The following is a 72,089-nucleotide window of genomic DNA, read 5'->3' on the forward strand; positions in this document are numbered from 1 at the left end:
GTCTCCTATGTCTCCTACGATGGCAGGCAAATTCTTTACCACTAAGCCATCTGGGAAGACCAACTGCCTTTTGTATAACCTGTTAATTATTGTGTGCATGAATGTATCTCTGTGTATTTCTATATGCATTTTCACACTTGATCAAAAATTCCCTAAGAATAGTGCTTTGTGTTCTTTCATACAACCCAGAAGATGGTTCTTTGGATTGTTTATGTCACAAAAACTAGACACACAGAAGCAGATATTTTATCATGACCTGCTTACTTATTAGATAATAAAAATGAAAGAATGGAATACAATAAAACTGTAAGTCAGGAGAAAAATTTTAAATAACAATGCAGTCTTCTTAACTGCAAATGAAATATTGGAATTTAATATGGTAAAGTGATTTACCTATCCATAGAGTAACAGAAGCTTTTAAGAAAAGTCAGCTCCTCAAAAAGATCATTATAAAGTGTCTAAAATTTTCGTATACAGGACCATGGAAGACTTAATCTTGTCATCCTGCTTTTTGCTCATAGGGAGAGTCACTTGTCTATTTTCATCTGAGCATGGGAACTGTCCAGTTTTAACATGGCAGACAATGCTACTCATCACTACATTTCATCTTTCTTCTTGGTTGGTATTCCTGGCTTGCAAGATTTTCACTGCTGGATCGGCATTCCTGTCTGCCTCCTGTTTTCCCTGACCATGCTGGGGAACAGCATAATCATCATTACCATCAAACTAGAGCCAAGCCTCCACCAGCCTATGTATTTCTTCCTTTGCATGCTGGCAGTGAATGATATGGCCCTTGCCTCTTCCACAGCCCCCAAGATGCTTGGCATCTTTTGGTTGGATGCACACTGGATTGACTTTGATATCTGCTTAGCACAAATGTATTTCATCCACACATTTTGCATAATTGAGTCAGCCCTCTTAGTTGCCATGGCCTTTGATCGCTATGTAGCTATTTGCATCCCACTACATTATACAACCCTCCTGACAACAACAATGGTCATTAAAATGGGTCTAGCTAGTGTGGTCCGAGCTATCTTCATGGTTTTGCCAGGTCCCTTTCTCATTAGAAGACTACCATATTATACCAAATATGTCATCAATCATGCCTATTGTGAGCACATGGCTGTGGTGAAATTGGCTAGTGCAAACACCCATGTTAATAGAGCATATGGAATCTCTGTGGCCCTTTCAGTGATGGTATTGGACCTCGGGCTCATAGCCACATCCTATCTCAAAATCCTTCAGGCAGTCTTCCGGCTCTCCTCTCAGCATGCCCGCTCAAAAGCACTGGGCACCTGTGCCGCCCATGTGTGCACCATCCTTGTCTCCTACACACCTGCCCTCTTTAGCTTTCTAACTCACTGCATTGGCAAGAAGGTGCCTCCAAGTGTCCATATCATTTTTGCAAGTTTGTACCTTCTGGTGCCCCCCACAGTCAATCCCTTGGTATATGGTATCAAGACAAAACAGATTCGTGACCGGGTGATTGGTCTCTTTTTCCTAAACAAAAAAATTTCTGAAAACTAAAACATGTAAATTCCAGCAAATTTGTAGAACATGATCCTCAAAGTCATGGCTACAGTGATGAATAACTCAGCCCTAGTCTCCAACTATTTTTTCTGGGGTTTTCTATGACTTACTTATGACAAACTGTGGAAAAATTCTTCAATAGATGGGAATACCAGAACACCCGACCTGCCTCCTGAGAAATGCATATTCAGGTCAAGAAGCAAGAGTTAGAACGGGACATGGAACAACAGACTGGTTCCAAATAGGGAAAGGAGTATGTCAAGGCTATATATTGTCACCCTGCTTATTTAACTTATATGCAGAGTACATCATGCAAAATGCCAGGTTGGATGAAGCACAGGCTAGAATCAAGATTGCTGGGAGAAATATTTATAATGTCAGATATGCAGATGACACCACCCTTATGGCAGAAAGCAAAGAAGAACTAAAGATCCTCTTGATGAAAGTGAAAGAGGAGAGTGAAAAAGTTGGCTTAAAACTCAACATGCAGAAAAATAAGATCATGGCATCTGGTCTCATCACTTGATTGCAAAGAGATGGGGAAACAGCGGAAACAGTGAGAGACTTTATTTGGGGGGCACTCCAAAATCACTGCAGATGGTGACTGCAGCCATGAAATTAAAAGATTCTTGCTCCTTGGAAGAAATGCTATGACCAACCTAGACAGCATATTAAAAAACAGAGACATACTTTGCCAACAAAGGTCTGTCTAGTCAAAACAAATGTCCGTCTAGTCAAAGTTTTTCCTGTAGTCATGTATGGATGTGAGAGTTGGACTATAAAGCAAGCTGAGCACCAAAGAATTGATGCTTTTCAACTGTGGTGTTGGAGAAGACTCTTGAGAGTCCCTTGGACTACAAGGAGATCCAACCCGTCCATCCTAAAGGAAATTGGTCCTGAATATTCATTGGAAGGACTGATGCTGTAGTTGAAACTCCAATACTTTGGCCACCTGATGTGAAGAACTGACTCATTGGAAAAGACCCTGATGCTGGGAAAGATTGAAGACAGGAGAAGAAGGACACAAGAGGATGAGATGGTTTGATGACATCACTGCCTCGATGAACATGAATTTGAGCAAGCTCCAGGAGTTGGTGATGGACAAGGAACCTGGTGTGCTGCAGCCTATGGAGTCACAAAGAATTGGACACAACTGAGTGACTGAACTGAACTGATGTCTTATAGCAGCAATATTTGGTGCTGTATATTTTACTTTTAAAAAATGATCTTTATAAACTTATGTTATAATAAAACCAAATCAGAATGGTATCAAAAAGTTCCACTTGGAAAATATTTAATATATTTCACCAAAGTTTTTTATTTTCTATATAGTTTAATATTCAGTTATTTCAATATTATTTTACATCATATCCCCAAATGTGATATAACTAAATAAATAGTATAAGAATATAAAAACACTCAGTTCATTTTCTCAGGTTGATTTCTGAATATATGTTTTATCAATTCACACTAACCACAGTTTTGTTTTTATTAATTAGTATGCCTTTAGGCAAACTTTAATTACCTTTTTTACCTAAAATGTATATATGAGCCAAAACTACAGTTGTCTGCCGTCTAGACTTCTGATAAGGAAGGTAATAGCTTTCTGTGTCACAATATAAGCTAGGATAACTATGGTGACTTATAGCAAAACCAAAATGATTTAATCGTAAGGAAGAGAAATTTCTTTCAATCAAACCATTAGTTGACAAATATGTTATGATTTCAATCAGTCCCTAATATGTTCATATAACTTAGCCAACTTAATACTACACAATGGACTTAAATAGTAAAGAACTCATTCTTTGTACACTCAAGTCACTAACAGGACCTGTGGTCAACATCTTTTATTGCACAGAATTTTGACAATTATTCCCAGTAGGGACCATTTCACCTGGAAAGAAAAACGTTGCATAGTGGTTAAGTGTGTAATCTCTTTTGAGAGAATGCTTGAACAAGTTGTCAGTCTTTGGATATGTTCTTAAACTGATAGATGTACATCAGTTCTTTCACCTGTAAAAGGTTTATAAGGATATAATTCAGAAGATCAAAGCAAGGAGTAAATGATTAGCACAAAGTGTGCTTAGGACAGATTTTGGAATTTACTATGTACAGTATGAGCTAAATTTATTTTTAACTTATGAAAATAGATTTTTTTCAGATACTATTGCTAATTATTAAATATGAAAGTGAAAGTCACTCAGTCGTGTCCAACTCTTTGAGACCCATGGACTATACAGTCCATGGAATTCTCTAGGCCAGAATACTGAAATGGGTAGTCTTTCCTGTCTCCAGGGGATCTTCCCAACCCATGGATTGAACCTAGGTCTCCCGCATTGCAGGTGGATTTTTTACCAGCTGAGCCACAAGGGAAGCCCATTAAATATGAAGATATCAAGAATAATATCAGCTTGTGTGTTTAAACAGAATAGCTGAACACAGATTCAAAAAGAGAGAGAGAGAGAGAAGCAGCATAGAAAAGCTTAAAACAAAATAATTCATTTTCCAAATAGAATAAATTAGGGGTAAAGTCAATAAATATGATAAGGTATTTAAATATACCTTTATATCCTGCAGTCTATCCTTTTATTCTTGTCTAAGGCCCTAAGAAGAAACTCAAAGCTCTTTCTATTTGTGGGCGGTGATTTGCCCTGTAATCTCAGTTCTATGATGCCTTCAAGAAAAGTCATTAAGGGAGCAGATCCCAAGAGGACACAGGTGACCAGTCTGCGAGAGGGCCCCTGGGCCTGGCAAAGTTGGCAGAACCTGTTGTAAGAGCTCTGTGTTCAGAAGTCTAGGGGCAAAGGTAGGGGCCCTGGGAGCCACAGCATCAGGGAACGGTCACTGTCCTGTTCGCCTTGATCCCCACCAAGAGGTAGAAGAAGGGGGTTGTGATCAAAACCAACAAGAAAAAGATCATTGAGTTTCAATTTGTCTAGCTTTAAGTATGTGCATTTAGCTTCACAAAAATTAAAAATCTCTGATGTGAAAATACAATGCTTAAAAAAAAAAGAAAAGATTAACTATAACTTAAGATAAAATTCATGGATCATACTTTCTAGACTATATCAAGAATTATCAAAATTCAACAAATTGACAGCAAATAACACTTTAAAAAGTACTTTAAAAGCTTGAACTGATATTTCCCCAAAGAGAATATAAGAATGGCAAGTAAGCACATAAATGGATTTTCAACATAATTATCTATAAAAGAAATGTAAATTAAAACCATGATGACATAAGAGTAGGCACCCAATAGAATGACCAAATAAAAAAGCAAACAAAAAACAAATACTGAGTGCTATCAAGTTTGTGGAGGTGCTGGAATTATTAGCATTATGACTGTTAATAGAAATGCAAAATTCTACAAGCACTTGAGAAAATAGTTTGACAATTCCTTTGAAATTAAATACACTCTTTTCATATAATCCAACAATCCCACTTTTGAGTAATGTCTTCCTAAATTAGAAATAAATTTCAGAAAAGAATCAGAATTATCTTCAAGCAAAAGGATGGCTTTATTGTTCACAAGGTTTGCAAACCAGGACACATGACCTTGGGCAATGAGGAAAAAAAGAATCCTCCTGGTGAGGAGACAGATGAGGGGGTGAGGGATTTTTAAGTGCAAAAACCTTAGAAGCCACAGTTGAGATACTCATAAAGGGATTGAAGCCCGTTACAGCCTGATCATAAATCTTTGCAGCTTGACTCTAAGTTTTTGATGACAGGCTGTCACTGGGGTTTCTTATGTGCCTTCTAGACAGGAAATTCTGTGGAAACTCAAGAGTTCTTACAGTTTTGTTTATGTTTTATATTTAATACTTGATTTTCAAAATTCATGAAACCAAAACAAAGAGAAATAAAGGAGAAAATAGAAAAAAGTACCAAAATCAGTGAAGATTTTAATGTTCTTCTCTCAATAATTAATATAACAGGAAAAAATAGGGATGATATAAAATTTTGAACAAAAATCTTCATCAACTTAATTTATTGGAGATTTAGAGAACACAAAAGAAACACATACAGTACTTGAGTTTCAGGTTTAGCATTCATATGCAAGGGGCTTCCCTGTGACTGAGTCAGATAAAGAATCTGCCTGCAATGCAGGAGACCCTGGTTTGATTCCTGGATCAGTAAGATCCCTGGAGAAGGAAATGGCAACCCACTCCAGTATTCTTACCTGGAGAATCCCCCGGACAGAAGAGCCTGGCAGGCTACAGTCCATGGGGTCGCAAGAGTTGGACATGACTGAGCAAATAAACCACCACCACCATTCATATGCAAAAATAGATTACTTGTCAGTGTTATAAAGAATCATGATGTATAAAGATTGGATAAGAAGAAATCAAATTGCCATTTAAAATATAAGATATATCAATTTTCCCAGCAAAACCAACTAATACATAGATAAAGCAATTATTTTTGATACAATATTAACTTAAAAAATATATAAGGAATATATAGCCTCAAATATGATTTAAAATAAGATTACACTTTTATAGAAACAAATGTTATAAAGTATCTAGAAATCAGCCCCAAATATTAAGTATATCTTTTAATTTTAATCTAACAGAAATGATCTGAATTAATCAATGAAGTTATTATAATATATTGTCATTCACAAATTCAATGCAATACAAACCATTCTTTTAATTGCATTTTTTTGGGAATGTGGTAACCTGCTGTAAAATTATAAGGAAATTAAAAGTTCATAGATGAAATAGTCACTTTTTAAAGTAAAAGTCAGAGCTTTAAAACATAACACAAAAACATGATAATAAAATTAAATATATAGTCTCAAAAAGATATATAGAACTATAAAAATAACTGCAAAGTATAATAGAGATCCATCCATTTATGTACAAGAATTTAAAAAAATTTAAGAGGGCTTCCCTAGTGGCTCAGACTGTAAAGAATCTGCAATCTGCCTGCAGTGCAGGGTACACAGGTTGGATCCCTGGGACAAGAAAATCCCTTAGAGAAGGGAATGACTACCCACTCCAGAATTCTTGCCTGGGGAATTTCATAGACAGAGAAGGGAACCTGATGGGCCTCAGTACATGGATCACAATGCGTCTAACAGGACTAAGCGACTAACATGTTCACTTTCACATAATAAATCACTACAAAAAGACAAAAAAAATTGCAGATATATTTTTTATATCTCTGGTAAAGTTGACTTTTTATATAAAATCAGTAAATAAAAGTGGATTTCTACTTAATATCATATAGACAGAAGGGCATACTCCAAATGAGTAAAATACCAAAATCTTAAATTAAAGCTGTGAAGTTAGTAAAAGTTAATGCAGGAAGATAACTACAAATAAGTATGAAAATTTCAAAAGTACAAAACATACTGTAAGATTTTCATTCAGTTCAGTTCAATTCAGTTGATCAGTCATGTCCTACTCCTTGCCAACCCATGAATCGCAGCACGTCAGGCCTCCCTGTCCATCACCAACTGCCGGAGTCCACCCAAACTCATGTCCATCGAGTCGGTGATGCCATCCAACCATCTCATCCTCTGTCATCCCTTTCTCCTCCTGCTCCCAATCCCTCCCAGCATCAGAGTCTTTTCCAATGAGTCAGCTCTTCTCATGAGGTGATGAAAGTATTGGAGTTTCAGCTTCAGCATCAGTCCTTCCAATGAACACCCAGGACTGATCTCCTTTAGGATGGACTGGTTGGATCTCCTTTCAGTCCAAAGGACTCTCAAGAGTCTTCTCCAACAACACAGTTCAAAAACATCAATTCTTTGGTGCTCAGCTTTCTTCACAGTCCAATTCTCACATCCATAAATGACCACTGGAAAAACCATAGCCTTGACTAGATGGAACTTTGTTGACATAGTGATGTCTCTGCTTTTTAATATGCTGTCTAGGTTGGTCATAACTTTCCTTCCAAGGAGTAAGCGTCTTCTAATTTTGTGGCTGCAATAACCATCCACAGTGATTTTTGGAGCCCAAAAAATAAAGTCTGACACTGTTTCCACTTTTTCCCCATCTATTTCTCATGAAGTGATGTGACTAGATGCCATGATCTTAGTTTTCTGAATGTTGAGCTTTAAGCCAACTTTTTCACTCTCCTCTTTCACTTTCATCAAGAGGCTTTTTCGTTCCTCTTTACTTTCTGCCATAAGGGTGGTGCCATCTGCATATATGAGGTTATTGATACTTCTCCCGGCAATCTTGAATCCAGAAATGCTGCTCCAGCCCAGTATTTCTCAAGATGTGCTCTGCATATAAGCTAAATAAGCAGGGTGACAAAATACAGCCTTGATGTACTCCTTTCCTATTTGGAACCAGTCTCTTGTTCCATGTCCAGCTCTAACTGTTGCTTCCTGACCTGCATATAGGTTTTTCAAGAGGCAGGTCAGGTGGTCTGGTATTCCCATCTCTTTCAGAATTTTCCACAGTTTATTGTGATCCACACAGTCAAAGGCTTTGGCATAATCAATAAAGCAGAAATAGATGATTTTCTGGAACGCCCTTGCTTTTTTGATTATCCTACAGATGTTGGCAATTTGATCTCTGGTTCCTCTGCCTTTTCTAAAACCAGCTTGAACACCTGGAAGTTCACGGTTCATGTACTGTTGAAGCCTGGCTAGAAGAATTTTGAGCATTACTTTACTAGTGTGTGAGATGAGTCCAATTGTGTGGTAGTTTGAGCATTCTTTGACATTGCCTTTCTTTGGGATTAGAATGAAAACTGACCTTTTCCAGTCCTGTGGCCTCTGCTGAGTTTTCCAAATTTGCTGGCATATTAAGTGCAGCACTTTCACAACATCATCTTTTAGGATCTGAAATAGTTCAACTGGAATTCCATCATCTCCACTGGCTTTGTTCATAGTGATGCTTCCTAAGGCCCACTTGACTTCACATTCCAGGATGTCTGGCTCTAGGTGAGTGATCACACCATCGTGATTATCTTGGTTGTGAAGATCTTTTTTGTAGTTCTTCTGTGTATTCTTTCCACCTCTTCTTAGTATCTTCTGCTTTTGTTAGGTCCATATCATTTCTGTCTTTTATTGAGCCCATCTTTGCATGAAATGTTCCCTTGGTATCTCTAATTATCTTGAAGAGATCTCTAGTCTTTCCCATTCTATTTTTTTCCTCTATTTCTTTGCACTGATCACTGAGGAAATCTTTCTTATCTCTCCTTGATATTCTTTGGAACTCTTCATTCAAATGGGTATATCTTTCCTTTTATCCTTTGCTCTTTGCTTCTCTTCTTTTCACAGCTATTTGTAAGACCTCTTCAGCAGCCATTTTGCTTTTTTGCATTTATTTTTCTTGGGGATGGTCTTGATCCCTGTCTCCTGTACAAAGTCATGAACCTCTGTCCATAGTTCATCAGGCACTCTGTCTATCAGATCTAGTCCCTTAAATCTATTTCTCACTTCCACTGTATAATCATAAGAGATTTGATTTAGGTCATACCTGAATGGTCTAGTGGTTTTCCCTACTTTCTTCAATTTAAATCTGAATTTGGCAATAAGGAATTCATGATCTGAGCCACAGTCAGTTCCCAGTCTTGTTTTTTCTGACTGTATACAGCTTCTCCATCTTTGGCTGCAAAGAATATAATCAATCTGATTTCAGTATTGACCATCCGGTGATGTCCATGTGTAGAGTCCTCTCTTATGTTGTTGGAAGAGGGTGTTTGCTATGACCAGTGCGTTCTCTTGGCAAAACTCTATTAGCCTTTGCCCTGCTTCATTCTGTACTCCAAGGCCAAATTTGCCTCTTACTCCAGGTGTTTTTTGACTTCTTACTTTTGCGTTCCAGTCCCCTATAATGAAAAGGACATCTTTTTTAGGTGTTAGTTCTGGAAGTCTTGCAGGTCTTCTTAGAACCATTCAACTTCAGCTTCTTCAGCTTTACTGGTCGGGGCGTAGACTTGGATTACTGTGATATTGAATGGTTTGCTTTGGAAATGAATAGAGATCATTCTGTCTTTTTTGAGATTGCATCCAAGTACTGCATTCCAAAATGCATTCCAAATTCTTTTGTTGACTATGATGGCTACTCCATTTCTTCTATGGGATTCTTGCCCACAGTAGTAGATATAATGGTAATCTGAGTTAAATTCACCTATTCCAGTCCATTTTAGTTCGCTGATTCCTAAAATGGTGACACTCACTGTTGCCATCTCCTGTTTGACCACTTTCAATTTGCCTTGATTCATGAACCTGGCATTCCAGGGTCCTTTGCAATATGCTCTTTATAGCATTGAACTTTGCTTCTATCACAAGTCACAGCCATAGCTGGGTATTTTTGCTTTGGCTCTGTCTCTATTCTTTCTGGATTTATTTCACCACTGATCTCCAGTAGCATATTGAGCAACTACCAGCCAGGGAGGTTCATCTTTCAGTGTCCTATCTTTTTCAAATGTATAAAAATATTAAATCACTATGTTGTATACCTGAAACCATAACCAAGTAGGAACCTATAGGGTCTTCCCAGGACAGCCCCCATCCTATCTTCCACCTATCTCTTGTTTGTAGAAAAATGTTAGCTTCACAGGCCTTCCTCTAGTTACAAAGAATAAGTTTCATGAGAGAAAATGCAGAAAGAAAGGAAAACTATGAAGCAAAGCAAGGCAATAATAGTTTGGCCACTAAACAAAGTCAAGGACCTTTAACTTCCTCCTCAACAGCTATTGATAATATAGTAAGCCATGTCCTTTGAGCTGTTTTGCAGATACTGAAACCACCACTGGGAAGAAGTTAACTATATGCTGATCACAAGCACAAAGATCCCAGACTGTTTGAAATCAGGTTGATGATGTTGACTCTGGATTACACACCACCGACCAATTACATTGAGATCTCTGCCTATCCACACCACAATGGTTCTATCTTCTTACAACTCAGATGCAAAACGATCATACAAGGGCAAAAAAGCAGTTCTAGGAAGAACCCCACTTGTTCCTGGAAAACTAAGACATATACCAACATCCCCCTCCATTGACCTTGACCTTAAAGTCTTGCCTTAATCATCCCCTGGGCTTCCCTGATAGCTCATTTGGTAAAGAATCAGCCTGCAATTCAGGAGACCCCACTTCAATTACTGGGTTGGGAAGATATGCTGGAGAAGGGATAAGCTATCCACTCCAGTATTCTTGGACCTCCCTTGTGACTCAGCTGGTAAAAAAAAAAAAAAAAAAAAAAAAAAAAAAAATCTGCCTGCAATGTGGGAAACTGGGTTCAATTCCTGGGTTGGGAAGATGCCCTGAAAAAGGAAAAGGGGACCCACTCCGGTATTCAGGCCTGGAGAATTCCATGGATTGCATAATCTATGGGATTGCAAAGAGTCAGACACGACTGAGAGACTTACACTTTCACTTCACTTTCAATCATCCCCTAGGTGACAATTTGATTTGTGAACTAAGTTCCTGCTTCTCCATTCTCTGGAGATTTAATAAAACTTGTGCTGCTTCAATCTCAGCTTAGTTTTCATTTTGACTATGCAAACCTGAACAGGAAAAGAACCTTCCTTGCCTGAACAGGGGGCCTCAGTTGGGCTAGGGCCCAAATAAGGGTCCATATGACCTAATTCATTAGCAAAACTAACATAATATTGTATGTTAATCATAATTCATTTTTTTTAATACTACATTCTGCAATGGAGAAACACATAAGAGCTATCAATACAAGCTCTGGGGAGTTTAGAATATTAACATAGCTCTTTCAGAAGCATGGGGCTTCCCAGGTGGCCCTAGTGGTAAAAAGCCCACCCACCAGTGGAGGAGACATGAGAGATGTGGGTCCCAATCCTGGGTTGGGATGGCATGAAAATGCACTCCAGTATTTTTGCCTGGAGAATCCTCTGGACAGAGGAGCCTGGCAGGCTACAGTCCATAGAGTTGCAAAGAGTCAGACACGACTGAAGTGACTTAGTACACACGAATTCCAGAAGTACGTTGCTATTGCCCTGTATTTATTGTTGGCCCAGTCCTCTTTTCAACTTTATGTCTCCTAAGGGATCCATCAGGCTTGCAAACAGAGGGGCCTCCTGAGCATTGGAATGACCCATTAAAAAGTAACCATAACTATCAACTTAACCACAGAGTCCTCACTGATCCAATGGTAACCACTGTCATATTTTTAAACCATTCTCACATATACATATTGGCCTACATGCCACAATGCAAGACAATCATTTGAGGATTTGCAGAGAAGAGCAGTTACCTTTTATTATCATCTATGATATATCATGGGCTGTGAGATAGAATTCAAGATAAAACTGGTGAAAGTAAAGCAGGAAAGGAGGATTTATAAATTTATAAATGATGTTACACATTTTTAAGAAACAACTGAGTAATGTCAGTAATGTGATTTGGTAGTAGAGAAAAGGAACCAAGTAAAATCATACATATAAATATATACATATTGAGTTACTATTATTTATGGAAGACCATAACTGTTTTTGGAAATTTCTGCTAAAGGGAAGTTTCTGGTTATATAACTCATAACCAGAAACAATTTTGAAAGCACATATTCTAAGAAAACAGTTGAAATAAATGAAGGGTAGTTAATGACTATGAATAAACAAACCATCTCTGGTGAGTCAGAAGCCTTGAGAGCAAGATAACAGTCTGTGAAATTCTTAAGAGACTGTAAAGGATGTAGAGAAACATTACATCAATCATTCCTCAGAATCTACAGAGAGTTTACTGAGATTGTGTACCTTTCTTGGATGTGCATAGTCTGATGAAGGAGATTCACTTGAAAATAAATGCACACAAAACATAAGGTAAGAGATCTAACAGAAATAGCGACTTAATAGCTGCTTGACTGAGGTACTAGAGATAAACAGAGGAGGCAAGGATAATTCTGACAATTCCTAGTTTAATGGCTGGGTGGCTGTTGTTGTCAGCAAAATAAGATACGATTACATGGAAGAGGAGGGGAGAACTCACTGAATTAAGTTTGGGGATTTTTTGTGTGTGATTATTAAAATACCTTAATATAAATTTATAATGCATTCAACAAAGACTGTTTAGAAAATACCATGGCATTCCAAAAGAGTCCTCTCTACTGGAGTGGTGGATTTCAGCCAAGCGCAATGCTAACTGACTGAGCAACAGGCAAAATATCAAAGCCCAGGGTGTCAGAAAGAATTAAATACTTGTATGGTTTGGAAGCAGATGGAACAATAGTGACAGCAGAAATGTTAGCGAGGTCTTGAGCAGATATTCTGACTACCTAAGCAGATTGTCTGCTGAGGCTAATATAAAGAATGACTATTGAAACAAGTGAATTTCTCCAAAATTTCTTTCAACATAAACCTGAGAGAAGACAGAGAAGAACTTCTAGATGGAAGGGGTGACTATACAAGCAGACTATGACTTAGGGGTAGTTCTCCATAATTTCCTGTCTGTATGCCACCTTCTAGGGCTCTGACAGGAAGCCTCCTTCCTTTAAAGCAAGGGGAAGTCACTTTTTCTTGGTAAGGATTATGTTATCATCTTATAAATAAATTTGTTGGAAACTAAAAGTCTATTTTTCAATTATTATATTTATCAAGAGAAATTATTCTTGTTTATAATGTAACTACTTCTAGCTAAAAGGTATGGGTTTATTTCTAGGTGGTTAACCTCTTGTGTGTTTGATTCTCCCAGAGACAGGTGTACGAATGGAACCTGGCAAAGTTTCCAAGTGGAAAGTAATCATTTAAGGATTTGCAAAGAGAAGAAGTTTAATAGATACTTGAAAACTTTTCATATTTAAATGTTCACTATTGTAGATTTTGTCTTAATTTTTTTCCCTGTCTAGGTTATAGAGTTTGTCCCTTATGTAGTAGTTTCCAAAACTCTAGGATTCTAAATTGTAGCTAAAGTTAAGTTTTGAATTTTTTTTGAAATATTTATGACCGATTTTACATTTTCAATTTCTTACAATAATACACTTCAAATGCTTACTCACATAGGCCAAGTGTATCATACGTTTAATAGAGGAAGACACATAACCTGACAGGTTTTCTTTTTTTCATACAGATATTATTAAAACAACTATACAAGGAACCATTTCCATTAGGTATATTTCTCAATATACATTAACTTTCATGTAAATGGAACTCAGGATCACAGAGCAAGATGTTGGGGACAATTATACACTGAAAAGCACGTTAAGATAAATGGAGTGCATATTCCAGAATTACAGTACTAGGTAGAAACTGGATCTTAGGAAGGATAGGGCCCAGTTATTATAACTAAAGAAGGTGATCAGGGCAAGAGTCATCAGAAACTACTTTTGCTGTTAAGACCAAAAAAGCTGAATTGCATTTTCTTTGCCCTTCTCTCTCATCAGGAAGGTTGGATGCCAAATTCAGATGTAGGGCTGCCTTCAGCAGGGATTGTTGGCTTTCCAGAAATAAGGCTGAGCTTAGCAACACTTCTGTGCTTATTTGCAGCACCTATAGATCATTTGATAGCATAAAGAAATAAAACATCCATTTTTTTTTCCTTTTTATATGGTTGTGATATGCTGTCCATCTTCAGATATTCTTATGGAGTCAATCTAAAATAGGAAAAATTTGTCTTTGGTTGATGATTAAGCCCTTATTGTCCTTATTTTCATGTTTTGTTTTTATGCTTTAGAGTCAGGTCTTATTCTATTATGTGCTCTATGGATAAGAGTATTATTAAAATAATGATTGCATTTTGAAATCTATGTTAATTTTTATGTGTGTTTATGTATGTGTATTCATACTTGATCTCAATTTTCTTGAAAAGACAACTTGACTTACTTCTTTTCTAAAACTGTTTATATAAGAATCCAGCACTGGCTTTGGCACAGTGATGAAGTTATTATGTTGCTAACTGATCCTTTAACAAGAAATACATGCTATAGGTAGAACTGGGGAAAAAAAAAACCCTGAAAACTCAGGAAAAAATATCTGAAATAAATAAATTCAATCTTTTCATTTGCAGGTGAAGATTCCAGGACTAAGTATGGGGACGTGGTTAACCTGATGATTGACAGAGGTTTAGAAGAAGAGTCAGCCCTTCAAGCAGGTCATTACACAGTGTGCCTGGATTCCACACATACAGGACTATGGAAAAAACAGTCTGTCATCCTACTTTCTGCACAGAGGGATTTGACCAGCTACTTTCTGTCTAAGCATGCAACCTAGTGACTTTTAACATGGCAGACAATACTACTCATCACTACATTTCATCTTTCTTCTTGGTTGGTATTCCTGGCTTGCAAGATTTTCACTGCTGGATCGGCATTCCTGTCTGCCTCCTGTTTTCCCTGACCATGCTGGGGAACAGCATAATCATCATTACCATCAAACTAGAGCCAAGCCTCCACCAGCCTATGTATTTCTTCCTTTGCATGCTGGCAGTGAATGATATGGCCCTTGCCTCTTCCACAGCCCCCAAGATGCTTGGCATCTTTTGGTTGGATGCACACTGGATTGACTTTGATATCTGCTTAGCACAAATGTATTTCATCCACACATTTTGCATAATTGAGTCAGCCCTCTTAGTTGCCATGGCCTTTGATCGCTATGTAGCTATTTGCATCCCACTACATTATACAACCCTCCTGACAACAACAATGGTCATTAAAATGGGTCTAGCTAGTGTGGTCCGAGCTATCTTCATGGTTTTGCCAGGTCCCTTTCTCATTAGAAGACTACCATATTATACCAAATATGTCATCAATCATGCCTATTGTGAGCACATGGCTGTGGTGAAATTGGCTAGTGCAAACACCCATGTTAATAGAGCATATGGAATCTCTGTGGCCCTTTCAGTGATGGTATTGGACCTCGGGCTCATAGCCACATCCTATCTCAAAATCCTTCAGGCAGTCTTCCGGCTCTCCTCTCAGCATGCCCGCTCAAAAGCACTGGGCACCTGTGCCGCCCATGTGTGCACCATCCTTGTCTCCTACACACCTGCCCTCTTTAGCTTTCTAACTCACTGCATTGGCAAGAAGGTGCCTCCAAGTGTCCATATCATTTTTGCAAGTTTGTACCTTCTGGTGCCCCCCACAGTCAATCCCTTGGTATATGGTATCAAGACAAAACAGATTCGTGACCGGGTGATTGGTCTCTTTTTCCTAAACAAAAAAATTTCTGAAAACTAAAACATGTAAATTCCAGCAAATTTGTAGAACATGATCCTCAAAGTCATGGCTACAGTGATGAATAACTCAGCCCTAGTCTCCAACTATTTTTTCTGGGGTTTTCTATGACTTACTTATGACAAACTGTGGAAAAATTCTTCAATAGATGGGAATACCAGAACACCCGACCTGCCTCCTGAGAAATGCATATTCAGGTCAAGAAGCAAGAGTTAGAACGGGACATGGAACAACAGACTGGTTCCAAATAGGGAAAGAAGTATGTCAAGGCTATATATTGTCACCCTGCTTATTTAACTTATATGCAGAGTACATCATGCAAAATGCCAGGTTGGATGAAGCACAGGCTAGAATCAAGATTGCTGGGAGAAATATTTATAATGTCAGATATGCAGATGACACCACCCTTATGGCAGAAAGCAAAGAAGAACTAAAGATCCTCTTGATGAAAGTGAAAGAGGAGAGTGAAAAAGTTGGCTTAAAACTCAACATGCAGAAAAATAAGATCATGGCATCTGGTCTCATCACTTGATTGCAAAGAGATGGGGAAACAGCGGAAACAGTGAGAGACTTTATTTGGGGGGCACTCCAAAATCACTGCAGATGGTGACTGCAGCCATGAAATTAAAAGATTCTTGCTCCTTGGAAGAAATGCTATGACCAACCTAGACAGCATATTAAAAAACAGAGACATACTTTGCCAACAAAGGTCTGTCTAGTCAAAACAAATGTCCGTCTAGTCAAAGTTTTTCCTGTAGTCATGTATGGATGTGAGAGTTGGACTATAAAGCAAGCTGAGCACCAAAGAATTGATGCTTTTCAACTGTGGTGTTGGAGAAGACTCTTGAGAGTCCCTTGGACTACAAGGAGATCCAACCCGTCCATCCTAAAGGAAATTGGTCCTGAATATTCATTGGAAGGACTGATGCTGTAGTTGAAACTCCAATACTTTGGCCACCTGATGTGAAGAACTGACTCATTGGAAAAGACCCTGATGCTGGGAAAGATTGAAGACAGGAGAAGAAGGACACAAGAGGATGAGATGGTTTGATGACATCACTGCCTCGATGAACATGAATTTGAGCAAGCTCCAGGAGTTGGTGATGGACAAGGAACCTGGTGTGCTGCAGCCTATGGAGTCACAAAGAATTGGACACAACTGAGTGACTGAACTGAACTGATGTCTTATAGCAGCAATATTTGGTGCTGTATATTTTACTTTTAAAAAATGATCTTTATAAACTTATGTTATAATAAAACCAAATCAGAATGGTATCAAAAAGTTCCACTTGGAAAATATTTAATATATTTCACCAAAGTTTTTTATTTTCTATATAGTTTAATATTCAGTTATTTCAATATTATTTTACATCATATCCCCAAATGTGATATAACTAAATAAATAGTATAAGAATATAAAAACACTCAGTTCATTTTCTCAGGTTGATTTCTGAATATATGTTTTATCAATTCACACTAACCACAGTTTTGTTTTTATTAATTAGTATGCCTTTAGGCAAACTTTAATTACCTTTTTTACCTAAAATGTATATATGAGCCAAAACTACAGTTGTCTGCCGTCTAGACTTCTGATAAGGAAGGTAATAGCTTTCTGTGTCACAATATAAGCTAGGATAACTATGGTGACTTATAGCAAAACCAAAATGATTTAATCGTAAGGAAGAGAAATTTCTTTCAATCAAACCATTAGTTGACAAATATGTTATGATTTCAATCAGTCCCTAATATGTTCATATAACTTAGCCAACTTAATACTACACAATGGACTTAAATAGTAAAGAACTCATTCTTTGTACACTCAAGTCACTAACAGGACCTGTGGTCAACATCTTTTATTGCACAGAATTTTGACAATTATTCCCAGTAGGGACCATTTCACCTGGAAAGAAAAACGTTGCATAGTGGTTAAGTGTGTAATCTCTTTTGAGAGAATGCTTGAACAAGTTGTCAGTCTTTGGATATGTTCTTAAACTGATAGATGTACATCAGTTCTTTCACCTGTAAAAGGTTTATAAGGATATAATTCAGAAGATCAAAGCAAGGAGTAAATGATTAGCACAAAGTGTGCTTAGGACAGATTTTGGAATTTACTATGTACAGTATGAGCTAAATTTATTTTTAACTTATGAAAATAGATTTTTTTCAGATACTATTGCTAATTATTAAATATGAAAGTGAAAGTCACTCAGTCGTGTCCAACTCTTTGAGACCCATGGACTATACAGTCCATGGAATTCTCTAGGCCAGAATACTGAAATGGGTAGTCTTTCCTGTCTCCAGGGGATCTTCCCAACCCATGGATTGAACCTAGGTCTCCCGCATTGCAGGTGGATTTTTTACCAGCTGAGCCACAAGGGAAGCCCATTAAATATGAAGATATCAAGAATAATATCAGCTTGTGTGTTTAAACAGAATAGCTGAACACAGATTCAAAAAGAGAGAGAGAGAGAGAAGCAGCATAGAAAAGCTTAAAACAAAATAATTCATTTTCCAAATAGAATAAATTAGGGGTAAAGTCAATAAATATGATAAGGTATTTAAATATACCTTTATATCCTGCAGTCTATCCTTTTATTCTTGTCTAAGGCCCTAAGAAGAAACTCAAAGCTCTTTCTATTTGTGGGCGGTGATTTGCCCTGTAATCTCAGTTCTATGATGCCTTCAAGAAAAGTCATTAAGGGAGCAGATCCCAAGAGGACACAGGTGACCAGTCTGCGAGAGGGCCCCTGGGCCTGGCAAAGTTGGCAGAACCTGTTGTAAGAGCTCTGTGTTCAGAAGTCTAGGGGCAAAGGTAGGGGCCCTGGGAGCCACAGCATCAGGGAACGGTCACTGTCCTGTTCGCCTTGATCCCCACCAAGAGGTAGAAGAAGGGGGTTGTGATCAAAACCAACAAGAAAAAGATCATTGAGTTTCAATTTGTCTAGCTTTAAGTATGTGCATTTAGCTTCACAAAAATTAAAAATCTCTGATGTGAAAATACAATGCTTAAAAAAAAAAGAAAAGATTAACTATAACTTAAGATAAAATTCATGGATCATACTTTCTAGACTATATCAAGAATTATCAAAATTCAACAAATTGACAGCAAATAACACTTTAAAAAGTACTTTAAAAGCTTGAACTGATATTTCCCCAAAGAGAATATAAGAATGGCAAGTAAGCACATAAATGGATTTTCAACATAATTATCTATAAAAGAAATGTAAATTAAAACCATGATGACATAAGAGTAGGCACCCAATAGAATGACCAAATAAAAAAGCAAACAAAAAACAAATACTGAGTGCTATCAAGTTTGTGGAGGTGCTGGAATTATTAGCATTATGACTGTTAATAGAAATGCAAAATTCTACAAGCACTTGAGAAAATAGTTTGACAATTCCTTTGAAATTAAATACACTCTTTTCATATAATCCAACAATCCCACTTTTGAGTAATGTCTTCCTAAATTAGAAATAAATTTCAGAAAAGAATCAGAATTATCTTCAAGCAAAAGGATGGCTTTATTGTTCACAAGGTTTGCAAACCAGGACACATGACCTTGGGCAATGAGGAAAAAAAGAATCCTCCTGGTGAGGAGACAGATGAGGGGGTGAGGGATTTTTAAGTGCAAAAACCTTAGAAGCCACAGTTGAGATACTCATAAAGGGATTGAAGCCCGTTACAGCCTGATCATAAATCTTTGCAGCTTGACTCTAAGTTTTTGATGACAGGCTGTCACTGGGGTTTCTTATGTGCCTTCTAGACAGGAAATTCTGTGGAAACTCAAGAGTTCTTACAGTTTTGTTTATGTTTTATATTTAATACTTGATTTTCAAAATTCATGAAACCAAAACAAAGAGAAATAAAGGAGAAAATAGAAAAAAGTACCAAAATCAGTGAAGATTTTAATGTTCTTCTCTCAATAATTAATATAACAGGAAAAAATAGGGATGATATAAAATTTTGAACAAAAATCTTCATCAACTTAATTTATTGGAGATTTAGAGAACACAAAAGAAACACATACAGTACTTGAGTTTCAGGTTTAGCATTCATATGCAAGGGGCTTCCCTGTGACTGAGTCAGATAAAGAATCTGCCTGCAATGCAGGAGACCCTGGTTTGATTCCTGGATCAGTAAGATCCCTGGAGAAGGAAATGGCAACCCACTCCAGTATTCTTACCTGGAGAATCCCCCGGACAGAAGAGCCTGGCAGGCTACAGTCCATGGGGTCGCAAGAGTTGGACATGACTGAGCAAATAAACCACCACCACCATTCATATGCAAAAATAGATTACTTGTCAGTGTTATAAAGAATCATGATGTATAAAGATTGGATAAGAAGAAATCAAATTGCCATTTAAAATATAAGATATATCAATTTTCCCAGCAAAACCAACTAATACATAGATAAAGCAATTATTTTTGATACAATATTAACTTAAAAAATATATAAGGAATATATAGCCTCAAATATGATTTAAAATAAGATTACACTTTTATAGAAACAAATGTTATAAAGTATCTAGAAATCAGCCCCAAATATTAAGTATATCTTTTAATTTTAATCTAACAGAAATGATCTGAATTAATCAATGAAGTTATTATAATATATTGTCATTCACAAATTCAATGCAATACAAACCATTCTTTTAATTGCATTTTTTTGGGAATGTGGTAACCTGCTGTAAAATTATAAGGAAATTAAAAGTTCATAGATGAAATAGTCACTTTTTAAAGTAAAAGTCAGAGCTTTAAAACATAACACAAAAACATGATAATAAAATTAAATATATAGTCTCAAAAAGATATATAGAACTATAAAAATAACTGCAAAGTATAATAGAGATCCATCCATTTATGTACAAGAATTTAAAAAAATTTAAGAGGGCTTCCCTAGTGGCTCAGACTGTAAAGAATCTGCAATCTGCCTGCAGTGCAGGGTACACAGGTTGGATCCCTGGGACAAGAAAATCCCTTAGAGAAGGGAATGACTACCCACTCCAGAATTCTTGCCTGGGGAATTTCATAGACAGAGAAGGGAACCTGATGGGCCTCAGTACATGGATCACAATGCGTCTAACAGGACTAAGCGACTAACATGTTCACTTTCACATAATAAATCACTACAAAAAGACAAAAAAAATTGCAGATATATTTTTTATATCTCTGGTAAAGTTGACTTTTTATATAAAATCAGTAAATAAAAGTGGATTTCTACTTAATATCATATAGACAGAAGGGCATACTCCAAATGAGTAAAATACCAAAATCTTAAATTAAAGCTGTGAAGTTAGTAAAAGTTAATGCAGGAAGATAACTACAAATAAGTATGAAAATTTCAAAAGTACAAAACATACTGTAAGATTTTCATTCAGTTCAGTTCAATTCAGTTGATCAGTCATGTCCTACTCCTTGCCAACCCATGAATCGCAGCACGTCAGGCCTCCCTGTCCATCACCAACTGCCGGAGTCCACCCAAACTCATGTCCATCGAGTCGGTGATGCCATCCAACCATCTCATCCTCTGTCATCCCTTTCTCCTCCTGCTCCCAATCCCTCCCAGCATCAGAGTCTTTTCCAATGAGTCAGCTCTTCTCATGAGGTGATGAAAGTATTGGAGTTTCAGCTTCAGCATCAGTCCTTCCAATGAACACCCAGGACTGATCTCCTTTAGGATGGACTGGTTGGATCTCCTTTCAGTCCAAAGGACTCTCAAGAGTCTTCTCCAACAACACAGTTCAAAAACATCAATTCTTTGGTGCTCAGCTTTCTTCACAGTCCAATTCTCACATCCATAAATGACCACTGGAAAAACCATAGCCTTGACTAGATGGAACTTTGTTGACATAGTGATGTCTCTGCTTTTTAATATGCTGTCTAGGTTGGTCATAACTTTCCTTCCAAGGAGTAAGCGTCTTCTAATTTTGTGGCTGCAATAACCATCCACAGTGATTTTTGGAGCCCAAAAAATAAAGTCTGACACTGTTTCCACTTTTTCCCCATCTATTTCTCATGAAGTGATGTGACTAGATGCCATGATCTTAGTTTTCTGAATGTTGAGCTTTAAGCCAACTTTTTCACTCTCCTCTTTCACTTTCATCAAGAGGCTTTTTCGTTCCTCTTTACTTTCTGCCATAAGGGTGGTGCCATCTGCATATATGAGGTTATTGATACTTCTCCCGGCAATCTTGAATCCAGAAATGCTGCTCCAGCCCAGTATTTCTCAAGATGTGCTCTGCATATAAGCTAAATAAGCAGGGTGACAAAATACAGCCTTGATGTACTCCTTTCCTATTTGGAACCAGTCTCTTGTTCCATGTCCAGCTCTAACTGTTGCTTCCTGACCTGCATATAGGTTTTTCAAGAGGCAGGTCAGGTGGTCTGGTATTCCCATCTCTTTCAGAATTTTCCACAGTTTATTGTGATCCACACAGTCAAAGGCTTTGGCATAATCAATAAAGCAGAAATAGATGATTTTCTGGAACGCCCTTGCTTTTTTGATTATCCTACAGATGTTGGCAATTTGATCTCTGGTTCCTCTGCCTTTTCTAAAACCAGCTTGAACACCTGGAAGTTCACGGTTCATGTACTGTTGAAGCCTGGCTAGAAGAATTTTGAGCATTACTTTACTAGTGTGTGAGATGAGTCCAATTGTGTGGTAGTTTGAGCATTCTTTGACATTGCCTTTCTTTGGGATTAGAATGAAAACTGACCTTTTCCAGTCCTGTGGCCTCTGCTGAGTTTTCCAAATTTGCTGGCATATTAAGTGCAGCACTTTCACAGCATCATCTTTTAGGATCTGAAATAGTTCAACTGGAATTCCATCATCTCCACTGGCTTTGTTCATAGTGATGCTTCCTAAGGCCCACTTGACTTCACATTCCAGGATGTCTGGCTCTAGGTGAGTGATCACACCATCGTGATTATCTTGGTTGTGAAGATCTTTTTTGTAGTTCTTCTGTGTATTCTTTCCACCTCTTCTTAGTATCTTCTGCTTTTGTTAGGTCCATATCATTTCTGTCTTTTATTGAGCCCATCTTTGCATGAAATGTTCCCTTGGTATCTCTAATTATCTTGAAGAGATCTCTAGTCTTTCCCATTCTATTTTTTTCCTCTATTTCTTTGCACTGATCACTGAGGAAATCTTTCTTATCTCTCCTTGATATTCTTTGGAACTCTTCATTCAAATGGGTATATCTTTCCTTTTATCCTTTGCTCTTTGCTTCTCTTCTTTTCACAGCTATTTGTAAGACCTCTTCAGCAGCCATTTTGCTTTTTTGCATTTATTTTTCTTGGGGATGGTCTTGATCCCTGTCTCCTGTACAAAGTCATGAACCTCTGTCCATAGTTCATCAGGCACTCTGTCTATCAGATCTAGTCCCTTAAATCTATTTCTCACTTCCACTGTATAATCATAAGAGATTTGATTTAGGTCATACCTGAATGGTCTAGTGGTTTTCCCTACTTTCTTCAATTTAAATCTGAATTTGGCAATAAGGAATTCATGATCTGAGCCACAGTCAGTTCCCAGTCTTGTTTTTTCTGACTGTATACAGCTTCTCCATCTTTGGCTGCAAAGAATATAATCAATCTGATTTCAGTATTGACCATCCGGTGATGTCCATGTGTAGAGTCCTCTCTTATGTTGTTGGAAGAGGGTGTTTGCTATGACCAGTGCGTTCTCTTGGCAAAACTCTATTAGCCTTTGCCCTGCTTCATTCTGTACTCCAAGGCCAAATTTGCCTCTTACTCCAGGTGTTTTTTGACTTCTTACTTTTGCGTTCCAGTCCCCTATAATGAAAAGGACATCTTTTTTAGGTGTTAGTTCTGGAAGTCTTGCAGGTCTTCTTAGAACCATTCAACTTCAGCTTCTTCAGCTTTACTGGTCGGGGCGTAGACTTGGATTACTGTGATATTGAATGGTTTGCTTTGGAAATGAATAGAGATCATTCTGTCTTTTTTGAGATTGCATCCAAGTACTGCATTCCAAAATGCATTCCAAATTCTTTTGTTGACTATGATGGCTACTCCATTTCTTCTATGGGATTCTTGCCCACAGTAGTAGATATAATGGTAATCTGAGTTAAATTCACCTATTCCAGTCCATTTTAGTTCGCTGATTCCTAAAATGGTGACACTCACTGTTGCCATCTCCTGTTTGACCACTTTCAATTTGCCTTGATTCATGAACCTGGCATTCCAGGGTCCTTTGCAATATGCTCTTTATAGCATTGAACTTTGCTTCTATCACAAGTCACAGCCATAGCTGGGTATTTTTGCTTTGGCTCTGTCTCTATTCTTTCTGGATTTATTTCACCACTGATCTCCAGTAGCATATTGAGCAACTACCAGCCAGGGAGGTTCATCTTTCAGTGTCCTATCTTTTTCAAATGTATAAAAATATTAAATCACTATGTTGTATACCTGAAACCATAACCAAGTAGGAACCTATAGGGTCTTCCCAGGACAGCCCCCATCCTATCTTCCACCTATCTCTTGTTTGTAGAAAAATGTTAGCTTCACAGGCCTTCCTCTAGTTACAAAGAATAAGTTTCATGAGAGAAAATGCAGAAAGAAAGGAAAACTATGAAGCAAAGCAAGGCAATAATAGTTTGGCCACTAAACAAAGTCAAGGACCTTTAACTTCCTCCTCAACAGCTATTGATAATATAGTAAGCCATGTCCTTTGAGCTGTTTTGCAGATACTGAAACCACCACTGGGAAGAAGTTAACTATATGCTGATCACAAGCACAAAGATCCCAGACTGTTTGAAATCAGGTTGATGATGTTGACTCTGGATTACACACCACCGACCAATTACATTGAGATCTCTGCCTATCCACACCACAATGGTTCTATCTTCTTACAACTCAGATGCAAAACGATCATACAAGGGCAAAAAAGCAGTTCTAGGAAGAACCCCACTTGTTCCTGGAAAACTAAGACATATACCAACATCCCCCTCCATTGACCTTGACCTTAAAGTCTTGCCTTAATCATCCCCTGGGCTTCCCTGATAGCTCATTTGGTAAAGAATCAGCCTGCAATTCAGGAGACCCCACTTCAATTACTGGGTTGGGAAGATATGCTGGAGAAGGGATAAGCTATCCACTCCAGTATTCTTGGACCTCCCTTGTGACTCAGCTGGTAAAAAAAAAAAAAAAAAAAAAAAAAAAAAAAAATCTGCCTGCAATGTGGGAAACTGGGTTCAATTCCTGGGTTGGGAAGATGCCCTGAAAAAGGAAAAGGGGACCCACTCCGGTATTCAGGCCTGGAGAATTCCATGGATTGCATAATCTATGGGATTGCAAAGAGTCAGACACGACTGAGAGACTTACACTTTCACTTCACTTTCAATCATCCCCTAGGTGACAATTTGATTTGTGAACTAAGTTCCTGCTTCTCCATTCTCTGGAGATTTAATAAAACTTGTGCTGCTTCAATCTCAGCTTAGTTTTCATTTTGACTATGCAAACCTGAACAGGAAAAGAACCTTCCTTGCCTGAACAGGGGGCCTCAGTTGGGCTAGGGCCCAAATAAGGGTCCATATGACCTAATTCATTAGCAAAACTAACATAATATTGTATGTTAATCATAATTCATTTTTTTTAATACTACATTCTGCAATGGAGAAACACATAAGAGCTATCAATACAAGCTCTGGGGAGTTTAGAATATTAACATAGCTCTTTCAGAAGCATGGGGCTTCCCAGGTGGCCCTAGTGGTAAAAAGCCCACCCACCAGTGGAGGAGACATGAGAGATGTGGGTCCCAATCCTGGGTTGGGATGGCATGAAAATGCACTCCAGTATTTTTGCCTGGAGAATCCTCTGGACAGAGGAGCCTGGCAGGCTACAGTCCATAGAGTTGCAAAGAGTCAGACACGACTGAAGTGACTTAGTACACACGAATTCCAGAAGTACGTTGCTATTGCCCTGTATTTATTGTTGGCCCAGTCCTCTTTTCAACTTTATGTCTCCTAAGGGATCCATCAGGCTTGCAAACAGAGGGGCCTCCTGAGCATTGGAATGACCCATTAAAAAGTAACCATAACTATCAACTTAACCACAGAGTCCTCACTGATCCAATGGTAACCACTGTCATATTTTTAAACCATTCTCACATATACATATTGGCCTACATGCCACAATGCAAGACAATCATTTGAGGATTTGCAGAGAAGAGCAGTTACCTTTTATTATCATCTATGATATATCATGGGCTGTGAGATAGAATTCAAGATAAAACTGGTGAAAGTAAAGCAGGAAAGGAGGATTTATAAATTTATAAATGATGTTACACATTTTTAAGAAACAACTGAGTAATGTCAGTAATGTGATTTGGTAGTAGAGAAAAGGAACCAAGTAAAATCATACATATAAATATATACATATTGAGTTACTATTATTTATGGAAGACCATAACTGTTTTTGGAAATTTCTGCTAAAGGGAAGTTTCTGGTTATATAACTCATAACCAGAAACAATTTTGAAAGCACATATTCTAAGAAAACAGTTGAAATAAATGAAGGGTAGTTAATGACTATGAATAAACAAACCATCTCTGGTGAGTCAGAAGCCTTGAGAGCAAGATAACAGTCTGTGAAATTCTTAAGAGACTGTAAAGGATGTAGAGAAACATTACATCAATCATTCCTCAGAATCTACAGAGAGTTTACTGAGATTGTGTACCTTTCTTGGATGTGCATAGTCTGATGAAGGAGATTCACTTGAAAATAAATGCACACAAAACATAAGGTAAGAGATCTAACAGAAATAGCGACTTAATAGCTGCTTGACTGAGGTACTAGAGATAAACAGAGGAGGCAAGGATAATTCTGACAATTCCTAGTTTAATGGCTGGGTGGCTGTTGTTGTCAGCAAAATAAGATACGATTACATGGAAGAGGAGGGGAGAACTCACTGAATTAAGTTTGGGGATTTTTTGTGTGTGATTATTAAAATACCTTAATATAAATTTATAATGCATTCAACAAAGACTGTTTAGAAAATACCATGGCATTCCAAAAGAGTCCTCTCTACTGGAGTGGTGGATTTCAGCCAAGCGCAATGCTAACTGACTGAGCAACAGGCAAAATATCAAAGCCCAGGGTGTCAGAAAGAATTAAATACTTGTATGGTTTGGAAGCAGATGGAACAATAGTGACAGCAGAAATGTTAGCGAGGTCTTGAGCAGATATTCTGACTACCTAAGCAGATTGTCTGCTGAGGCTAATATAAAGAATGACTATTGAAACAAGTGAATTTCTCCAAAATTTCTTTCAACATAAACCTGAGAGAAGACAGAGAAGAACTTCTAGATGGAAGGGGTGACTATACAAGCAGACTATGACTTAGGGGTAGTTCTCCATAATTTCCTGTCTGTATGCCACCTTCTAGGGCTCTGACAGGAAGCCTCCTTCCTTTAAAGCAAGGGGAAGTCACTTTTTCTTGGTAAGGATTATGTTATCATCTTATAAATAAATTTGTTGGAAACTAAAAGTCTATTTTTCAATTATTATATTTATCAAGAGAAATTATTCTTGTTTATAATGTAACTACTTCTAGCTAAAAGGTATGGGTTTATTTCTAGGTGGTTAACCTCTTGTGTGTTTGATTCTCCCAGAGACAGGTGTACGAATGGAACCTGGCAAAGTTTCCAAGTGGAAAGTAATCATTTAAGGATTTGCAAAGAGAAGAAGTTTAATAGATACTTGAAAACTTTTCATATTTAAATGTTCACTATTGTAGATTTTGTCTTAATTTTTTTCCCTGTCTAGGTTATAGAGTTTGTCCCTTATGTAGTAGTTTCCAAAACTCTAGGATTCTAAATTGTAGCTAAAGTTAAGTTTTGAATTTTTTTTGAAATATTTATGACCGATTTTACATTTTCAATTTCTTACAATAATACACTTCAAATGCTTACTCACATAGGCCAAGTGTATCATACGTTTAATAGAGGAAGACACATAACCTGACAGGTTTTCTTTTTTTCATACAGATATTATTAAAACAACTATACAAGGAACCATTTCCATTAGGTATATTTCTCAATATACATTAACTTTCATGTAAATGGAACTCAGGATCACAGAGCAAGATGTTGGGGACAATTATACACTGAAAAGCACGTTAAGATAAATGGAGTGCATATTCCAGAATTACAGTACTAGGTAGAAACTGGATCTTAGGAAGGATAGGGCCCAGTTATTATAACTAAAGAAGGTGATCAGGGCAAGAGTCATCAGAAACTACTTTTGCTGTTAAGACCAAAAAAGCTGAATTGCATTTTCTTTGCCCTTCTCTCTCATCAGGAAGGTTGGATGCCAAATTCAGATGTAGGGCTGCCTTCAGCAGGGATTGTTGGCTTTCCAGAAATAAGGCTGAGCTTAGCAACACTTCTGTGCTTATTTGCAGCACCTATAGATCATTTGATAGCATAAAGAAATAAAACATCCATTTTTTTTTCCTTTTTATATGGTTGTGATATGCTGTCCATCTTCAGATATTCTTATGGAGTCAATCTAAAATAGGAAAAATTTGTCTTTGGTTGATGATTAAGCCCTTATTGTCCTTATTTTCATGTTTTGTTTTTATGCTTTAGAGTCAGGTCTTATTCTATTATGTGCTCTATGGATAAGAGTATTATTAAAATAATGATTGCATTTTGAAATCTATGTTAATTTTTATGTGTGTTTATGTATGTGTATTCATACTTGATCTCAATTTTCTTGAAAAGACAACTTGACTTACTTCTTTTCTAAAACTGTTTATATAAGAATCCAGCACTGGCTTTGGCACAGTGATGAAGTTATTATGTTGCTAACTGATCCTTTAACAAGAAATACATGCTATAGGTAGAACTGGGGAAAAAAAAAACCCTGAAAACTCAGGAAAAAATATCTGAAATAAATAAATTCAATCTTTTCATTTGCAGGTGAAGATTCCAGGACTAAGTATGGGGACGTGGTTAACCTGATGATTGACAGAGGTTTAGAAGAAGAGTCAGCCCTTCAAGCAGGTCATTACACAGTGTGCCTGGATTCCGCACATACAGGACTATGGAAAAAACAGTCTGTCATCCTACTTTCTGCACAGAGGGATTTGACCAGCTACTTTCTGTCTAAGCATGCAACCTAGTGACTTTTAACATGGCAGACAATACTACTCATCACTACATTTCATCTTTCTTCTTGGTTGGTATTCCTGGCTTGCAAGATTTTCACTGCTGGATCGGCATTCCTGTCTGCCTCCTGTTTTCCCTGACCATGCTGGGGAACAGCATAATCATCATTACCATCAAACTAGAGCCAAGCCTCCACCAGCCTATGTATTTCTTCCTTTGCATGCTGGCAATGAACGACATGGCCCTTGCTTCTTCCACAGCCCCCAAGATGCTTGGCATCTTTTGGTTGGATTCTCACAGATTTGACTTTGATATCTGCTTAGCACAAATGTATTTCATCCACACATTTTGCATAATTGAGTCAGCCTTCCTAGTTGCCATGGCCTTTGACCGTTATGTAGCTATTTGTATCCCACTACGTTATACAACCATCTTGACAACACCAATGGTCATCAAAATGGGTTTAGTCAGTGTGACTCGAGGTATTCTTATGGTTTTACCCTGTCCTCTTCTTATTAAGAGGCTACCATATTACACCAAATATATCATCAATCATGCCTATTGTGAGCACATGGCTATAGTGAAGTTAGCCAGTGCAAACACCCATATTAATAGAGCATATGGAATCTCTGTGGCCCTTTCAGTGATGGTATTGGACCTCGGGCTCATAGCCACATCCTATCTCAAAATCCTTCAGGCAGTCTTCCGGCTCTCCTCTCAGCATGCCCGCTCAAAAGCACTGGGCACCTGTGCCGCCCACGTGTGCACTATCCTTGTCTCCTACACACCTGCCCTCTTTAGCTTTCTAACTCACCGCATTGGCAAGAAGGTGCCTCCAAGTGTCCATATCATTTTTGCAAGTTTGTACCTTCTGGTGCCCCCCACAGTCAATCCCTTGGTATATGGTGTCAAGACAAAGCAGATTCGTGACCGAGTGATTGGTCTCTTTTTCCTAAACAAAAGAATTTCTGAAAACTAAGATATTTAAAAACAAACCCATGGTGGTAGACTCGGTTTCATGGAGTCATAGTACATTAACAAAAGTTACAACCTGGTCCCCAACGTCTTTATTGATCCATCTATGGCTTTAATCAGGGATATTTGATGCTGTACCTTTATTTTTTTTTTCTCTATTTTCAATTTCTATGCTTTCTTTCCTTTAGAAATAAAGGTGTGTTTCTTCACATTCACAAAATGTTAAATTATTGAAATATTTATCATTTCAATAAATGTTAGCAACAATTGTTACTTATTGTTAATATTACCTCACATTCTATATTTATTCATAATATTTAATAATATCCACACATGTGAAATGACTAGTTTAGTTATTGTAGCAATTTAAAACTTCTCAACATACTGGACATTGCCATTCTTGAAAACATTTTTTTCCATTTTTAATTGTTACATGCTTTGTTTAAAAACTGTAGAGTAAAAATAATTTTCAAGTGTCTTTCTATTTATTATTTTAGTAGCAATGATGAATCAGCATGTCAAAAATGAAGCATATTTCTCTCAATATTTTATATTTATTCCCACACATTTGCTCTTCTTTTAGGTATCATGATAGATTTTTCAGTCTCCTTATGCCTGATAAATTATATTATAATATTTTGGCAACCTCCTAGGCAAGAGTCACTTCTAGTTTACTAGGAAAATGTCCAATCAGGGTAAGCTGGTAACATGATTTTGGCTCTGCAGTAACACTTGAAACACTTGAACACTTTCACTTCACACTTGTGAAAATCCTATTTATCCACATTCAGTTCCCTTTTCTTTGGCTTCAGAGAATATCAATTTTTCAGTCACATTTATCCAGTGCTGTTTGTAAACAATCTGCTTCCTAATTAAGAACATTAATTTTGCTATGCATGTAGCACAGAGGACCCTAATTTAGGCCCAATTGTAAATGCTCTGTGCAAAGCATCTTTTTACTTTTAGGATTGTTTTATGGAATGAATGCTCATTGAGTTGGAAATTGTTGATTCTTGACAAAGGTTTGAATATATTTTTCAAATACTTATTGGCCAAAGTGTGTTTTCATATGAATGAGCTTCCTAGCCTCTGACATTTTTATTCTGCTGTAGCCATAATTTTACCTATTCATAACTGTATTTGTATCTTATTAACTTTTGTATGAATTATATTACAACTAGCTCTGATTCCTTACAATGATGTAAATCTTCCTTTTTTTTCCCCAATGAATATACTCTGAGAGGCTCTATCAGATATTTTAGAGTAGAGTTCTGGAAAAGATAAATTAATTTCAAATGTTGCTTCTGTTACTAATGACTGGCTGAGTTTCCTTTTTGACTATATAAATTCTGAGTTTCATCATTGATTAAACAGAAGAAATAGCTTTTATACTTTATAATGTTAGAGCAAGGATTAAATTAAATGATGAATAGAAGACAGTTATCACAGTAATCAACAATCTTCTTCCATATTGTCATGAATAGTGCCATGATAGGTACTGAAAATTGGAAGATCTGTTAGAAAAGATGTTTTTTCCAAACACCTATAGAGTTCTGAAATAGATAGCTCTACAAAGATATCCTCTTAGTTATTCAACATTCTCCAAAGGGGACATTTCACACTTATTCACCCCCCCAAGCCATCCTACAAAATTTATTGTCTCAATAAGTAACACATCAAGTCACTTAAGTCAGTGGGAGAATCAGTTAATGTCATAAAGTATTTATTAAGAGTCAAATACTTGCCCAAATATATGAGAAACAAAGTAGGAAAAATTGAACTAATTTTTATAATGAAAAAAATCAGCATATATCCCAGATAATAAAAAAGATAAATTCAGAGTAACAGTTTAAAAATTGTGCAGGTAATTATGGAATACCAAAAACATCATGATGAGACAATTTTCTAAGGTATATTGGAGGAGATGCTATGAAAAGGATGAGTTGAGTCTTGAAGAGTAATGATAACATAGCAGGTAGTAAGGGTGCCCAAGGTTTTCTAAGAGGCAACATCACAATGGAGGTGAATAGACACTGTATGAAAAGTAAAAATACATCCAGAAAAGAGTGATGGCATACTAAAAAAGGAGAATAAAACTTAAAGAAAAAAATATATAATTAGAAAAGCAGGAGGGGCATTCAATAAGAAAATGTCTAGTTTTGGGCACCTTGAGAAATAAAGAGTTGTACAATGGGAATGGTGAAAGGGCCATACAATCTTGTATACAATGAATGACCTTGTCTCCAAGTGATAAATCTAGCCAAAACTCTGAATTTATTTAATTAGACACTACACTATATTTTGCACTTATAGAGCCTGATGACCTACTTCACAGAATATGACTTTGTCAAGTCCATGGGGCAATCTGTAGCATACAGGCTAAATCCATCTTGTTGCCTCTTTTCTAAATAAAAAATTTTATTGGATTACCATCATATCCATTGATTAATGTATTGTTGATGGAAGCTTTGGCACAGTAGGGGCAAAGTTGAATAATTAGGACAGAGATCATACAATTAAAAAGCTTAAAATATTCACTGTCAATCCCTTTACATAATAAGTTTGCTGATCTATAATTCAGAGCAACAATTGACTACATCATAATATGTTAGTTGTGGAGAAGGAAATGGCAACTCACTCCAGTATTCTTGCCTGGAGAATCCCAGGGACAGGGGAGCCTGGAGGGCTGCTGTCTATGGGGTTGCACAGAGTCGGACATGACTGAAGCGACTTAGCAGCAGCCGCAGCAGCAGCAATGTGTTAGTTGAGATTCCCCAGGGACTCAGCGGTAAAGAATCTGCCTGCCAATGCAGGTGATGCAGGTTTGATTCCTGGGTTGAGAAGATACCCTGGAGAAGGAAATGGCTACACACTCAGTATTCTTGCCTGGAAAATACCATGGACGGAGAAGTCAGGTGGGCAACAGTCCTCGGGGTTTCATAAGAGTCAGATATGACTTAGTGACTAAACAACAACGGGTCTGGTTTCTTTTAGGATGGATTCATTGGATCTCCTTGCAGTCCAAGGCACTCTTAAGAGTCTTCTCCAACATCACAGTTAAAAAGCATCAATTCTTTGGTACTCAGCTTTCTTTATAGTCCAACTCTCACATCCATACATGACCACTGGAAAAACCATAGCCTTGACTAGATGGACTTTGTTGGCAAAGTAATGTCTCTGCTTTTTAATATTCTGTCTAGGTTGGTCGTGACTTTCCTTCCAAGGGGTAAGCATCTTTTAATTTCATGGCTGCAATCACCATCTGCAGTGATTTTGGAGCCCAGAAAAATAAAGTCTGTCACTGTTTCTATTGTTTCCCCATCTCTTTGCCACGAAGTGATGGGATTGGATGCCATGACCTTAGTTTGCTGAATGTTGAGCTTTAAGCCAACTTTTTCACTCTCCTTTTTCACTTTCATCAAGAGGCTCTTTAGTTCTTCTTCACTTTCTGCCATAAGGGTGGTGTCATCTGCATGTCTGAGGTTATTGATATTTCTCCTGGCAATCTTGATTCCAGTTTGTGCTTCCTCCAGCCCAGCATTTCTCATGATGTACTCTGCATATAAGCTAAATAAGCAGGGTGACAATATACAGCCTTGACGTACACCTTTTCCTATTTGGAACCAGTCTGTTGTGTTTCAGCTCATTATTGTGAACACAATCTAAATAGATAGAATTTTGCATAAGGGGAAAATGATGTAAAAAATCAAAACTTGTAATAAATTTAGATAAAGTAGCATTAACAATTTAACAACACTAACAATATAAGAATAAAAGTAAGGATGTCAAATGAAATTCATTTAGTATAATCTAGTACTTGCAAGGTGCTGTCTTCCTGAAGTCATCTGAGAAAGACACAATTGGATAGCTTGGGCCAATTTCAGCACTATAAACCTTAGCCCTATAGGATTTGTGATATCACTTAAAGATACCATGGGGTTTGGAAAATTAGAGTTGTAAAGAGTTTGCATCAGATTCTGCTGGTGTGTAACATCAATAGGACTCATGGTCAGAGAAGCAGGGAGTTTCAGTGGGTTCTACAGTATTGGAAAAACCTAGATTAATTAAATCCTTTCCTACTTTCAAAGCAGTTAATTGTAGCTGGATGAAAATGATGTACACACAAAGTTTATGACATTAACTCTGTAATTATAAAATCATAGTTCATGTGATAAAGTCAAGATCACTGGAATGAAATTTGACAAACCTATAAATCCAGAGGTTTTACCTGCCTCCTGCAAAACCTGTATGCAGGTCAAGAAGCAACAGTTAGAAATGGACATGAAACAATGGGCTGGTTCAAAATCAGGAAAGGAGTAGGTCAAGGCTATATGTTGTCACCTTGTTCCTTTAACTTACATGCAGAGTACATCCTACAAAATGCAGTTATTGAGAGCAATGTCTGTCACTCAAAGCATTGTCAGGAAAAGATATATGGGTTCATGGAGGCTGGGCTCAGATTTGATAATGACCAGCAGCAGAAAATTCCCAAACGGAGCAGTGATGTGCATGGCAGAGAAAGGAATGCTGATCCAGAACTGCACAGACTCCAGGCTAGGGATCCCAATCAGTGTCAGCACCGAGGGCATGAAAACTATGCCATTGAGCTGGGGCATGTTTGTTTTGAACTCTCTAGTTTAGAGAGTCTGATTCAAGATGGCGGTTTTTGTTGAATATCTTTCTTGTTTTATGTTTTTACCTAGGTTCATACCATCAGTGGTTAAATGTGGTTTCAAATGGCATTTTGACACACATAGTCGTGTTTTTGTTTTTGTTTTTGTTTTTTTTGATGTTGCAGTTAAATTTGGCTGTGAATGTACATAGAGTTTCCCTGAATAATTTATTTTGAATTTTCTTTCTGTTCTCTTTTTTTTGCTATGTATACAGATAGATATAAACACATACACACTTGGAAGCTTACAAATATTCACTATAGAGAGAGGAAGCTCTCCTTCCAGTCAATGTGAATTCCTATGGTTTTTGCAAAATTAGTTGAAAACCATCTCATTGAATGTAGTTGGGTCTTCTAAGTTAACTTCTTGTAAGTTAACAAGATCTGACATAAATGGTGTGCTACATATAACTTTATTTTCTAATCAAAGAACTTCCAATTCATTCAGATAGTCTAGTAGAAGTCTAATAATAATAATAATACCAACACACTCTTAGGAGCTGCTCTAGATCTTGGGAAAATGTTATAAAGTGGCATTATCAAAGATGACACAGGCAAAGCTCTACCTGTGACAATTACACATGACAAGTGGTATGCTAAGTATGCATATGGGACACATAAAGAGGTTGTAACAGAATATTTAGAATCTGCTTTTATCCCAAAGTTGGAACCTAGGGAAATTCTCTGAGTATTATGTATAAAGTTAAATATTTTACAGATAAATAATTAAAATAATATGTAATGACAACAAAGAAATAAGTCAGACATCTGCTATACTAAAATGTGAAACATGAATTTCTCATATGCAAATTTATTTCTGCAAAAACTGAACTGCAAAATTTTTTACCTGATAGAATAATACCTAAAAATTGAAAGTTTTATGATTATTTCTGAAAGAAACTTTTCAATTACCAAAATTTAATCAAATAATGATATCTATATTTTCATATGTACACTAAAATGTATTTTATCAGTATTTTTCTAGAATAACAAAAAAGTATCAAATAATCAAAAAAGTATTAATATGCATCAAATTTTTGGCACTCAGCTTTCTTCACAGTCCAACTCTTAAATCCATACATGACCACTGGAAAAATTATATACATAAAACTTTAGATATATTATGCAATATTGAATAAGTAACTATATTTATTCAGTGGGATTCAAGTTCATGATATGATTACTGATTTAAAATAAGCAGTTTTAATATATTTATTAAAATCCACCTCTGGATACTACCATATAGCTCTATTTTCTGTATGCTCCATTCATCTTTTATGGAAGTGTAGCATATGTTACGAAAGCCATTTGCTGGCAATTTCCATATTTAAGTATTATTATAATTTCTTGGAGGCTTATTTTTCTCTCACATATTGAAAATAGGCACATCATTCATATGACGTTCTCTCCAAACACCTCATCAGTTCAGTTCAGTCAGATCAGTCGCTCAGTCGTATCCACTCTTTGCGACCCCATGAATCGCAGCATGTCAGGCCTCCCTGTCCATCACCAATGCCCGGAGTTTACTCAAACTCACGTCCATCGAGTCAGTAATGCCATCCAGCCATTTCATCCTCTGTCGTCCCCTTCTCCTCCTGCCCCCAATCCCTCCCAGCATCAGGGTCTTTTCAGATGAGTCAACTCTTCGCATGAGGTGGCCAAAGTATTGGAGTTTTAGCTTCAACATCAGTCCTTCCAATGAACACCCAGGACTGATCTCCTTTAGGATGGACTGGTTGGATCTCCTTGCAGTCCAAGGGACTCTCAAGAGTCTTCTCCAAACCACAGTTCAAAAGCATCAATTTTTTGGTGCTCAGCTTCCTTCATAGTCCAACTTTTACATCCATACATGACCACTGGAAAAACCATAGACTTGACTAAATAGAACTTTGTTGGCAATGTAGTGTCTCTGCTTTTTAATATGCTATCTAGGTTGGTCATAACACCTCATAGAACCCAGTAAGTCAATCCAGTATGGCATTTACTTTTAACCCATATTGGTTGATCACACAGATTCTCTTCTTCAGATAGGATTGTGCAAAATTACTTGCAGGCATTATAGAAACACACTCATAAATGAGCCCAAAATGCAGCCATTATTACACTACTCCCTAGTCCCTTAAAGCTGCGATTCAAAGGGTTGTTTGTTTGCTTTTCTAAATCACCATCCATCTTACTGAGGAAGAAACACACTAGTCTCTGCCCAATCTCTGTCCCTGATTAACTTCATTTTCCAATTCCCTATACCCTCACAGAAGCTTAATGTAAGGCCCATATTGTCTTAGTTTACCATTACTGCCTATACTACCTTTTCCTGATTCACATTCTTCTCACGCTTTTTACTCTTGGTATAACATATTAGCTACTCCTTTTGACCTGACACAATATCCTTGCTCCTTCAATTTCTTACTTCTACTTGCTTTATGATCTCATATTATAATCTGTATATTCAACTTCTCCAACAGAGAAGCTCAATGATAGAAAAAAGTCACAATTCTGGAAGGGTTTCCAATAAAATGTATGCGGTGCTGAATTCCCTGCTGATTTCCAGACATTCATGTTCATAAATTTCACCTTTCTCTTCAAACTCTCTGCAATAACTCTTTTCTGTTGGTCATAAGATGTTTGTTACATTTTACAAACTCTAGATTCCTTCTCTCTGCTACTCCCTACCCCAGCGGGCATGGACACTCCTCTTTCAGCTAACTCCTAGTTCTGTTTTGATGAGAAGTGAAGTTGCTTAGTCGTGTGTGACTCTTTGTGATCCCATGGACTGTAGCCTACAAGGCTCCTCCTTCTGTGGAATTTTCCAGGCAACAGTACTGGCGTGGGTTGCCATTTCCTTCTCCAGGGGATCTTCCTGACCCAGGGATTGAACCTAGGTCTCCTACATTGCAGATAGATGCTTTACCCTCTTAGCCACCATTATTCCTTTACTTCCTCCCTGATAAATAGTGCATATATATATATATATATATAAAATTAGTCTTCCCTCAAAATTTGTATATTAATCATGTATTAATTTAGTAGTCATTTCCCTTCTGATAAAATATAATTCAAACCTACTGGTATATTCACAGATGCTGTGATTTTCTGCTAATATCTGCTGTCTCAATTTAAATGGTGCTATAATTCCCAATGTGTCACTATGAATCACCATATTTTCAAAATCAATTTAAGTGATTTTTAAACCACTGTCATAAGACTTTGTCTCCATAATTCTTGAAAGCTTGTATATTTAGAAAAAATTCAAAATTATGGTTTATCCAAACACATCAAACATTTTAAAGGACTCTTCTAAGTTGATATTTGTGCAGTGCTTAAAGTTATTTTGTCTTTAAAATACAAATTTTGTTTCCATAATCCAAGTATCTTGTTTTCGTCCAGTCTCAAGACACCCTCCTCTTTTGTTGCTTTTTTGCTCTTACTGTATGTTGTTGATGTGCTGAGTTCCATTGACAACTATAGTCTTCCCCATGGTTCTTTTACTTCTCATTAAAAATGGCCTCATGCCCAGACATATTTTCCAGTCCCATAGTTTCACTAATCACTGTTTCAGAGTAAATAAATAGTCATATCTGGATAAATCTAACCTGAACAGAGAACTCATCTGCTAAACTGCCTCTTAAACAGTTCCAACTTGTGAAATTACTCCATTTGGGGGGTTAGGGAAAAATCAAATCACATCTGGCCTTTAAATTCAAGTATCTTTATTTGATCCAGGTTTGCCGGTAATATAGTCAAAATAGTTCAATAGGTTCAGGATTTCTACAAAGGCCTTTTATTATGTATAATTACATATGAGAAGAAAAACCCTCAATTCATCTAGAAGAAAACTGGAAAACCATTCATTCCTTCAAATCCAGTCACACATTCAGTGACTAAATACTTATCGATAAGAGATTCAATTTTCAAATTTGCTATTAATAGTGAAGATAACTTTAATACATCATCACCATTACAAACATATCTGGCATAAAAATTATATATGACAGGATTCTGCAAACTAATTTAGAATTTTAGAACTTCTTAGCTAAGCTTTCCTTTGTTAGTAATGCTTCCTCTAAGTTTCCTCTTGCACGACGTTGGACCTTCCTATGAGACAAATACTCGTGGCTTGTTTTTTTTTTTTTTTTTTTTTAATTTTTTATACTCTCAACTCAAACATTGCCTCCTCTGTGAAGAGTCACCTAATAGTTTTAGCAACATTCAAATTTATTAAATATAGCTACTAGGAATATCTAATAGGATTGCATTAGTATTTTACTTTCCCCAGACTTGTTTAATGCCAAAAATGTGCAAAACTCAATGCATTTGCAGATACATTTGCTTTGTTTTCAGCTGTATATATGCATGGAGAAGGAGGGTGGTGTGGACTAGGAAAAGTAAAGAACCAGTCTAAGAAAATGCTAAGAATTTAAGCATCTTAATGTATGAGTTTCCTCTGTTATTTCAGTATTACCTTTGAATGCTCACATAAGTGAGGCTATATACTTGTTTCAGTTGAAAATATGAAGAGAGTCCGAATATTCAGGAATTAAGAGGAGAGGCATGCCTTTCCCTTTCCCAGGGCTGAGGAATCCAGGCATTTCTCATTACAATGATAAGTACCCTCTTCCTTTTTTGAGCCATACAGTAAAAGGTGATTGTTTGCAACTCTCTCTTTGATAGGGATCTTCTTATGTTTTTTAAGTCTGGAATTTTAATCTTTATCTTTGCTGAGAATAACCACCTTGTAAGACAGTATATACGCCCACGCCATGTTTGATTAAAACACCTTTGCTCCATCAGAGCTTTGGTCCCTGTGTCTTTCTTTCTTTCTTTCTTTCTATTCCTTCTTTCTGTCTTTCTCTCTCTATTTCTGGCTAATTCCTTGGAGCGCGGAGGCCCGCTGAGCTCACTTTCTTGCCCAGGCTTCTAAGACCCTCTCGAGAAGGTGCACTGCACCTTCACCCACCCGAGAGGGCGCCCGGTGCCTACGTGCAGCAGCGCGAGCCCTAAGAACAGGGCTCTATTGGCTTTCCGCGTAAACCAGGGGGTGTCAGCCTCTTTCTCTCTCTTACTCTCGGAACCACCAGGTTCCGGTCCATTAAAGGACCAACAAGCGCTATCAGCCTCTTTCTCTCTCTTACTCTTCGGACCACCAGGTTCCAGCCTATTAAAGGACCAACAGCTGACAAATATTATTCTCCTTTTAGGATTTCATAAGAGTGATCATACACAGTTACAGAATCCAATTTCCCACAATCTCCTTAGATCATTTTCTCTGTGTCAATCTCAGAGGCTCCTAAAAGAACACATACTCACAAGTTCAAATCACCAATCTTCTTACATGTGTGCACTGGGATGGTAATATATAATTGCACATACAATTATAATGAAGTTGTTTCCAATAAGACAGAGGACAAATATTATATCAGCAGTTGGGCAAAGGCAGGATGCAATTCCCTTGTGTAAAGGAAATAATAACAAACATATCAAAGGATGTAATGATATGCAACAGTTTATTTTCTCCAGCTTTCGATGGCTTCTAAATGCATGAATATTGGACAAAGTAGGAAGTGCCAATTCCAGGATTCCATTTCCAGGATATACTGAGACTCCTAATTTAACTTCACAAAGCTGAAAGAGAGAGAAGTAGAAACAGAGCTTCCTTTCTAATAAGAGCTAATCCTAATATTTAGATCACTTTATAGGAGATTCCATGAATTTTTTTACTCATAAATTTCTTACTTCTATAAACCACCTTGGCAGTAGTCAACTTTGACCAACAGTGCTAGGCAACTCCCTATATAGAGTCAACTACCTAATGTATATAAACTGGACCATACAGGCATTTAAAAAAAAATGAGGTATAGTTGATTTAAAATGTGCTAGTTTCAGGCGTATAACAAAGTGATTCAGTTATACATATGTATACATCTATTTTGCCAGATTATTTTCTCTTATAGGTTATTGCAGAATATTGAATATAATAACCTGGGCAATATAGCAGGTTCTTATTGGCTATCTATTTTACAGAGAGTAGTGTGTATCTGTTAATCCCAAACGTCTCATCTTTCCCTCTCTCTGGCCCTTTCTCCTTTGGGAACCATAAGTTTGTTTCATATGATTCTGGGTATATTTCTTTTTTGTGTATAAATTCATTTGTATCAATTTTTCAGATTCCACATGTAAGTCATATCATATGATAATTGTCTTTCTCTGTCTGGCTTACTTCACTTAGTATGACAGTTTCTAGGTCCATTCATGTTGCTGCAAATGGCATTATTTCATTCTTTTATATGGCTGAGTAATATTTCATCTTATGTTTTACATAAGAAAAGATTGTTGACTTTGGGAGGATACTTATTGGTTTGTGAAGTAAGATTTCCACATAGATGCATTGTAATTATTATTATTTTCAGTACAAAGTCAGTCACAACAAGAAGTAGGGAGCTCTGAAACTGTCACAATCCTTTCTATGGGATAGTCCAGATGAACATACAGTTAGTTTGTACTCATATTTCTGTCTTCTTGCTTGCTTCAAGTGCACTAACCTAGTCTGCATGTTCAGAGCCAATTCAGGCAAAATCTTGGGTAAACATACCTCTCATTACTCATGACCATTATGTATGACCACTTTGAGCTTACTGCCCCTATCTGTAAAGTGATTTGGTCTTCTTTGTCATTAAAAATTAGATAGACAAAAATTAGCCTGCCTGGCATAACTTTCCGCAACTATATGAGCTAATCATGAATGTTTCACATACACAGAGACAGAATCAGAGTAAGAGTCTTTCATGAACAAGTGTGATGGAAGTCTTCAGGTAAGGCTCTTCATCTTCATTTTAGAAGGCAGGAGTGGATGAAGTAAGCAACTTTGAAATTAAGTTTAATTTCAGGAAAAAACCGTCTAAGCTAGAATTATTCTTTTAATAGTATTAGATTTCTGGAGACAATGTACTAAATTAAAGGAATGTTAATCTGTCAAAACTGATGTATGACAGTTCTCTTTTTGTATGACACTAAACACAGTATTTAAGTCTATATTTCCTTTCAATAAAGTGTGAATAGAAAATACTTCAACATAATAAAAGACATTTGTGACAAACTCACAGGTAACACTCTCCATAGTGAGAAACAGAAAGTCATTCCTGTAAGAACAAGAACAAGATAAGGATGTCCACTCTTGGCACTCTTAGTAAACAAAATATTGGAAGTCCTAGCCAGAGCAATTAGGCGAGAAGAAGAAATAAAGTTCATTCAAACTGGAAAGAAGTGAAACATCCACTATTTGTGGATGACATGATTTTATACACAAATTACTCTATCAACTTCACCATGATAAATGAATATAGTAACATTGAAGAATACAAATTCGATGTTTAAAAATTTGTTGCATTTCTGTATGCTGACAGTGCCTGAGCAGAAAGAGAAATTAAAACAACCACACTATTAGCAGTCTCAACAAAATAATAAAATGAATTTGGGAATAAATTTAACCAAGGAGGTTAGAGACCTGTACAGACATTTTTGAAAGAAACTGATGAATACGCAAATAAATGGAAAGGCATTCTGTATTCATAGGTTGGAAGAATTAACACTGTCAAAACATCCTTATCACCTAAAGCCATCTACATATTCAGTGTTATTCCTATCAAACTCCAAGGAATATTTTTCACAAACATAAAACAAAAAAATCTAAAATTTATATGGACTCAGAAAAGAACCATTATCCACAATATCCAGCTATCTCACTTCTGGGTATTTACTGGGAAACACAAAATTAACAAGAAAACCATTTGAAAAAGTATATATATACTCAGAGCTAATTTAGGTAAAATCTTGGGTAAACATATTTCTCATTACTCATGACTGTTATGTATGACCACTTTGAGCTTACTTCCTCTATCTGTAAAGTGAAGGATTTGGTCTTCTTTGTTATCAAGAATGTTAACTTGCACTGGTATAACTTTCCACAAATATATGAGCTAATCATGAATGCTTTGCACACAGAGACAGAACCAGAGTAAGAGCCTTCCATGAACAAGTGTGATGGAAGTGTTATATATATATATAGACACACACAAAGGCTTCTATATATATATAGAATATATATAATCCTCCCTTATAGAATTAGTTCTTTCTTCTTCAGATATAGTTATAGAATTTGCTTTTATCTAAAAAAATATTGCTAATATATCATATGGTAGGTCAAAACAAGTATATTAAATGCATAGTTTTTTGTTTACTTAACACTTCCATTAATTCTCAGTTATAACTCTATCACACATTTTAGTATGATTGTAATATTTTACTAATATAAATATGCTTACATTGCTTAATATTATAAATATAAAATATAAATATGTTTCAATGTATAAGGTATAAATAGACTTAATGTGCAACACACAATTGCAGAACAAAGAACTTTAGGGCCTTAAATGCAATAATAATGATGATAATAAGTATATTTATAAACAACAGCATAGATTTTGTTTCATACACAATATATTATAATTCATTACACTGACATTTTTATGCAGTAGCATTGATGCCACTTCATATTTTAAACAGAAGAAGCAAAAATGTATTAATATTTAGTTGCACTTTTAAGAGATGTCCTTAAAAGTTGATTTAATTAAAACAAAATCTTCATAATTTCTTCTGTGTTATCTACTGGCTAAATGTATGCTCCAAGTAATTCTGTATTCATACAAGTGAAATTATTTGAATAGGAATCAGAGCTTCAGTGTTGCAAATGTAAAATCTAGAGCTCTCTATTTCAGCAAACAAATGAACATAAGAAAGCAAACAGTCGCACTAAAAATTAGTGTTTCTCAGACTGAATTTGTATTATTTGAAATAAGATAGATGAGAGCTCAAGATGCATCCTTCAAGTGAAAAATCTTGGACACTCGATCTCGAATCTGTTTGGTCTTTACACCATAAACAATAGGATTGAGAAAAGGTGGGACAAGCAGGTAAAGATTGGACAGAAGAATGTGAATGTAAGATGGAATATGGAACCCAAATCTGTGTGTAAAGGAGGAGAAGAAACCCAGGAGATAAAACACAAGGAAGACACAAATGTGGGCAATGCAAGTGTTAAAAGCTTTGAGTCTCGCTTCCTTCTGAGGCAGTTTGAAGACAGTTACAAATATTCGAATGTAAGAGAGTGTGATGAAGATTATATCAAATCCAAGTATAATGAAAGCCACAAAAAGACCATAAATCTTGTTGATTCGAGTGTCTTCTGCTGCCAGCTTCACAATGGCCATGTGCTCACAGAATGAATGGGAGACCACAGTGGTCCGATAGTGTTTCAGCCGGCATTTGATGAGAATGAGACACAGAGCTATGAGGACACCTGCTCTGAGTGTCACTCCAGCCCCAATCTGAGTGAGGAGTTTGTGGGTAAAAATAGCTGCATGTCTCAGAGGATCACAGATTGCCACATAGCGGTCCAAGGCCATGGCCAGCAGAATACCTGACTCAGTACACTGGAAGGTATGGATGAGCCACATCTGAAAGAGACAGGCATCAAAAAGTATTTCTGGTGAGTGGAACCAGAATATCCCTAACATTTTTGGTAGGATACAGGTACTGAGAGCAATGTCTGTCACTCCAAGCATTGCCAGGAAGAGATACATGGGTTCATGGAGGCTGTGCTCAGATTTGATGATGACCAAGATTAGGAAATTTCCAAATAGAGCAACGATGTACATGGCACAGAAGGGAATGCTGATCCAGAACTGCACAGACTCCAGGCCAGGGATCCCAATCAGTGTCAGCACTGAGGGCATGAAGACTGTACCATTGAGCTGGAGCATGTTGGCTTGGAACTGCCGGGTTTGGAGATTCTGATTCAAGATGGCAGTTTGTACTGAGTGCCTTTCTTATTTTCTGTTTTAACCTAAATTCATACCATCAGTGGTTAAATGTGGTTTAAAATGGCATTTTGACAGACATATTCATTTTTCTATAGAACAGTTAGATTTGTCCAGGAATCCAGATACAGTCTCCCTGAATGATGTATCTCAAATTTCTACTTCTGTTTTCTATTTCTCTGTCTCTTTTTCTGTTACATATATAGAAACATATACACTCTCAGAGGCATACAAATACTCACCATAGAGAGAAGCACTCCTTCTAGTCAATGTGAATTCTTATGGTTTTTGCATAATTAGTTAAACAGTATTTCATTGAATGCAGTTTGTTCTGCTAAGCTAACAAGTTCTGAGAACATAAATTCTGTGTAACATAACTGGTTTGTTTTTTTTTTTTTGGTTTTTTAATCAAAAAACATAATTCATTCGGACAGTCTAGTAGAAGTAAAATAATAGTAATGATAGTAACAGACTTTTAGAAGTTGCTCTAGATCTTGGGAAAATAAGTTACAAAATGGCATAGTCAAAGAAGACATAGGCAATGATCTAAATGTGATAATTATATAAGACAATTAGTATGCTAAGTATGCATATGTTACATATAAGTTTGTAACAAGTATTTAAAATCGTCTTTATTCCAAAGTTGGAACCCAGGTAAACTTTTTAAGAAATGTGGATAAAATTAGGTATTTTAGAGATAATAACATAAAATAAAATGTAACATGACAATAAAGAAATAAGGCAAACTTATATTGAAATAAAATGTGATACATGAACCACATGCAAATTTATTTCTACAAATTTAAACTGGGAAAATTTTTACCTGATTCAATAATATCCAAAAACTGAAAGCTACTATGATTATTTCTCAAGTTATCAAAATCTGAACAATTAATAACATCTATATTTCAAATATATACCTAAATTTATTTTATCAATATTGTTCTAGGAAAATAAATCAGAAAGTATCAAAACCATGAACATAAAATTTTAAATATACTATATATTGAAGAAGTAACTATATTTATTCAGTGGAATTCAGTTTATCATGTGATTCCCAATGAAAAATAACCAGTGTTAATATATTTATTACAAACGACCTTTGGACACTATCATACAGCTCTGTTTTCTGTCTGCGCCATTCATTCTGCTATGGAAGTGATTTGCTGTTGTTCTAGTCATTAAGTCATATCTGACTCTTTTGCAACCTTTTGGAGTGTAGCACACCAGGTGCCTCTGTACATGAGATTTCTCAGGCAAGAATACTGGAGTGGGTTGCCATTTTCTTCTCTAGAGGATCCTCCATCCCAGGAATCAAACCTGCATCTCCTTCATTGGCAGGTGGATACTTTACACTGAGCCACCAGGGAAGTCCATGGAAGTATTAGTGTATGTTATTGAAGGCATTTGGGGGCAATTTCCATATGTAAGCATTATTTAAATTCTTTGGAGGTTTATTTTCCTCTCACATATTGAAAATAGGCACATCATTCATATGACTGTTTCTCCAAATATTTCCTAGAACCCTGAACACCAACCCAGTATGACGTTTACCTTTTACTCATACTGGTTGATCACAGATTCTCTTCTTCCAATAGGGTTGCACAAAATTATCTGCAGTATCATGGAAATCCACTTGTAAATGAGCCCAAAATGCAGTGCATTATTATACTATTCCCTTAGTCCCTTAGAGCTGCAATTCAAATGCTTATTTGCTTGCTTTTCTAAATCACTATCCAACTTTGTTGAGGAAGGAATACAAGAATCTCTGTGGCCATTTCTCTGTCCCTCATTAAACTTTCATTTTCAATTCCCTATACACTCACAAAAGTTTAATACAAGGTCCATATTGTCTTAGTTTACCGTTGCTGCTTTTACTACCTTTTCCTGATTCACATTCTTCTCAAACTTTATATTCATGGTATAATATATTAGCCATGCTTTTTCCCCTGACACAATCTCCTTGCTTCTGGGGTTTGCATGGGGTTTGCAAAGAGTTGGAAACAACTGAAATGACTGACAGCACAGCTCATTATCATTCCTTTACCTTTGCTCTGGTAAATTGTATATATATAAATAAACATATATATATATATATATATATATATATATATATATATATATATATGCTTATTAGCTTTCCCTCAAAACATGTATTTTAACCATGCATTAATTTAGCAGTTATTTCCCTTATGATAAAATATATTTCAGGTTTGTACCCATTTGTTTTAATAGGTGCTGTGATCTCATTGTGAAATATGCTATAATCCTGAATGAATCCCCATGACTTGCTATAATTTTTTAAATCAATTTAAGTGATTTTTAAACTATTGCCATAAGACTTTGTCTCCATAATTCCTGAAAGTTCATATATTTGAAGAAAATTCAAAATTATACTCTATCCAAATACAATGAATTTTTAAAAGGACTCTTCTATGTTGATTATTTGTGCAGTGCTTAAAACTATTTTATCTTTAAAATAAAAATTTTGTTTCTATAATCACAGTCTATCTTTTTTTTTCCTTTAGTCTCAAGACACCCTCCTCTTTTGTTGTTTTTTCTGACTCCCTTTATTTTGTTGATGGCCTGAATTCCATTGAAACCCATATTCTTCCCCATGGTTCTTTTTCTTCTCATTATAAACGGCTCTCTACCCAGACATTCTGTTCAACTTCAGAGTTTCACTTACAACTGACTATGACTAAATAAATAAACATATTTCAATAAATCTAACCTGAACACAGGACACATATGCTTAACCGCCTCTTATACAGCTCCACAGGCTTCCATGGTGGCTCAGAAGATAAAAAATATGCCTGCAATGCAGGAAACCCAGGTTGATCCCTGGGTTGGGAAGATCCCCTGGAGAAGGAAACAGTTACCCACTTCGGTATTGTTGCCTGGAGAATTCCATGGAGATAAGAGCCTGGCCAGCTACAGTCCATGGGGTCGCAAAGAGTTGGACGCTACTGAGAGACTAAATGTTCATGCAAGGAGTTTCAAGTTGGTGAAGTCTCTCTATTTCAGTGATCAAGGAGAAGCCAAATTGAATTTGGTCTTTAAATTCAATTATCTTTCTGATCCAGCTTTGCCTGTCCTCTAGTCAGTATACTTTAATAGGATTTACACAAAGGTGTTTAATTCTATATAATTACATACAGGAGGAAACCCCCCTCAGTTCCTCTAGAATAAAACTGGAAAACCATTCATTCCATCAGACCCAGTCACACATTTAGTGACTAAATGCTTAGCAACAAGATAAACAATTTTCATATATATATTAATAGTAAGCCAATTTTAATACATCATCATCCTAACAAATTTATCAGCTATAATGAAATACATGCTAGAATTCTGCAAGCTAATTTAGAATTCTAGTTGTACTTACTAGGCTTTCCTCTGCTTGTTATATTTCCTTTAGGTTTCCTCCTTCCCTTTCTTTGTCTTTCCCATCAGACAAATACCATTGATTATTAAACGTTCAGCCCAATCATTACCCCCTCTATGAAGAGTCTCATGATATTCTAAGTAAAATTCAAAAGTATTTGTTTCTGGCCTCAACATGTGAATATTTATTGAAAAATCTATAAGAAATGCAATAGCATTTTATTTTCCTCAGATATGTTTAATATCAAAAATATGCAAAACAATGCACTTGCAAATTCATTTGCCCTGTTTTCAGATGTATATCTGCAAGGAGAAGGGGATGAATTAGGAAAGGTAAATAACTAGTCAAAGAAAAATATTAGGAATCTATTACCTTAGTATATAAGTTTCCTCTGTTTTTATTTCAGTATTATTTTTAATACGAAAGGTAGGATATATGCTTGCTTTAGTTGAAGATATGAAGAGATTCATCAGGGGTGAAAAGGGTAAAGAAATGAGAAAGATGTTAACCTGACCAAGAGGAACTCAGATGATTTATTATTTTCATGTCTTAGGTGAAATCCTGACAACTAAAGTAGTATTCTCTTTTTGCGATTTCATAAGAGAATCTCTTTATGCACAGTTATAGAGTCCAATTTCCCACAGTCTCCTTAGATCCTTTCTCTATGTAGAGCTCAGAGGCACCTAGAAGAACACATACTCACAAGCTCAATTCTTCAGTCTTCTTGCATGCATGCACTGGGATGGTAATATAATTGCACATGCAGTTACAAAGAAGCTGTTTCCAGTGAGATAAACAAAGGACAAATATTATATGAGCAGTTGGGCAAGGGCATGATGTAATTCTCCTGAGGAATCGATTTAATAACAAATCATAAACAATAGCATAATTTTTCCAGCTTTCAATGGCTTCTAAATGCATGAATATGGGACAAAGTAGTAAGTGTCAATTCTAGGACTCTATTTCCAGTATATTCTGAGACTCATAATTTCACTTCACAAGGCTGAGAAAAGTGGAAATAGTGATAAAAGCTGACCCTAATACTTTTGAAATCTCTTTTCTAGGAGATTCCAAGGATTTTTTTCTTTTTAACAGATATAAATTTCTTCTTTCTAGAAACCCCCTTGGTGGTAGTCAATTTTGACCAGTCAATATTAGATAATTCCCAACATACAGGATCAACTACCCAACATGTCAAATAAACTGGGTCTTATAGGTATTTTTTTTTAAATTAAAGTTTAGTTAATTTAAAATGTGATAGTTTCAGGTAAATAGCAAAGCGATTCAGTTATACACAAACTATAGGTCTTTTTTTCCACATTCTTTTCCTTTATAGGTTATTGCAAAATATTGACTATAGTGCCCTGGGCTATACAGAAGTCCTTGTTGTTTATGTATTTTATATTTAGCAGTGTGTATATGTTAATCTCAAACTGCTAATTTGTCCCTTTTCCTTTCTCCTTTGGTAATTATAAGTTCATTTCTGTGTCTCTAGATCTATTTCTGCTTTGTATATAAGTTCATTTTTTAAAGATCTCACATATAAGTGATATCATATGATATTTGTCTTTCTCTCTATTTGTTCACTCCATATGATAATCTCTAGGTCTATCCATGTTGCTGCAAATGGCATTATTTCCTTCTTTCTTAAAAGCTGAGTAATATTCCATTTTATGTTTTACATAATAAAAAGATTTTTGATTTTGGGAGGATACTTACTGGTTTATGAAGAAAGGAAAATTTCTCCATGAATGTATTAAAATTATTGTAATTTTTATTATTATTATAACAAGAAGTTGGAAACTATCATAATATTTTCTCTCTATGGAATAGTCTAGATGCACATACAGTTAGTTTATACTCATATTTCTGTCTTCTTGTTTGGTTCAAGTGCACTAATCTAGTCTGTGCGTTCTGAGCTGATTTGGATAAAATTTAGGATAAACAAACTTCTCATTATTCATGACTATCGTGTATAACTACTTTGAGCTTACTTCCCCTAGCTGTAAAGTGAAAAATTTGGTCTTCTTGGTCATTAAAATCCTTAGCTTGCCCTGGAATGACTTTTCACAATGACGTGAGCCAATCATGAATGTTTCACACACAGAGAGAAACAGAGTAAGAGCCTTCCATGAATGAGTGTGATGGAAGTCTTCAGGCAAGGTTCTTCATCTCCATTGTAGAGGCAGGATTGGGTAAACTTCAGAACTTAGAAATTAAATTTAAATGCAGGAAAAGATGCTCTAAGCTAGATTTTTTTTTTAAAGAGTATTTGATTTCTGGAGAAATTGTGGTAAAGTAAACGAATGTTACAGATTTTTAATCTGTCAAAATTGATGCATGCCAGATCTCTTTTTGTATGACACTAAACACAGTATTTAAGTTTGTAGCAACATCTCACCTCAATAAAATATGAATAGAAAGAATGCACTTCAACATAATAAAAGGTATTATGACACATAGCTAACATCACATTCCATGGTGAAAAACTGAATGCCATTCCTCTAATATCAAAAACAAGACAAGGATATTCACTCTTGCCTGTCCTGTTAAACGTAGTATTGGAATATTAACCAAAGCAATTATGTAAGAAAAAGAAATAAAACTCATTCAAATTGGTTAGAAGTAAAGTTCTATTTGTGGATGACATGATGTTATACCCAGAAAACCCTAACAACTCCACCAAAAATTTTTAGAAATAAGGAATGAATACAATGAAGTTGTGGGGTACAAAATCAATATTTAAAACTCCATATGCTAAAAATACACTATCAGAAAGAGCAAGCAAGACAACAATCCTATTTATAGTTACAACAAAAACATAAAATGAATTTGGGAATAAATTCAACCAATGGGGTGAAAAGACTGTACACTGAAAATTATAATACACTTTTTTAAAGGAGTGGATGAATGCACAACAAATGGAAGGGTATCCTGTATTCTTGGTTAAAAGAATTAACACTGTCAAAATGCCCTTATCTCTTAAAGGAATTTGCATATTTAATGCTATTCCTGTCAAAATCCCAAGGGTATTTTTCAAACACTCCTCTCTTTAACTGTTAGTCACTCAGTTGTGTCTGACTCTTTGCAACCTCATGGACTTCAGCCCACCAGGCTCCTTGGTCTATGGATTTTTTCAGGCAAGAATACTGGAGTGGGTTGTCATTCCTTTCTCTAGGGGATCTTTCCAACCCAGGGATGGAACCCGGGTCTCTCACACTGCAGACAGATTCTTTACAGTCTGAGCTATCAGTGGAGCCCATAATAAAAACTAAGATAAACAAAACAAACATATAGATAGAGAAAAATAGAGGAGTGGTTACCAGAAGGGAAGAGGCAAAGGGGATGGGGGTTAGGTAGAGCAAAATGGGTAAAGGGATATGGTAACAGAAAATAAGATTTTGCTGGTGAGTGAAAGAAATCAATTATATTATCTAAAAATATTAAGATCGAGAAACTGCTACTTTTTGCCCTTACGAATCTGACACTATGCTTTATCCATTATGTGGAATGAAGATATGTCCTTCTTATCAAAGGATATGATGTAAACATGAGCTAACCAGGAAGTAGCATAGAGAATGAAGGCAAGGGTCCAAATACACATCTCCAAATATTCTGATTGCTATCATTTGTCATTAGTTGATCATATATTAGGCCAAAGACACTAATTTCCATAAATAGCTGTCTTAATCAGCCTATAGCTACATTTTAAATTTAAATCTTCTTTTTAAAGTTTCTATAAGAAGTCTTCATGTCCATTTCTAATTATACATCCATGTGTGACAATTATTTTAGCTATTAGATCTGGGGAACACAGAATTAACAACAAAACCATGAAACATACATACATATATATATATACATATACATATTCCTCCTTATAGTACTAGTTGTTTCTTCTTAAAATATAGAACTTACTTTTTTTTAAATTTATTTTAATTGGAGAATAATTTACAATATCGTGGTGGTTTTTTGCCATACATTGACGTGAATCGGCCACAGGTGCACATGTGTTTCCCCATCCTGAACCCCCTACTACCTCCCTCCCCACACCATCCCACCGGGTTGTCCCAGAGCACTGGCTTTGACTGCTCTGCTTCATGCATCAAATTTCCACTGGTCATTTATTTTACTTATGGTAATATACATGTTTCAATACTATTCTCTCAAATCATCCCACCCTCACCTTCTACCACACAGTCCAAAAATCTGTTCTTTACCTCCGTGTCTCTTTGCTACCTTGCATATAGAATCATCATTACTGTCTTTCTAAATTCCATAAAGAAGTGTTAACATACTGTATTGGTGTTTCTCTTTCTGACTTACTTCACTCTGTATGATCGGCTCCAGTTTCATCCACCTCATTAGAACTGATTCAAAGGCATTCTTTTTTTATGGCTGAGTAATAGTCCATTGTGTATATGTACCATAACTTCTTTATCCATTCGTCTGCCGATGGACATGTAGGTTTCTTCCATGTCCTAGCTATTGTAAACAGTGCTGCAATGAATGTTGGGGTACGTGTGTTTCTTTCAATTTTGGTTTCTTCAGTGTGTACACCTAGCAGTGGAATTTCTGGGTCGAATGGCAGTTCTATTTCCAATGTTTAAGGAATCTCCACACTGTTCTCCCATAGGGACTGTACCAGTTTTCATTCCCACCAACAGTGTAAGAGGCTTCCCTTTTCTCCACACCCTGTCCAGTATTTCTTGTTTGTAGACTTTTTGATGGCAGCCATTCTGACTGGCATGAGATGATGTCTCATTCTGGTTTTTATTTGCATTTCTCTAATAATGAGTGATGTTGAGCATCTTTTCATGTGTTCGCTAGCCATCTGTATGTCTTCTTTGGAGAAATGTCTATTTAGTTCTTTGGCCCACTTTTTGATCGGGTTGTTTGTTTTTCTGGTATTGAGCTGCATGAGCTACTTATATATTTTGAAGATTAATTCTTTGTCACTTGTTTCATTTGCTCTTATTTTCTCCCACTGTGAAGGCTGCCTTTTCACCTTGCTTATAGTTTCCTTCATCGTGCAAAAGTTTTAAGCTTAATTAGGGCCCATTTGTTTATTTTTCTTTTTATTTCCATTACTTTGGGAGGTGGGTCATAGAGGATCTTGCTGTGATTTATGTCAGAGACTGTTCTTCCCATGTTTTCCTCTAAGAGTTTTATAGTTTCTGGTCTTACATTTAGATCTTTAATCCATTTTGAGTTTATTTTAATGTATGGTGTTAGAAAGTACTTGGCATATATTTACCCAATAAGTGCCACAGAGGAAGAAATTATGAAGATTTGTTTTTAGTTAAAACAGCTTTTGGGGACATTTCTTAAAAGTACAATATATGTTGATATTTTAGCCTCTGTTTAAAAATATGAAGTGACATCAATACTATTGCATAAAAATATCAGTGTAATGAATTATATTGTATATGAAACAAAATCATCTATGCTGTTATTTATGAATATACTAATTGTCATCATTATTTTAATTAAGGTCTTAAACATCTTCACTAGGCAATTTTCAGTTAAACATTGTCTATTTATAATTTATGCATTGAAATGTACTTATAATTTGCATTTATAATATCATACAAAGTAGACACATGATATCATTAAAATATTAAATATATTGAAAGTGTAATAGATTTATTATTATACAACTGAAGTTCAAATGTGAATTTGGATTGAAGACAACAGATTAACTAAACATAGAAGAATAAACATTTAATATACTTGTTTTGACTTAATATCTAATATATAAGTAATATTTTTTAATAAAGAAAGTTGTATTATACTACCCAAAGCAATCTATAGAATCAACACAATCCCTATCAAGCTACAAATAGTATTTTTCATAGAACTAGAACAAATAATTATTCATTTTGTATGGAAACACAAGAAACCTTGAATAGCCACAGAAATCTTGAGAAAGAAGAAAGGAACTGGAGGAATTAACCTTCCTGACATCAGACTACACTACAAAGTTACAGTCATCAAGACAGTATGGTACTAGCACAAAGACAGAAATACAGATCAGTGGAACAAAATAGAAAGCCCACAGATAAATCCATGCACCTATGGACAAAGGAGGCAAAAATATACAATGCAGAAAAGAGAGTCTCTTTAACAAGTGGTGCTGGGAAAACTGGTCAACTATGTGTGAAAGGATGCAACTAGAACATTTGAATCGAAATCAGAACTCTAGTATCACAAATGTAAAATCTAGAGCTCTCTATTTCAGAAAAAAATAATGACATAAGAAAGCACATAATCTCACCAAAGACTTCTGTTTGTCAGGTTGAATTAATGTTATTTGATATAAATGAGAGCTCAAGATGCATTCTTAGAGTGGAAAATCATGGACACTCCATCTCGAACCTGTTTGGTCTTCACACCATAAACAATAGGGTTGAGAAATGGTGGGACAAGTAGGTAAAGTGTTGATAGATGAATATGAATGTAAGATGGAATATGGAATCCAAAACTGTGTGTAAAGAAAGAGAAGAAATCTAGGGGATTAAATTCAAGGAATGTTGTCCCCAGATGTGGGCAATGCAAGTGTTAAAAGCTTTGAGTCTAGCTTCCTTTTGAGGCAGATTGAAGACAGTTACAAATATTCGAATGTAAGAGAGTATGATGAAGATCACATCAAAACCATATACTGAAAGCCACACACAGACCAAAGATTTTGTTAATTCGAATATCTTCTGCTGCCAGCTTCACAATGGCCATGTGCTCACAGTATGAATGGGAGACCACAGTTGTCCAATAGTGTTTCAGCCGATATTTGATGAGGATGAGACACGGAGCTATGAGTATCCCTCCTCTGAGTGTCACTCCAACCTCAATCTGAGTGAGAAATTTGTGGATAAAAATGTTTGCCTGTCTCAAAGGATCACAGATTGCTACATAGCAGTTCAAGGCTATGGCCAGCAGAATACCAACTCAATACACTGAACTGTGTGGATAAGCCACATCTGAAAGAGACAGGCATCAAAAAGTATTTCAGGTGAGTGGAACCAGAATACTCCTAACATTTTTGGTAGGATGCAGGTACTGAGAGTAATGTCTGTCACTCCAAGCATTACCAGGAAAAGATGCGCATGGGTTCATAGAGGCTGGGCTCAGGTTTGATAATGACCAGGATTAGGAAATTCCCAAATAGAGCAGTGATGTACATGTCACAAAAGGGAATGCTGATCCAGAACTGCACAGACTCCAGGCCAGGGATCCCAATTAGTGTCAGCACCAAGGGTGTGAAGAGTGTGCCATTGAACTGGAACTTGTTGGCCTAGAACTGCCAGGTTTAGGTCTTCTGATTCAAGGTGGTGGTTTGTGTTCACTGTTTCTCTGTTTCCTGTTCTCACCTAGATTCATAACATCAGTGGTTAAGTGTGGTTTCAAATGGCATTTTGACAGACATACACATTTTTCCATGGAGCAATTAAGTGGGTCTGGGAAGGCAGATACATGCTCCCTGAATGATTTGTCTCAGATTTCAGTGACTTGGGTTTGATCCCTGGATTGGGAAGATTCCCTTGGGAAGGGAATGGCTACCCACTCCAGTACTCTGGCCTGGAGAATTCCATGGGCTACAAAGCCCATTGGGTCTCAAAGAGTTGGACAGGACTGAGTGACTTTCACTTTCACTTTTCAGTGATGATTTTTGTGATCTTCTCTGTCCCCGTCTCCTCCCCCGCCCCCACCTCCCACATACTGCAACTAAAAGATTCTGCATGTGGTAGAGTCAAATAAATAAATATTAAAAAGATGATTCCAAGTATTTTTCTTGTATCCTTACTCAGAAACCATTTAACCAGGAGGTCAAGCAAAAAAGAAATGCATACTAACTACTCCAAGTGCTCTAATAAGCACTGGTTTAGATAAGAACTGATAAAGTAAGGTCCCTAATGTCAAGGAGACAATGATCTACTGGGCAGTGTCATATTATGTGTCATGTTAAAAATGTACATATCAAGCATACAGAAATGACGTGACAAAGTATTTAAATCTTATCTCTATTCCAGAGGTAATGCTAGGGATTTTTTTTTTTTCCAGAAACTTGAGTATAATCACATCTCTTAGGGCTAGAAAAATAGAAATAATACATGAATCAAATGTCTTATGAACATTTAGAACTGCCAATTTTGATACAGGAAAATTTTACTTGATATAATAATATCCCCAAAGGAAAAAGTATGTATTTTACACCATAAGAATTTTTCTATTATTAAATTCTGCTTAATAAGTAATATCTTTATTTGAAAATGTGTACAGGAAAAATTTATCTTAATCACTATTATTTTAGTCAAATACATGAAAAGTTATTAACACAAAGAAAAAGATACTTTAAATATATTTCATACTGAATAAATAATTATACTTATTCACTGGGATTCAACTTAAGATATAATTTCTTGATTAAAAATAACTGGTTCTCATATATTTCATATTGGTATTTATAACATAAAATCTAATTTTTTCTCTATATTTTTACACTTCAATAAGATGAGGGTAAATGTTTTCAATATTCTGACCTAACCCAATCTTGAAGAAATTATAAAAAGCAAGGGTTTCTTGGACAGGAAATACATGAATGTGCTGAAATTATGTAATTAAATTAAAATCATTTTGAATTATTTTTTTAATAAAAATGTGATGACTGGCCAAATACCTAATGCATCTCTCTCCTTATTTTATGTCTCCTTTAACCACCTTTTCCTTTATAAGCTACCCTTGGATATTATTGCATAGCTCAGTTTCCTGTTTTTCAAGTTCATTCTTTTTGCCACAGAAGTATTTGTACATGTTTCATTATATATATTTGCCAGTAATGTCCATTTTAAAAACACTATTTTAATCTTTTGGAAATTTATCTTTCTCTTAAATATAAAATCCTGGAGCATTAATATAGATAGCATATAGCTTTTATACTTTTCAATGATTTTTAACATCTTTTTCCACTTCAGAATCTGTGTTGATGTCCGATCCAACAAATTATCTCAGAATCTTCTTCTTTTCACCACGCAGTGACTTTAGTTTGATGCATGAAATTCCTGGTTTCAAAATTATCTTCCATCTAGATTTTCAAAACTAAAAGAGGTAAAAGTATAAAAACACATAGTATATTTTCTAACTGGGGAACAAGTAGGCAAAGTCTGAGAAACAATTACCATCCTTAAGGGTGGATTCTACTTTTGATTAGCAATGGTGGGTGACCTCACTGTGGAATGGTGGGGCTGGATAAGTCCATCTGATTCAGGAAAATGTAGTAAATGACTAATCTGGCTTTATCTTTTTCTGTTGCATGAATGCATGCTCAGTCACTTCAGTCATGTCCAAGTCTTTGCATGGACTGTAGCCCAGCCTTCTCTGTCAAAGGAATTCTCCAGGCAAGAATACTGAATGGGTTGCTATGTCCTTCTCCAGGGGATTTTCCTTGCCCAGTGATCTAACCCTGGTTTCCTGCACTGCATGTGGATTCTTTACTGCTGACCACTGGGGAAGCCATACTTTTCTGTTAGTCTTTTTCAATTCAGCATTATGAACAACATGATCAATATATACCAGTGAGTTTAGGACTTCTATGAGAGAAACTTGATGTCTATTTTTCATAAATGGCAGCAAAATATCAAGTTTCTCTAGGGAAAAAAAAATGATTTTCTATTTCTTAAAAGTCTCTCTTCCATTTAATGGCTAACTCATGTAGATTCAACCTCTGAACTCCTCTCCATTCCCTTCTCTCATCACCAGGATTTCCCTTTTCAGTCTCTTTTGCACTATATTGCTGAAATTTATACTAACAGCTCTCTGTAACTTAGATCTTTCTACCTCCAAATTCACGCTTTAGTATACAATCTAAAGATTATTTTGTCTTTGTTTTCATGAAATAATAATAAAAAAAAAACCTATATATTAATAGCTGTAGTGCTTTATACTTCCCAGCATGAAGATCACATGAAACTACCAGGGGTATATGCTTTATCTACATGGAAAAATTCTTAGTAGAGTAGTTAAGAACATGGATTTGGAAATTAAGTCTAAGCTCCAGCACTTACTAACAATGTGGGTCTTCCAAGTTATTAAAACTTTTCTAGGCCTTATTTGCTACAACTAATCAATAGGGATAATAATCATCTTTCCTCATATGAGTAATAAGAGGGTTATTTGAAAAATAGCACTTAAAAGCATTATTTTAAAAAATTATGCTTAAGATGATTCTTGGCATATAGGAAGCACTACATAACTATATGTTATTAATATTATTGTTGTCTTTCACTTCAATCTTCCTTACAAACTTTACTAGTAGTGAAGAAATGCATTTTGGAATTCTATAAAACATTTTTAAATGCTACAACATGTATTTTATACTTTCCTATGCTTGTATCTTGTTTCTTTTAGATTTTCTTCCATTCCAATGACTTTACCACCTAACAAATACTGTTTATTATTTAACTCTTAGCTCAAGCATCACCTCCTCTATGAAACAACTCTTGATTTCCTTAAGTAGATATCCATATTTGTCCTTTGTGTTGCCAATGAAATAGATAGACTGTTTAATGAATAAAACTCATTGAAAATTAATGAATCAGTTATAGCTTAACTTTCCATGGATTAATTAACATCAAAATATATACAAATTTCAATGTAGATGCAAATCCACTTACCCTGCTGCCAGCTATATATCTGCAGGGGAAAATGGAAGGCAGGGTTAGGAAAAATGGAGAGTCAATCTAGGAAAAATGTTAGGATCTTTTTATCTTGATGTATAAGCTTCATTTGTTTTCATTACAGCTTTAGCTTCCTATGTTGAACAACAATAGATATCTGTTTTAGTTGAAGATTTCAAGAACTTTTCTGTAGTTTAGTAAAGAAAAGAAAAGAAATACCTACCAGACCAAGAGGAACTCTGTTTGATTTTTCAATACCCTTCATGTCCTAAATCAAATCCTAAATGAAATAATAAATTCCTTTTAAGAATGTCTACTAAGAACACTTAGTTGGAGCTTAACCTTTTTATAAAATTATAGTTTTAATACCTTACACAGGCTCTCTTTATATTTTCTCTAAATATTCCTCACTAGTTCTCACAGGTACTTATAAGAGTATATGCTCACATGTATAACTCCCCAATCTTCTTATGTATCTGTACCCACTTATACTTCTGTTACATTCTATGCAGATTAAATCCATTCCCAGAGGCAAGTATAAAACAAAAATAGTATTAGCACTTGACAAGGGCGGTAATGCGAGTCTCTGAGGATTACAAGTGACAAAATCATCTCTACAGACCACAAAATGTACCAAATTCCCCTTTGGTATCATCATTACATCATAATTATATAAAAAGCATTGAAAGGCTCCAGGGTCTTCCTCCCTTAATCTTAGTGATTCTAATTCCGCCATAAATTTTAGCAAAGTCAGTCTTAGTCATAGACTGCCCTTAACACAATAAATAAGGGGTCAAGAAATCCCCCCCCCCATAAACCATAGGATGTTTATTCTGCGTTTGAATAGATACTAAAATTGAATGTATCAATACTGAGAAGCAGTCAGTTCCCATCCCAGGAAATCATTTGCAGCACATGCAAGGACTCATAATTTAACTTCATGAAACAAAGTGTGATGAAAATAATTAGTCTTTCCAATATGAGCTAATCTAAAACCTCTTGGGATATATATTTGGACCCCATGGATTTTTTTTCCAAATATTTATCCCTTTTGTCTAAAAATCACTTCTGTTGGTTGTCAGTTTTATCCAACAGAAGCTAGGCAATTGCCAAGCAAGAGTCCTGTCTTTCACATAAACTGACTCATAGAAGCATTTTGTATTGTGGTTATACTTAGGTGCTATTTTACACAAAATAAAATACACTGATTCATAATTCCTATAATTTCCCCAAGACGTGTAATTAAAACTATATTATTTATAGTGGCATCAATGACTGGCTAACATAGCCTTTGCTGTTTACATAGGAAAAGGGTTGTTAATCTGGGAGGGAACTTTTTAAGTTCTCAGGAATGTGGTATTAGTAATAATAACGTTGTTACAAAATCAATCAAACTGTGAACTGGGAACTCTGCAGTTATCATGATCTTTTCTTTTTAGAAATAGCTAATTAAATTATTTCCTAACTTTATGGATAATAAGTGGTGGGGGTATGGTGGGCATTGATCTAGTCTGTGCCCTTAGGGCCATTTCTAGCAAAATACTAGATAAATATAATTCTGTCAGGCAGGCGGAAATCATTCCCTTTACCAGCAGAGTTCTTGTGGCTGGAGTACAATAAAATAGACATAGATTAACTGGAAAATAAACACTGAATTCATGCACACAGTAGTCTCATAAAAACAGGACCTAAGGAGTCATCAAAGCTTTTACACATTTTAGGCTAACAAACAACAAATTTGAGAGGAATTGAAAGGACAGAGAAGCTTAGGTTTGAGTGCTTCATAAGTAAGAAGTAAGTTTGAGCTTGACCAGTAAATTAGTAAAAAAGTTACAAAGTTTGTTCATAAAGGCTTCTGAGTCCTGAAATCCCAATCTCTGGTAGTAAGAGTATCTTTTAACTAACACCTCCTACCAACTACAAATTGGCACTTGTCAACTACCTCTAAGAGAAATGGAATATTTCCTGCCTTATCAGTAAATAAAGGACATCACAGTCATCAACAATTAACAGTCCTCCAACAAGTTAGTGAGCCCTGAGGAAATTCAGGGCTGAAAACAATACCTGCCATCTAGCAGGGATCAGACAGCAACCACACCCTAAGGTGATACACTCGGTGGCTCAATCAAGTCTGACTCTTTGTGACCCTGTGGACTGTAGCCCACCAACTCTTCTGTCTGTGGGATTATCCAGGCGAGAATGCTGGAGTGGGCTGCCATTTCCTCCATACTAAAGTGAGCCCTGAGAAAATTCAGGATGTGAAAACATAGGATATTTGCCCCTGATAGCTGAGGCACATCTAAACGGAATGATTTCAGTGAGCTCAAACTCTCGCATCTTTCCATACATAGAAAAATGCTAACTTCCTTATCTTGGGGTATCTGATTTTCTTTAATTAACAATAATCTTTTGACTTCTCAAATCTTTTGACTTTCATAGACTGCCCTTAACACAATAAATAAGGGGTCAAGAAATCCCCCCCCATAAACCATAGGATGTTTATTCTGCGTTTGAATAGATACTAAAATTGCAAAACTGCCTTTTGTTGCAAAACTCCTATATACCCTAGTTCCTCCCCTTGTCTCCTCAAGCAGTTTCTCAGAGCTATCTGAACTCTATCTCCTGGGCTGCAACCCTCATTTTGCTTCAAATAAAACTTAACTCACACACACACACACACAAAAACACTTAACTCACAAGTGTCACACTGATGCAAGAGACAGATGGGCCCCAGGCTAGGTATTTACAACTGACCACCTATTCACAGCTCTTGGGGTGAGTAGATGAGCTCCAGGCCATTCATTCATCACCAGCTCCACGTTTACATTTCCTGAAGCAAGAGACAAATGGACTCCAGGACTACACATTTATGACTGGACTTCTGTTTATATTTTGAGAGTGACACCTCCTTGGGCAGCAAGGAGATCAAACCAGTCAATCTGAATGGAAATCAACAATATTTATTGGAAGGACTGAGGCTGAAGCTGAAGCTCCAGTACTTTGGCCACCTGATTCAAAGAGGTGACTCGCTGGAAAAGACCCTGATGCTGGGAAAGATTGAGGGCAGGAGAAGAAGGGGGAAACAGAGGATGAGATGGTTGGATGGCATCACCGACTCAATAAATATGAGTTTGAGCAGACTCCAGGAGACAGAGAAAGGCAGGAAAGCCTAGTGTGCTGCAGTCCATGGGGTTGCAAAGAGCTGGACACAACTTAGTGACTGAACAGCAACACTTCAATATAAAAACTGGTGACAAGAATGTGGTGTCCCACGGACAAAAGAACAGGAAAAAACAAATGAACAAACAAACAAAAAACACCAAAGAGGGTCTTGGAATGCAGAAACAGAAAAAACAGACTCTTATCATCCTTCCCTCCCCCATGTTGTAACCATTAACAAATTTCAGGTCCTCCTGAGCAGTATAACCTGTTTCCCCTCCGTATAAGGAGAAGGCATTTGCCCTACTCTTCCCCCGACCCAATATACGTGCCTCATTTAATCAGCAAATGAACTGTAAGAACCTTATCCTGCTTCTTGTACACTGGATATAAAAATGGACCAAGGAGCCCTGTTCAATGTCTGCTCTCCCTTGAGCCAGCCTGCTGTTCTAACAGCATCTCTCAGCCTAATAAATTTTATCTTCCTCTCATTCTGTCTCGTGTCTGGAAATTCTTTTTCAACCCGTGCATGGACCATGACAAAAAATAGGGCAAGTAGTGCTCGCTTCGGCAGCACATATACTAAAATTGGAACGATACAGAGAAGATTAGCATGGCCCCTGCGCAAGGATGACACGCAAATTCGTGAAGCGTTCCATATTTTTGAAGTTTACAAAAGAATAAAGAGAGACTAACACAGTTGGAAGCAAAAAAAAAAAAATAGGGCAAGTAACTGGACATTGGGTATTGTTATGGCAGGGCAGGCTGGGACTAAAACCTGTTAAAAGATTAAGAGATCACACATTCCCCATCCTTGGAGAAAAGGAGACACCGTGCATGTGAAAAACCTTCATGGGATGGAAAAGTCGAGATGCTAGGCCATAATAACTCTTGCCGCACCCTCCCATAAACCTTTTCAGTGGGATCCATATTAACTGAGGGTTGTGTGAGTAACCAGAGGAAGGTCCCAGGGTAGGTCAGGTGTGAAAAATGAAACAAGACATTTGGCCAAAGAGAAGAAAAAGACTTGGAAGAACTGCCCTATGTAGTTGATTTAACCACCTCTTTACTGAGTTCATCATCATTAGGGAGGCTACACAAACCTTTTCTTTCTGGGTGTGCATCTCTGCCTTGCTTCTATCTTAATTAAACAAACCATTTTTCTGTGTGCTCTCCCACTTGCTGTTGTGCTATGTCTCTAAATATAAACTATGTACCTGCATTTATAGCTTTTGCTTCCATGGTAAATGCATTTTTCACTGGGAAATCACCCAAATCTGCACCCTAAGGACATAAGTCTGGTATGTCTCGCAGACAGATAAAGAACAACACATGTGACACTTCTATCCATTTCTCTTGTTTTCTACAGAACTGATCTAATTGTAAAACAGTACTATAATTGAGAGATCCTTCAACCAGCCAGCATTCCCCATCTTCCAAAGGACACTGCAGCCATTCAGTATCACAGAAGAAGATCAGGAGTGTCTTTCTTAAATTCTGGGGATCAAACTTGTCCCAGATTTTTAAAAAAAAAATACATTGTAAAGGAGTGGTTTTGGAACTGCCACCATGTCCATCTGTAAGAGAAAAAAGTGCCATCCACAGCCATGGCTTCTTTCCACCAGAGGTGTCCCTCCCTGCTCTAGTTGGGGGTGTAGACAGATTTTCCACCACAACTTTCCTTCCCAGGTCAGACTTAGTCTGTCCCTTACTGACACAGGTGCCTTGCTCATCCCTCCCAGTTCTACCACTGAGGAGGGGTGGAGATGCACCAGGGGTAGACCTGATGTCATCCCAAATTGATTATTTCCTTACCACCAAGGCCTTTGATCTCATTTGTCCTTTTCCTCTGATGCCACCCAGGGTGTAGCAGTAGTTTCCTGGAATGTTTCCCAAGCTAGGACTACTAGGGGGAGCATCCATCTTATGTGTGTCTATGCACATGCCTGAGTGTAGTCCTGACTGGAGTAGAAGCAATGAGTCATAAAGAGACGAACAGCAACCAAGATGTCCCTCCTGAGTGCCACGACGCTAGTGTATATGATAGCAAAAGAGGTGGTAGAGGGTCGGCCAGTGAGGAAAAAGTGCTTTTTTTCCCCTGAGCTATTAGGGCCAGGCCTTCTAGTTTATTTCTACAGATTCCACAAAAGGAATACCTAAGGAGTTTAGACAAAAGCCACCAGAGAGCCTCCTCTGGTCCACTAAGAGCTAGCGCTACCAGCAGAAGAAGCCCATTGCACTTTCAATCTGGCCAAATCCTCCAATTCCCTATCTGTGTCCTCAAAAACCTCATGGTCATCAGCAGTGCTTTTATCCATGTAGATTGGAGGCACAGCTATGACAAAGACTCACTTTCAGGTTGCTGGCCCCTGAGGTAGGCAACCAAAAGATGTTTAGCCTGAGAGACGTTCCTAGAGCTAGAGTTCTGCCTCACTCCCAAACATGCTCACGTAACTTTTGGCTCCTAGCAAGGCTAGACACTTCCATACATGGGGTCTAAGTAAAAGTACATAGTAACAGCATGGATCACAAGTCCCCTGAAGGTCTATGATCCTACAGATTAGGTTAGTAGTTCCAATTCCCCACTCAATTACAAAATGGTTAAAGAGACCAGGAAAAGATGACTGATAAAGGAAAGTTTGGTCCACATGCTTTGTCCATTTCTGGCCACTCCCCTTACAGGGATGTTGGGTGTCTCTTGGCATTGGCAAGTTGGTATAAACCTCCAACAAGGCTCCCCTTTCTGGGGTTGCCTTCAATCATTATGAGGCACCATGAAACCACAGAATAGGGCTCATTACTTGCTTCACGCAGGACATGTCATTCATTCACACAGGCACACTGGAAAATTAGTAAAGTAAAGCAGAAAGCATGCATACTGAGAAAGCAGAGAGGCTAGAGCTCTGAGTGTTCTTACCTTGTCCTGAAGATCCCAGACGAGCCCCCAGGAAGGTAGCTTACAGTGAACGATGTTGGAATCGTGATCTCCAAAGAAGAAGATTTAACTTTAGGACCAGAAACCAGGCTTGATCACTCAAGAGATTTTGTGTAGCAGAGTTTTATTAAAGTATGAAAAGGGACAGAGAAAGCTTCTGACATAGACATCAGAAGGGAGATGGAGAGTGCCCCCTTGCTAGTCCTAGCAAAGGAGTTATATACTTTTTAAATTGATTATTACAATAAATCAAAAGAATGTCTCAAGGTTGTAAAGATTTTACTAGACAGGCTCCCACAAGTTACATTTTAAGGTGACAGGGTTAGAAGTAACACTAGAAAGATCTTACCAGACCCACTTCCATAATATACATTTTAAGATAACAGGATTATTCAGAAGGTTTTCAGGAAGGAGAAACTGTCCTCAAGCAGGATACATTGTTTCTATATAATCCTTAGTACAGAGTTCAAAGTGAGTTGCTTTGTTGTGCAATCATCAGCTCCAGGCTTAAAGAAAAAAATGTTTTATTTGACTAAGACTGAGGAATGTAGAAGGGAAAAGACAAAAAAAAAAAAAAAAAAACCTTTGTCCTTTCCTCCTCCTTGAGAAGTCCAGACCGCTATCTCCTCTTCAAGAGCCCCAGACCCCTTTCTCCTCCTCAGGGACCCTGCGCTTCTTATCAAACTGCCTAGCAACTGACTCTCAAAACCTTCACAAATGAGTTTAGACTTTATCTTAAATGAGACAAAAGGCTATTGAATAAATTTATTTAATATATTGTTTCTTACTGGAAAGCCACATTTTCTTCCAAAACACATTGCACAGTATATATCTATTCACCTGAAATTTCAGTAAAATTCTTAATAATTTTGGAAGAAGAAACACACCTTAGAAATAACTAAAAAGTTTGAATACCAAAATTCAAGGTCTGTTTCTTTTTTTTTTTTTTTTCAAGGTCTGTTTCAACCTACACTTCAATTTCATCCTCTTCTAATGGGAATTCTAACAAGCTCCCAATCTATAAAAGCTGGTGCTTACTGAGTGATATTTCTGTGCTAAAAAATTCAGGGCTATATCATTTCATTTAGTTATTTATTATCTCCAGCACACAAATGTGGAAAGCATTACAGAGAGAAAATAAAGTGATCCAGGTTACTTGTTTGGACATTTTAGAATGTTGATTTGAATCCTGGTCCTTAGATACTATGTGTTGAAACGCCACATGATAACTTTCATGTGTCTGCATAGAAAGGGCTTTCTGAACAAAAGTTAATTGCAAACTGGGTTGAAGGGCAAAACTTACAAATGAAAGGATGATGGATAAGCCATGGTCAGGAGCTAAAGGAGGGAGATGTGGCTTACTAGACAATCAGGACTGTGAACTATATTTATCAATAGGTAGAATTATGACTTAGCTTCTCTGCCTTGGTGGGGCAGCAGGATTGGGGCAGAGGGTCTGTGTAGCTCATGGTTTGGGGCAGAATCAAACAAATGGGACCTAATGAAACTTAAAAGCTTTTGCACAACAAAGGAAACTATAAGCAAGGTGAAAAGACAGCCCTCAGATTGGGAGAAAATAATAGCAAATGAAGCAACAGACAAAGGATTAATCTCAAAAATATACAAGCAACTCCTGCAGCTCAATTCCAGAAAAATAAATGACCCAATCAAAAAATGGGCCAAAGAACTCAACAGACATTTCTCCAAAGAAGACATGTTAGATGGCTAACAAACACATGAAAAGATGCTCAACATCACTCATTATCAGAGAAATGCAAATCAAAACCACAATGAGGCACCATTACACGCCAGTCAGGATGGCTGCTATCCAAAAGTCTACAAGCAATAAATGCTGGAGAGGGTGTGGAGAAAAGGGAACCCTCTTACACTGTTGGTGGGAATGCAAACTAGTACAGCCACTACGGAGAACGGTGTGGAGATTTCTTAAAAAACTGGAAATAGAACTGCCATATGACCCAGCAATCCCACTTCTGGGCATACACACCGAGGAAACCAGATCTGAAAGAGACACGTGCACCCCAATGTTCATCACAGCACTGTTTATAATAGCCAGGACATGGAAGCAACCTAGATGCCCATCAGCAGACGAATGTATAAGGAAGCTGTGGTACATATACACCATGGGATATTACTCAGCCATTAAAAAGAATTCATTTCAATCAGTTCTAATGAGATGGATGAAACTGGAGCCCATTATACAGAGTGAAGTAAGCCAGAAAGATAAAGACCATTATAGTATACTAACACATATATATGGAATTTAGAAAGATGGTAATGATAACCCTATATGCAAAACAGAAAAAGAGACACAAATGTACAGAACAGACTTTTGGACTCTGTGGGAGAAGGTGAGGGTGGGATGTTTCAAGAGAACAGCATTGAAACATGTATATTATCTATAGTGAAACAGATCACCAGCCCAGGTGGGATGCATGAGACAAGTGCTCGGGCCAGGTGCACTGGGAAGACCCAGAGGGATGGGATGCAGCAGGAGGTGGGAGGGGGTATCGGGATGGGGAATACATGTAAACCCATGGCTGATTCATGTCAGTGTATGACAAAAACCACTACAATATTGTAAAGTAATTAGCCTCCAACTAATAAAAATAAATGAAGAAAAAAAAAAAGACTGTGCCCTGAATTCCCTGATCAGACAAAGGCTACCAGTTTTGCTCTGCAGATGGGGCTGTGCTCTCTGAACAAGTGCCACTGTAATAGGGCTTTTGGATAGCCTATGCAGCTTCCTATGAGCTCTGGTGAGGTTTCTTGGTCAGGCAGACTGAAGGTGGTTTTCACCACTGTGCGGGGTTGCAAATTAGTTTCCTTGCCAGGGAACAACTGACAAACCAGCTCCAAACCAGATATTAGTCACTAAGGAGATGCAAATCCAAACTACAAAATAACTTACATCTACTAGAATAGCTAAACTTAACAGACAGAGAATGAGTGGTGATGTGATTCTGGAGAAATGTCAACCATCAAATATTGTTGGAAACGTAAATATTGCAGCAGCTTTGGGAAATAGTTTCATGGTTTCTCAAACTGATAAAAATAGATTTATCATTTGGTGCACTTTTATGAAACTACTCCCTGTTCACCAATATACAGTCAGTTATTAAGTTTTACTTACATATCCTAAATAATAATCATATCTGTTATCATATCCCCATTCTCAAACCATTACTTTGAGGCCACCATCATTTCTCTATTGTGCTTTTGCGACAGGGCCTAAACTCTTTTCCTGAAGATTTTATGAGGAATAAAAATGTCATCAGTTCAATTCAGTTCAGTCACTCAGTCGTGTCCGACTCTTTGCAACCCCGTGAACCATAGCACACCAGGCCTCCCTGTCCATCACCAATGCCCGGAGTTTACCCAAACTCATGTCCATTGAGTCAGTGATGCCATCCAAACATCTCATCCTGTGTCATCCCCTTCTCCTCCCACCCTCAATCTTTCACAGCATCAGGCCTTTTCAAATGAGTCAGCTCTTTGTATCAGGTGGCCCCAGTGCTGGAGTTTCAGCTTCAACATCAGTCCTTCCAATGAACACCCAGGACTGATCTCCTTTAGGATGGACTGGTTGGATTTCCTTGCAGTCCAAGGGACTCTCAAGAGTCTTCTCCAATACCACAGTTCAAAAGCATCAAAAATGCCATAGAGAAATCCTAATAATAAAGTATTTAGTGAAAATGTTTATGAGTGTTATATAATGAGTGTTTATGCAATAACATTGTATTTTAATAGCATAGAAGGAAATTAAGAAGACAATCTTTGCAACATAGCGGCTATAAATTTTTTATCCCAAAATCCTTTAATAGTTGTTCATTAAGTCACTGGTGGGGAAATAATTAGATTAGAGGAAAGGCTCTGTATAGTCCATGAAGTCCCAAAGAATTGGACATGACATTCACTTTCACTTTTCTCTTTTTTTGTATGACACAAACTTGACCATCACAGTCCAATTATTTTATAGAATGTCCCTAAGTGGGGTTTGTTTGATGAGTCCCAGATTATCTGGGAATGCCACGGAAGTAAGGCTCTTTCCCTCTCATGTATCTGTTCAGGTTATTCCTGGTATGTATTTGCCTTATTACTGATCACTGTCACTGATAATTTAAGTAAGATGGGGCCTGCCAGAATTTGTCCCAGTTAAGTTATATATTTTCCTTTGGTATTTAATAAGTATTTTGTGGGAGAAACTTTGAAACTATAGAGATATGTTACATTATTATTGCTCCATATTTTTTTGAATAGGTAATAAGTAGCCACTATCATCCCTTTAACATTCAGTTTGTTCCAGATAAGGCCTGTGGGAGCACTATAATCTGGTTTTGTCATATTTTTGACATCTGCTTGGTATTCTTTGATAATTTCTTTGCTTTTTGGTACAACAGTGTATTCAATGTACTTTCACTAACCTGGCCCTGGAATTATCCATTTTCTGAAGAAGTTTTGGCTCTTTTTCATACAAATCACTAGAAGCTGAGATTTGCATTAATTTCTTTGGCTTTCAACCACACAACAATGATGTCCACTATGTAGTTCTTGTCAGTTGTCATCTCATGAATCCACAAGTTTAGTTGCTATTCCATTTCTTCAAGCTTCATCACATACTATAGATGTTATTCTAGCACCTTCTAGAGGGTCCTCACATAAGGATTCAGGAATTTTCTTTTTTTCTGGATATACCATATCATGGAATCACTGACACTGAACTCACAATAGCTCTATGAATTACACCTGAAAGAAGCTTGTGTACCACATACATTGTGTCTGTAATGTACATCCCAGTCTTCTTGCTCCTAGGAACACTAGACAGCACTATGTTTGGAGGGATTTTAAACAGCAAATTATCACCAAAAGTATAAGAATGTTTAAATCATGGCACAAAATACATCATGAAGAGGACATTTATTTATAGTATTTGAGGGGAACCTTAAAGGAAGAATATTACCTTGTTTGACCCCAGTTGGGACACGTACATGTTCTCGCACTCTGAGCATGTCTGACACACAAGACCACAAAAAGCTCTGAATATTAATTTTGGGCAACAAATTGTACTCCCCCTTTAAACTATGTTGTGCTCCTATTCATCTGTGATAGTTTTCATTGTTCTTAAATCAGTTTTGTCCGCAAGCAATGTAGTTAATGATATCCATGTGTGAAGTCATCACTTGTGTTGTTGGAAGAGGGTGATTGCAATGGCCAGGATGTTCTCTTGGCAAACCTCTGTTAGTCTTTGCCCTCCTTTATTTTCTACTCCAAGGCCAAATTTGCCTGTTACTCCAGGTATCTCTTGACTTCCTACTTTTGCATTCCAGTCCCCTATAATGAAAAGGACATCTTTTTTGGGTGTTAGCTCTAGAAGGTATCGTAGGTCTTCATAGAACTGTTCAACTTCAGTTTATTCAGAATTACTGGTTGGGGCATAGACTTGGATTACTATGATATTGAATGGTTTGCCTTGGAAACGAACAGAGATCATTCTGTCGTTTTTGAGGTTGCATCCAAGAACTGCATTTCAGACTCTTTTGTTGACTGTGAAGGCTACTCCATTTCTTCTAAGGGATTCCTGTCCACAGTAGTAGATATAGTGGTCATCTGAATTAAATTTGCCCATTCCAGCCCATTTTAATTCACTGATTCCTAAAATATGGATGTTCACTCTTGCCATCTCCTGTTTAACCACTTCCAATTTACCTTGACTCATGGACCTAACATTACAAATTCCTATGCAATATTGTTCTTACAGCGTCGGACTTTAATTCCATGACCAGTCACATCCACAACTTGGGTGCTGTTTTTGCTTTGGCTCTGTCTCTTCATTCTTACTGGAGTTATTTCTCCAGTCTTTTCCAGTAGCATATTAGGCACCTACCGACCTTGGGAGTTCATCTTTCAGTGTCATATCTTTTTGCCTTTTCATACTGTTCATAGGGCTCCCAATGCAAGATACTGAAGTGGTTTGCTATTCCCTTCTCCAGCGGACCACATTTTGTCAGAACTCTCCACTATGACCCGTCCATCTTGGATGGTCCTACATGGCATGGTTCATAGCCTCATTGATTTAGACAAGGCTGTGGTCCATGTGATCAATTTGATTAGTTTTCCATGACTGTGGTTTTCATTTGGTCTGCCCTCTGAGGGATAAGGATAAGAGGCTTATGGAAACTTCCTCATGGGAGAGACTGTCTATGGGGGAAACTGGCTCTTGATCTGATGGGTGGAGCCATGATCAGTACATCTTCAACTGAATTTTCTGTATTCTTTGCAGTCAAGATGGAGAAGATCTATACAGTCAGCAAAAACAAGACTGGAGCTGATTGTAGCTCAGATCATAACTCCTTATTACAAAATTCAGACTTAAATTGAAGAAAGTAGGTAAAACCACTTTTTTACCTACCTAATCAAATCCCTTATGATTATACAGTAGAAGTGACAAATATATTCAAGGGAAGATATGATAGACAAAATGCCTGAAGAACTATAGATGGAGGTTCAAGACATTGTACAGGAGGTAGTGATCAAGATAATCCCCAAGAAAAAGAAAAGCAAAAAGGCAAAATGGTTGACTGAGGAGGCCTTACAAATAGCTAAGAAAAGAAGAGTAGCTAAAAGCAAAGGAGCAAAGGAAAGATATACCCATCTGAAAACAGAGTTTCAAAGAATAGCAAGGAGAGATAAGAAAGCTTTCCTTGGTAATCAATGCAAAGATATAGAGGGAAACAACAGAATAGGAAAGACTAGCGATATATTCAAGAAAATTAGAGATACCAAGGGAACATCTCATGCAAAGATGGGCACAATAAAGGACAGAAATGGTATGGACCTAACAGATGCAGAAGACATTAACAAGAGGTGGCAAGGAAACACAGAAGAACTATACAAAACAGATCTTCACCACCCATATAATAACGATGGTGTGATCACTCGCCCAGAGCCAGACATCCTGGAATGTGAAGTTAAGTGGGCCTTAGGAGGCATCGTTATGAACAAAGCTAGTGGAGGTGATGGAATTCCAGTTGAGCTATCCTAAAAGATGATGTTGTGAAAATGTTGCACTCATTATGCCAGCAAATTTGGAAAACTCAGCAATGGCCACAGAAATGGAAAAGGTCAGTTTTCATTCCAATCCCAAAGAAAGGCAATGACAAAGAATGCTCAAACTACCACACAATTGCACTCATCTCACATACTAGCAAAGTAATGCTCAAAATTCTCCAAGCCAGGCTTCAACAGTATGTGAACCATGAACTTCCAGATGTTCAAGCTGGATTTAGAGAAAGCAGAGGAACCAGAGATCACATTGCCAGCATTTATTGGATCATCAAAACAGTAAGAGAGTTCCAGAAAAACATCTATTTCTACTTTATTGACTGTGCCAAAGCATTTGACTGTGTAGATCACAACAAACTGTGGAAAATTCTTCAAGAGATGGGGATACCAGACCACTTTACTTGGCTCTAAGAAATCTGTGTGCAGGTCAAGAAACAACATTTAGAAATAGACATGGAACAACAGCCTGATTCCAAATCAGGAAAGGAGTACACCAAGGCTGTATATTGTCACCCTGCTTATTTAACTTATATGTAGAGTTCAGTTCAGTTCAGTTATTCAGTCGTGTCTGACTT

At 36.8% G+C, this 72,089-nt stretch overlaps 4 protein-coding genes, 1 non-coding gene and 1 pseudogene across 5 annotated transcripts; 4 read left to right on the forward strand and 2 right to left on the reverse strand.

Moving 5' to 3' along the window:
* Positions 1-573: 573 nt before the first annotated feature.
* Positions 574-1,527, forward strand: LOC122700068 (putative olfactory receptor 52P1). Its single transcript, XM_043912682.1, has one exon. The coding sequence runs from the start codon at positions 574-576 to the stop codon at positions 1,525-1,527; it is 954 nt and encodes a 317-aa protein (XP_043768617.1).
* Positions 1,528-14,680: 13,153 nt separating this feature from the next.
* LOC122700123 (putative olfactory receptor 52P1) lies at positions 14,681-15,634 on the forward strand. The gene has a single exon (XM_043912811.1). It carries the CDS (start codon positions 14,681-14,683, stop codon positions 15,632-15,634), a length of 954 nt encoding a protein of 317 aa, XP_043768746.1.
* A 13,154-nt stretch (positions 15,635-28,788) lies between these two features.
* On the forward strand, positions 28,789-29,812 carry LOC122700195 (putative olfactory receptor 52P1). Its single transcript, XM_043912935.1, has one exon. It carries the CDS (start codon positions 28,789-28,791, stop codon positions 29,740-29,742), a length of 954 nt encoding a protein of 317 aa, XP_043768870.1. The 3' UTR covers positions 29,743-29,812.
* A 13,462-nt stretch (positions 29,813-43,274) lies between these two features.
* Positions 43,275-44,225, reverse strand: LOC122700261 (olfactory receptor 52A5-like). The gene has a single exon (XM_043913048.1). The coding sequence runs from the start codon at positions 44,223-44,225 to the stop codon at positions 43,275-43,277; it is 951 nt and encodes a 316-aa protein (XP_043768983.1).
* A 9,775-nt stretch (positions 44,226-54,000) lies between these two features.
* On the reverse strand, positions 54,001-69,442 carry LOC122702211 (annotated as a pseudogene).
* On the forward strand, positions 62,058-62,164 carry LOC122703864. The gene has a single exon (XR_006343635.1). It is a non-coding gene; the product is annotated as a U6 spliceosomal RNA (small nuclear RNA).
* Positions 69,443-72,089: the final 2,647 nt, after the last annotated feature.

This window comes from Cervus elaphus, chromosome 1, assembly GCF_910594005.1.
Source record: "Cervus elaphus chromosome 1, mCerEla1.1, whole genome shotgun sequence".
Taxonomy (NCBI): Eukaryota; Metazoa; Chordata; class Mammalia; order Artiodactyla; family Cervidae; genus Cervus; species Cervus elaphus.

Bases quoted from the DNA above. Each gene is read 5' to 3' on its own strand.
- LOC122700068 (XM_043912682.1), top strand. From the start codon at position 574: ATGGCAGACAATGCTACTCATCACTACATTTCATCTTTCTTCTTGGTT.
- LOC122700123 (XM_043912811.1), top strand. From the start codon at position 14,681: ATGGCAGACAATACTACTCATCACTACATTTCATCTTTCTTCTTGGTT.
- LOC122700195 (XM_043912935.1), top strand. From the start codon at position 28,789: ATGGCAGACAATACTACTCATCACTACATTTCATCTTTCTTCTTGGTT.
- LOC122700261 (XM_043913048.1), bottom strand. From the start codon at position 44,225: ATGCTCCAGCTCAATGGTACAGTCTTCATGCCCTCAGTGCTGACACTG.